General features: G+C 33.3%; 6 protein-coding genes and 1 long non-coding RNA gene across 8 annotated transcripts in view; 1 reads left to right on the top strand and 6 right to left on the bottom strand.

Moving 5' to 3' along the window:
- Nucleotides 1–3,945: 3,945 nt before the first annotated feature.
- LOC122610472 lies at nucleotides 3,946–5,902 on the bottom strand. The gene is made up of 3 exons (XM_043783460.1): nucleotides 5,473–5,902; nucleotides 4,897–5,085; nucleotides 3,946–4,340 (listed from the first exon to the last, which is right to left on the bottom strand). The coding sequence occupies exons 1-3, from the start codon at nucleotides 5,900–5,902 to the stop codon at nucleotides 3,946–3,948; spliced, it is 1,014 nt and encodes a 337-aa protein (XP_043639395.1).
- A 2,700-nt stretch (nucleotides 5,903–8,602) lies between these two features.
- On the bottom strand, nucleotides 8,603–12,479 carry LOC122579826 (protein AGENET DOMAIN (AGD)-CONTAINING P1-like). The gene is made up of 4 exons (XM_043752061.1): nucleotides 11,768–12,479; nucleotides 10,344–10,838; nucleotides 8,977–9,453; nucleotides 8,603–8,787 (listed from the first exon to the last, which is right to left on the bottom strand). Exons 1-4 carry the CDS (start codon nucleotides 12,236–12,238, stop codon nucleotides 8,770–8,772), a joined length of 1,461 nt encoding a protein of 486 aa, XP_043607996.1. The 5' UTR covers nucleotides 12,239–12,479; the 3' UTR covers nucleotides 8,603–8,769.
- An 11,979-nt stretch (nucleotides 12,480–24,458) lies between these two features.
- Nucleotides 24,459–35,473, bottom strand: LOC122578733 (beta-glucosidase-like SFR2, chloroplastic). Of its 2 annotated transcripts, none has more exons than XM_043750758.1 (10): nucleotides 35,235–35,473; nucleotides 33,450–33,777; nucleotides 28,283–28,421; nucleotides 27,630–27,796; nucleotides 27,326–27,547; nucleotides 26,984–27,152; nucleotides 26,295–26,528; nucleotides 25,750–25,899; nucleotides 25,541–25,670; nucleotides 24,459–24,969 (listed from the first exon to the last, which is right to left on the bottom strand). In XM_043750758.1, the coding sequence occupies exons 1-10, from the start codon at nucleotides 35,422–35,424 to the stop codon at nucleotides 24,785–24,787; spliced, it is 1,914 nt and encodes a 637-aa protein (XP_043606693.1). In that variant the 5' UTR covers nucleotides 35,425–35,473; the 3' UTR covers nucleotides 24,459–24,784. The 2 variants fall into 2 exon arrangements, with proteins under 2 accessions (XP_043606693.1, XP_043606694.1); XM_043750759.1 differs by having other exon boundaries at nucleotides 33,450–33,798; nucleotides 35,235–35,313.
- Nucleotides 35,474–40,222: 4,749 nt separating this feature from the next.
- On the bottom strand, nucleotides 40,223–46,979 carry LOC122611100 (beta-glucosidase-like SFR2, chloroplastic). The gene is made up of 10 exons (XM_043784067.1): nucleotides 46,667–46,979; nucleotides 45,067–45,397; nucleotides 44,208–44,346; nucleotides 43,543–43,709; nucleotides 43,238–43,459; nucleotides 42,889–43,057; nucleotides 42,164–42,397; nucleotides 41,632–41,781; nucleotides 41,417–41,546; nucleotides 40,223–40,816 (listed from the first exon to the last, which is right to left on the bottom strand). The coding sequence occupies exons 1-10, from the start codon at nucleotides 46,854–46,856 to the stop codon at nucleotides 40,632–40,634; spliced, it is 1,917 nt and encodes a 638-aa protein (XP_043640002.1). The 5' UTR covers nucleotides 46,857–46,979; the 3' UTR covers nucleotides 40,223–40,631.
- Nucleotides 46,980–49,486: 2,507 nt separating this feature from the next.
- LOC122580281 lies at nucleotides 49,487–52,393 on the top strand. The gene is made up of 5 exons (XM_043752558.1): nucleotides 49,487–49,501; nucleotides 50,527–50,636; nucleotides 50,805–50,846; nucleotides 51,250–51,547; nucleotides 51,843–52,393. Exons 2-5 carry the CDS (start codon nucleotides 50,529–50,531, stop codon nucleotides 52,139–52,141), a joined length of 747 nt encoding a protein of 248 aa, XP_043608493.1. The 5' UTR covers nucleotides 49,487–49,501; nucleotides 50,527–50,528; the 3' UTR covers nucleotides 52,142–52,393.
- Nucleotides 52,394–62,343: 9,950 nt separating this feature from the next.
- Nucleotides 62,344–63,377, bottom strand: LOC122579887. The gene is made up of 2 exons (XR_006320708.1): nucleotides 63,277–63,377; nucleotides 62,344–63,169 (listed from the first exon to the last, which is right to left on the bottom strand). It is a non-coding gene; the product is annotated as an uncharacterized LOC122579887 (long non-coding RNA).
- Nucleotides 63,378–66,251: 2,874 nt separating this feature from the next.
- The window catches only part of LOC122578680 (transcription factor MYB108-like), a 10,551-nt gene continuing 4,713 nt past the window's right edge, over nucleotides 66,252–72,089 (bottom strand). The window contains exons 2-3 of the mRNA XM_043750699.1: nucleotides 68,786–68,915; nucleotides 66,252–66,870 (exon numbers count right to left, since the gene is read on the bottom strand). Coding sequence (XP_043606634.1) covers nucleotides 66,285–66,870; nucleotides 68,786–68,915 — 716 coding nt within the window. The 3' untranslated portion in view covers nucleotides 66,252–66,284. The remainder of the gene's footprint in view (nucleotides 66,871–68,785; nucleotides 68,916–72,089) is intronic.

Genomic DNA, 72,089 nt, shown 5'->3' on the forward strand with positions numbered 1-72,089 from the left:
CAATGGAATACAGTCAAAATGGTCTTCACTGGTCGACAATGCGGGGCTCGGATTTGAAACTTAAAGATATATGTATCTTATATATGACTAACTAGTGAAGCTTGTCTAATAGATGGGTAGTCTTAAAATATATTAATCAAAGCTAAAAAATTAGAATTCAAAATATTAAATAGATATACCGAAATCAACTTGAAAACTTGCTAGCTGAATAGCCACTCCATCGGTCAAAATACTCCTAAAATTTTCCGTCCATTCACCATTGACCGAGCCATGTAGATAGTGCCCTGCAAATAGCAAAAAAAAAAAAAAAAAAAAAAACCTAGTAAGTTCTGTAAGTGTGTTTCTATGTATTTAATCCAATTTTAAAAAATAAACCTCAAACAAATTAACCATAAGAATCTAATAAACATCTTTGCATACAGATCCAGGAAAATTATTCATGATAAAAAATGAACCCAATCAAGGACATTCCAAACGTCGATCAAATGATTTTATCGGCTAATGCAAGAAAGATAAGGATATAATTTTTGATTAAAAAAAATGTTTATCTAAACATAACGTGGATCAAAGGGTTTTATCTAATGCTATTTTTTAAAATTGATATCATTCTTTTAATAAGATTCGAAGTATATATGTCATACACAAACTAAAATGATGAATTGTTCCACCATGCTAAATAATCATACTAAAACATTCAACACCATCTCAATATGTATCATTTTCCCCTGATAGAATAACATCGGCTAAAAAATTACACCATTAATGAGCTAGTTTCAAAACGGATTCAAAATAATCATAGTCGATATATTATAGCAAAATTCGACTTTTTATCTAAAAGCTTATAGAAAGATATAATCGTAAATCTTAAGTATACATCATTAATGAGCTACTTTCAAAACGATATCAAAATAATCAAAGTTAATATATTAAAGTAATCAGAAACCTACTCATAGCAAATTTAGACTTTATATCTAAAAGGTTATAGAAAGATATAATCGTAAATCCTATGAGTTAATATAGGTTACAAATACAAAATTTAACATATAATATTTAAATTAGTTAAGTCATATATCACAAGTTAATCAATACGAAAACTAAAGAAGAAACATACGAAAATTAACTCCATAAACATACGAAAAAGTTTACGGTTTCTTATATTCTAAAAGTGTAAACTATATAATTTGAAAAATACATACCAATTCATCAACAAAGACCATTTCGAACGTTTTGATTTTCTTCGGGTTGTTCCACTCCGAAACAGTCCATACATGTACAACACGGAGTCGTAAATGATGGTTAACATGATTTTCTTCGGGTTGTTCCACTCCGAAACAGTCCATACATGCACAACACGGAGTCGTAAATGATGGTTAACATGTGTTGGCTTAAGATCTTCAAGATGAACTAATGTGGTCATATTTTTTTTTTGTTGAAGAAAAAGCCATAACAAATCTCTAACTAAATTAAAAGAAATAATAATAACAATAACATATGAATTCAATGTTTAAAAATAATAATAATGATTAATTATGTGCAAAATATATAAAAAGAAAAAACTTTTGTAGTTGATCGTAGCTTCTTTTTTTTGTTGTCGTACGTGAGTTATATTATAAATACCAATACAACCGAAAAGTGTAAATTAATTATTTTTAAATTGAGTGAAATTGTAAATTGGTAATGGTTTTTCAAAAAGTGTAAATTAATTATTTTTAAGTGTAAATTGATGATGGAAACCCAAAAAGTATAATTAATTATTTTTAAATTGTGTTAAAGTGTAAATTGATGATGGAAAATTAAAAAAGTGTAAGTTAATTATTTTTAAATTGGGTTAAAGTGTAAATTAGTTTTGGGAAACCAAAAAGTGTAAATTAGTTGTTTTATATTGGGGTTAAAGTATAAATTGGTGATTGAAAAACAAAAAGTGTAAATTAAATCAGATTATTATTAAAAAATTAGAGGATTAATATGGATAGAGGATTAGGCTAAAGGAAGGGGATTAGGGGTGTCAAGTGTACCCCAACCCCCTATTTTAGGTATATTACTAGTTTTAATACCCGTACGATGTACGGATATATATATAAACATCATATGGAATGAGTTTATACAACACCTATGTTAGTGATTTTATCGTTTTTGAAACAACATATATTGACAACAATATAAAGATGTATATTATATAAAATCAAATAAAATGAAAGAATGTAAATTAAAACAATCAACATAATATATATATATATATATATATATATGAATAATAATAAAGTAAAAACACATATGGGATGGAAAATACCTTTTTTGTTGATCACAAAAACTAAGGGAAAAAAAAACTAACAATTAATCAATGTGTGGATGTCTTTTTTGGTACTTTACACTATACTTAAAAAAACAATACTAATTATTTGATGTATCAAAACTTAATAAAATCGAAGAAACATAAACTACCTAGATTTTTTTGGGTGGAAGGTCAAAAGCAAAAATAAATAGGAGACATACAATAATAAGTTAATATATGATTTAATTTATTACATATCTATATATATAAGTTGTACGAGTATTTGATATCTAGTAGGAAACTTGATAGATATAGATAGGGGTTAAATACGGGCTGTGTTTAAGTTGCATAAATTGTTTGTATATTTACCATGAAAATCAGGGGGCAAACTTTTAATAGGGAAGGTACAAGTTTTTTTATGCACGTTAAATACAGTCCTTAGGGCTGTATTTAACATTTCCCATATAGATTAATTTTAAATTTATTTAACTAAAATATTTAATAGTTAAAAAAAACACGTGTCGATCAAATAGTGTGCCACATGTTGTTTAAAGAATACTTCAATCCTATTTTAGTATATTGGTAAATATTTCAATTCTGTTTTAGTATATTGATAGATAGATAATGTAAAATGTCTCATTGTCAAGATAATAATAATAATAAATCTCTTATATAAATAAAATAAAATTATAATGACATCATGATTTTTTAAATAATGCTTAATTGTCATTATTAGATTTATTTCTATCAATTATATCTTTTTTATTTTCTTGATTTATGACGTCATTCTATAAAAAGTTTAAATTATTTTTTAATAGATTTATGGTATCTTTCATTTTTAGCTTAAGTCCAATGTAAAATAAAATGTAATTATCTAAACTTTTTTTAAACAACTATATGTCAATTTTTAAATATAATATCACCATCTATTTTCGTCTTAATGTTATCAATCAGCCCATCTATATTAAATAATAAAACAATTGTTATAAAATTATGATTTAAAAAAATTAAAATAGCTTAATTGTCATCTCTAAATTCTTTTTAAAGTTAAACTTTTTTTGTTTAATTTTCTTATGATATTATAAGCACTTTCCTTCTTTAAATTTTATATAATTTTTATTTTTGTGATTTATGATGCTCTTTTCTATATAAAAAAAAATAAGTTTTTATTTTCCTTTGAAAACTCTAATATTTTATACATGGTCTTTTAATTTTTTATCGTATAAATTGTTTTATCATAATAGATTTTTAAATTACCTGCATATTATGCAGGTTAATAAGCTAAATATACATTCGAAATATAAGATATACTATTTTGAGATTATTAATATGGTTGAACTGTCTCATAGTTCTTAAATATCGACATAACTTAATATTACAAAAATTTTATTTATAAGCCCGGGTTTATCCCGGGTTAATTGGCTAGTTAAAATATAAAAACAATATTTTAATAGCAATTTTATATTGATGTAAAATACGGATTAAAAGAATTCAACTAGTTACATGACTAAAGGTGGAATTTTTAGTCATTCGATCCAAAATATACGAGCATTCTTACCTTTAGACACTCGTCCAGAAATTGACAACAGAATTAACAAGTAATTTATTTCTTCATTGCCATTTATGCACATCCAAACGGACCCCAAACCCATAAGGGTGGGGGGAGAGCTTGCTCACTCTTCCCCCCTTCTCCGATTTTTCTTCTCCTCCCCTCCCCTCCCCACCCTTTTCTCACCGGTTGGATGAGAAATTGTTTTCACAAACATCGCATATCTTGGGTAGATCCCATCCACGAGATAATACGGGTACCGATATTCGGTTCCATTTACAGTGAAAGGAACCAACGGTGCTGTGCCATCTTCAAAATGATTGAACAAAGGAGATTGGTTCAACACATTAATGTCGTTGTTTGAACCGGCAACACCAAAGTATGCGTGCCAAATCCAACAATCCTGTGATGCAACTGCTTCAAGCAATATCGACGGCCCGTGATGGTCACCTCGCGTGTACTGGCCACGCCAAGCTACTGGACAATTATCCCAAGCCCAGTGTGTACAATCAAGACTCCCTATAAACATATTTATTAAACCGAAAAATATTAACTAAACTACGTAATATATATATACATATATACATTATTAACTAAAATATATATATATATATATATATATTAAGTAAAGATATACCTAACATGTCGGGGAAACCATGATAAGACGCATGATGATCAAGAATGTGTTGCGTATCAGTATGCGTTGGCCTACGCAAGTATTCATGCCGATATAACTTAATGACTCCATTTAATTTTTATTCAAATAAAACTTTTTATTTCATAAATTAAAACTACTACAATATTAAAAATAAAACAAACAACCAAATAAAACATCAAACTGATGAATGTGCGATGAATATGGTCAATGAGATCCATCTTAAGATCTTCGTGAACGTTTGAGTCATATATCTCAAACAGTCGTTCATCAGATGGCTGTGGCGCAACCGGGGGATCTGGAATACAACACGCATACATGTTGTGAAGAATACAACACGCATACATGATCTTACGGATGGAGGTTTCTTTCATTTGTCGTGCCGGTTCTCTAAGTATTTTCCATTTTTTTTAATAATACCAAAAGCTCGCTCCACATCCTTCCTTGCAGCTTCCTGTGCCTTAGCATATCGAATCCTTTTCTCACCGGTTGGATGGGAAATTGTTTTCACAAACATCGCATATCTTGGGTAGATCCCATCCACGAGATAATACGGGTACCGATATTCGGTTCCATTTACAGTGAAAGGAACCAACGGTGCTGTGCCGTCTTCAAAAGGATTGAACAAAGGAGATTGGTTCAACACATTAATGTCGTTGTTTGAACCGGCAACACCAAAGTATGCGTGCCAAATCCAACAATCCTATGATGCAACTGCTTCAAGCGATATCGTCGGCCCGTGATGGTCACCTCGCGTGTACTGACCACGCCAAGCTACTGGACAATTATCCCAAGCCCAGTGTGTACAATCAAGACTCCCTATAAACACATTTATTAAACCGAAAAATATTAACTAAACTACGTAATATATATATACATATATACATTATTAACTAAAATATATATATATATATATATTAAGTAAAGATATACCTAACATGCCGGGGAAACCATGATAAGACGCATGATGATCAAGAATGCGTTGCATATCAGTACGCGTTGGCCTACGCAAGTATTCATGCCGATATAACTTAATGACTCCATCACAAAAATCATTAAGGGTGTCACGTGACGATCTTTCCGACATATTTAGGTAATCATCTAAACTGTCGGGATTACTACCGTATCCTAACTGGCGAACTGCAGATGTGCATCTCTGTAAAGCCGAAAACCCCCATTTACCACGCGCGTCGATCTTCCTCTGAAAAAAACTAAAATTGTTTTCCAAATCTGAAGCTATCTTCACAAACAACCGTCTACTCATACGAAACCGTTGTCTAAAAAAAGTCTCATTAAATTTCGGTTCCTCGGCAAAGTAATCTCGAAAAAGACGGTCGTGAGACTCACCACGATCGTCCCGTCTTGTATACGTTCTTGAAGAGGAGGCAGTATAACGGACATCTTGTTGAATCGCATAATGCGCCATTGTGAATAGATTAATATACCGTTCCGTCTCGTCGGATGAACTCGAATCCGATTGGAAATTTGGGGGTGTTGGGCCGTGATTGTCAAGAAATAAAGGATTGTTGAAGAAAGGGTTCATGATTGTTTAGATGATTATGTGGATATATGATATATGTGTGTGTGCGCTTTGTGTGTTTGAAAGAAAAAAAAAACAGTGAGTTACAAAGAAGAAAAGAAGAAAAAGAAGAAAGAAAAAGAGAAGAGGAAGAGAGCCGTTACCTAGTGGGTCCCTTTGCTTTTTTTTTTATTATTATTATTGACTGTAACGTTCGAATCCATCGGCATCCAAACCGGCACCGTGGTGCCCAAAGTGCTCCCCTCCCCACCGGTACCGGTAGGTCGGGGCGGTGTGCACATCGGTACCGGACCGGTAACGGTCCCCTGCCTACTCGACTCCGTCCACCCTAAAAGATAATCATCTCAATCAGCTTCCTTTTATTTGAATTCACGTGGAAGTTATCACATCAAATTCCTCATTTTCATGTAGCCCATCTTTAACTATTTGGAAATCGCGAACCAAACTTTCTCAAAAACAGAACAATAAGTGAAAAGATGACTAAGCGACTCCTCTTAATTAGAATAGGATCGGGCATATGTTAGAGACTTAGAGGGATGTCGATATCTCTTTTTGAAAAGTTCACCCGAGTAGGTAAACCGATTAAGTAATCGTACAATGTGTGGATGTTTACCTTCCTAGGAGCCTAAAACGGGGGAAAAAAAAAAGTTTTATAAAGCATTTTCCTTTTTATATGTAGGTGCGTGGTCATATATTTTTTTTATTGCTCGGTTAAAATCTTTCTTTTTACTTAAATTGTTAACGTGGATAACAAGTGTACATCAAATCGATGATATGAATATTATGTATACAATGAATTGATGACAAGGCAACGGGTGGTTGTACTCTCTTTTTTATTAGGCATTCATCATCACGTCAGCGTCATAACAACACTTCTTTCCCACAAACACCTTCTCCCTAGAAGTCTTCTTCACACCGAATGCTTGTTCAAAGTTCTTACAACTTCTTGGCATCGCTTGAGCTTCGTGATTTTTGATTTTAAAATGTATAAATGGTTTGATATGAACTGGTTATGTTTTGGTTATTTAAATAGACATAGAAGTTTAAAATAAAAAAACATTTGTCATATAGCCGTAGTTTAAAAAAAATTAAAAAAGGGAAAAGATTAAAAAAATATATATATTTTTAATCAGTTTGAAACACTCCTCGTGGGCCCCCTTCTTTCGTCGACCACGTCAAAAGAACGACGTCTCCTCATGACGTCAGCCATGACCCAGGTCATGCCTATAACATCGTGGGACAACGCCGGCTTGAACACCCTCATGACGTGACTGTGTGAGCAGCCTTATAACTTAACAAGACAAGTCATGGGCTTGTGTTGTTACAATACTCATTACTCTGTTGTAACAGTAACACAAGGTATAACTCGCGTTCTATATTTATCCATATAAACGTGGAAATCACGTGATAAATGAATCAGAAAACGAGTAAACAATTAAACATGACTGGCAATGGCAGGGGCCGAAGCAGTGGCAGTTGAGCTATTTGTACATTCTGGTATTTTGTAGTCTGTTTTATTTAAGTCACTACTTCTGATTTTATAGCTCGTACCAACTAATAACTTTAAATACCAAATAAATATATAGGGAGTTATGATATGCACCTATGTACCCAACGATAGAAAAGGAAAAATTAATATGATGCCATCCAATATTGAGAAGGTTGTGATATTGATACTATAATAATTTTTGATATATCCACCTTCAATGTGTTATAATTTATAAAAATTTGTATAACATTTATGAATTATAATACCTTACGGTATTGGTAGTATGGTACCAATATCAGTATATTTTTTTTTTTTTTGACAAGTAATATCAGTATATCATTACCCATATTGAATACTGGTTAGTTCTATTCTTCAGTATTCTAACAATGTGTGCTTCCTACATATTATTTGTCATTATTTCCTATGCGGGTCAAAGGTCCGTAACATGTTGAAAACCATGCGATCTTACTTCTTTTTTGGGGTGTTGATATGAAATAATGAATGATACAAAAATACATTGGGTCAAATGGAATTTGGTATTGGCAAGTAAGGGTAATGGTGGTCTTACGTTCAGTAGCCTCCAAGCTCTTAATTTAGCTTTTTCATACAAGTGGAGATGGAGTTATAGTTATCAAACAAATACATGGTTAGATTAATAAGTCAAGCTAAATACTAGAACAGGGCCTTGGAACCTTATTAATAAGATGGTCCAAAAACTTGATGCTACCGCGGTAATACCTACAACTATGATTTAAACAAAAGTTGGGGACCGGAAGTCCATGACATTTTGGACTGATATTTGGTTTGACGAAGCCCCTCTAGTGACCAATGAGCTTGACAAACATGCTACGGTAGGAGATAAAATGGTTTGAATTTTTCATGGAACTGGCGTAGAAACATCTGAACTGCAGCAAATCACGGATTGTATAAAAACCGTGATGATTGTTTATTCACCGTGATAAGCGGGTGTGGGACTCATCACCTTCATGTCTCAAAAAACAAAACTAAACGTATAGTCGTTTTCACCTTCATGTCTCATGTGCTTAGTCTAATATGAACTTTAGGTACATTAATGTATCATAAAAGATATGCCATGGTTAAACATTAAAGCTGACTTTGAATTTCGATGGTGATTGATTTGAATGGTTTGAGATTAAAAGACAACTCATAATATCTTACCTATGCTATGGCAGCTATGCGAGCAATATATGTACATAATATCCAAAGTGGGAGAGCATCCATCTTCCGTATATTGCGAATATAACTATGTCTTCAAGGCATCCTGAAAAACAACAAAATGAAACGATGTCAACAAGAAGACTACATGAATTAATTACTATTGTTTTCTTTTTAGTTACATAAGCTTAAGTCATACATTAACATTTGCTTTAAACTAAGTTAGTCTGGGTTTGTTTAGTTCATCGTTTTTCTACACGAAATAGGGCATTAAAGAGATAGGCATACCGCATACCTTGGAGGCAAGGAGCCATTCACCATTGATAAAAGTTTGATGTGGCCTTAAATCTGAATGCCGGAATTCAGCAACAGTATTTGTTACCTCGAAAGAAACCTCATACTTAAAGTCCTTCATTGTTCTAGAGATATGCCCGATTTGCCAACTCTTGAGATCCCAAGCTTCAACTTTATCATGCACTTGAAACTGCTGGGGTCGTTGAACTATAGGCGGACAAGGTCTTATACAGAACACATCCACCTCTTCTTTATCACACTCGCGTCCATTTTTTGTTGTTAGTGTTCGATATTCCACAATGTAGTTTCCATTACGAACAGGCTTAACAATTACAGCAGGATACCAAGTAGTCAAAAACCCTTTTTCACCATGGGCTATCTCTACCTTTACTCCACCTTGAAGACCCACCATCAATGTTCTCTGACCCATCTGTAACTTCACTTTTTCAGGTCTAGGATTTAAAGCTACTTTTGGCCTCTGCATAGTACGCAAATTAAGGTTGTCTCATTAACTATAAAAATGGTCATAATGTCATATCACATATCAATACTATATACATATACAATACAGTTATGAAGCCAAACGACCGTCATTTGGCTCATAATTGTATATATAAATACATTTAGCCCTCCCATATATATATATATATATATATATATAAACATAATAGGGTTTCAATAATCAGCATTTCACTTTAAACTTCAATTTATTTTTGTATGATCTATTTTTAATCCTTATACTTTATGTAATTCTATATTTGACTTTCGATTCATTTGGCTTCTTGAACGATCCAAAAATCAAATCCCACAGCTGTGGTTACAGTTTATCTCTAATAGACCATTGAGTAAAAGTAAAAGAAAACGGCATTAGCTAAAAATAAGCCATGCAAATGGATTGAATGGGTCAAACGGTTTAAAGTAAAAGAATGTAAGCTCAAATGTATACAAACTTGCTAATATTATTTAGACAGGGCAATTGCAACCCATTTGTATGTAAAACTGCAAATATAGGTTGCATTTTTTGGGAACGAGTCAAACATGTTAACTGTAAATAAATAAAAATGCCCGATATATGGTGTAAGAAAGGTAAATGGATCAATCATGTCAAAAATTGGTAAAAGCCACCAATATGTCTTCAATCATTTTATCTAAATCCCAACCCGTTCTTATCTGACGATTGAAATGACCCGTTAAGGCCAATTACTCAACCTACCCAGTCTGTTGAATCTGGGGAAAAAGTTGATGGTGACCCCAATCCAATCTTGTTTCACCAGCACTATGAGTTACCTGCTTTGACCCGTTACCCAACCCACCCGTTTTGCTGCCCCTAATGAGAAATTAATACTTTGATTTTGAATGTTAAATTACCAAGAATGAAGCGACCCACTTTCCATCTAGCAATTCTTGATGAGGTCTTATGTTAGAATGCTCAAATACCAATTCCTCAGTCGTTGTCCAGAAGTAGACTAAATAACTCAAACCGGGTATAACTTTGCAAATGAGACCTGACCACCATCCATCATTATACCATACATCTACTTCTTCATGCAGCTTAAAACGATCAATTCGGTTGATTATAGGTGGAAGGGGCCTAATGTTTAAAATAAATGCCATTTCCACAAGTGGTTTCGTCTGGTCATCTGTTGTTAGTGTATCGTACTGCACCATAAGTTTGTCTTCCTCATCTACTGGGCCAACCACTTTTGCGGTATACCACGAACCATGGTAACCTTCTTCATGGCTTCGGACCTCCACACATGTACCTTTTTCGAAGGGGGTTGTTTTTGGGGTTCTTGAACTACATATAATCCTCAACTTTGTTCCATTTCTGGATTGCAAAACTAGACGAGGTGACTTTTCCTCCTGTTAAACAATATCATACAACAATGCAAGTATTAGTATCGATTTTATTGATCATAAAACATAAACACCCATTATAGTAATGTGCTAATTAAAAGAACTACCAAGTTATTAAACCATTCACCATGTCATAAATTCAATAAAGAATCTACCTAAAGCCTTATAGGTAAATATATGAAACTACCCATAGATAGTTGACTAATGCATCAAAGAAGTGCTAATTCACACTTTATAACCGGAGTCACATCTTGGACTATCAAGTCATAAGAAGCTGTTGTTAGCTTCGATAAGTATAAAGTTTCGGGTTTCTTCTTTCCTTAACAACAGATTACAAAGTCACATATCATTCTGGAGTGTTTGGTAAATGAAACTGGTAAATACAAACACCTTATTAAGACTTGATTTTTTACGGTCAAAATAACATTAGTTGGGCAATCAGTAAAATAAATGTGCCTCCAAGCACCTGCTATGAAAAATGCAACTTTGTTTCAGACTTTTAAAGCCCTCTGATCCCCTTTATTCAACTAGTTAGACTGATGGCCCGAATGGATGTAACGGACTAACGGCTAGCCGTCCCGTGACACGAACGTTCAAAAAAAAAATATGAAGTACTTTATTTATAGCTCAAGAAAACGAATAAAAAAGCAACCATATTAAAAGCAGATTCTTAGAACTATCTCATAATCATACCATTTTCACTTATATTAGGCTCAGAATCACATCTTGGACACAATACACAACTTAATTAGTATCTTAATAAATAACCAAAAAAAAAACACAACAATAACATATACCAAAATCGGTCTTAAATTAAAGGGCATTGAGCCTAAACCATCTACTCTTTATTAACAAAAAACAAAAAAAACATACAATCAATCAATCATACATGATAAATAAAAATATAATAATAATAATAAGGAAAAAGAGTCAACCTTTTGTTGTTGGTCATGACAAGAATCTAGTTTCCAATCCTCAAAAACCCTAACCTTAAAATCCTCAACAACAATTTCCAAACCACCGACCAACACTTTATACCTCAAACCATCATCACTAAAATCAAGAAACGCATCTAAAACTTTTCCTTTTCGCCACCCTTTTTCATAATACACTTCCACCGTCTCACCACCAACAAACCGCCGCCGGGTTTCCCGCGACGGCGCCGGCCTCATGTCAGAAACATCAACATATTCTTTAAGTTTCTTTCTTTTTCGTTTACCATTGATACTTTCTTTTTCTTTAGACAATGTGGTGTATTTAACGTGTAATGTGGCTGTTGATGGAGATGGGGTGTTGATGATAGTCGCCGGAAACCATGCCGGAGAGTCGCCGGAAGTTGGGGTTTTGTGAACCTCGATGTTGTCACCTTTTTTGAAGATGTGGGTTTGATGATGATTAGTAGACATTAGAGATATAGATACAGAGATAGAGATAGATTTTTGAAAAGGGTGAAAGAAATTTGTGAAATTTTTGGAAGAAAAACAAAAAATGGAAGGAATAAAGAGGTGCAGGTGTGGTGGAAGTGGGTGTTTAATATGTGGATTTTCAGTAATGGTTACATTGAGTGATGTGTCCTGTTTCTGAATGAAAAAAAGAGGTAGGTGGATATGTGAAATTAATTTTTGATTTTTGTTTGAAAACTATAGACTATAGAGTAACTGAAAAAGGAAAGTGCGTCGTCATTCATGTGGAAGATGTGATGTTGTACTTCTGTATTTTTATATAGGAACTAGACGAATGACAATGGTGGTAGTATTAATGTGATGGTGGTAGCATCGCTTAATAGTTGTGGTGACGATCCAATAAGTGTATATATTATTGATGTAAAATGAGATAGAATTAGTTTAGGAATTAAGAGATACATATTAAGAGATTGATGATTTTATTAACACTACATTCGGTATTAAATAAACTCATACATACTATTAGATATATTGGTAAGAATATTTTTGGTATTTTAAAGGTAAAAAGTTAAAAGGATAAAGTGGGTTTACTTTATTAAAGGGTTGACAACGGATGCGGAGAAAGGGGAAGATTTCTTCTCATCACGCGGGAACACCATCATCAGCTGTGAGGGGTCAAGTGAGAGGATGAAAATGGAGGGAAGTTTCTCCTGAGGAGAGGGAGTATGAGGAAGCCTTTTCTTTTTTCTTATATCTTAGATTATTTGTTTTTTTATAGATTTTTTTATATATGAGGTTTAATGTGGTGTGATAAAAAAGCGAAAGATGAGATTGGGATGCCAATAAGGTGAGTCGGGGGAAACTGGGTGGCATAAGAAGATTGTTTGATTGAGAGTGAGGGGTGAGAAAATAACGTAAGCTCCAACGGCAACGCCTATATATGTTTTCTAGTAGCAATGGAGATTTTTCTTAAAGATAAATAAGTGGTAGATAAAGAATTAAGTGTGTGTTTAAAATAGCTAGAGAACTGTAAACGTGAAAAGAAATGCTAGAATGTTAAACAAGTTACAAACAAATATTTAGTCTATCTCCAAGAGGGTAGTCTTACACATCATTCCATATCCTTACTTGTCCTTCTTTGTCCATAGGTGTCCATCTGATATTGATATATATATATATATATATCCTTAACTAATTGAGGACTTGTTTTTAGAAGTTTGTAGAATCTTTTAAGTGTAATTGGTGTTGATGTGGAAAATGTAAGGATGTTTGTATGGTTGAAGGTAAAATTAAAGGATTTAAAGAACTTATAAGAGTTTTAAGAATTGTAAAGATATGATGTTCCATCTAAAGGATGTCTAAAAGCATTTTTCGGGTTTATAATACCATATTTTATATTTTCGTTTATGTGCTTTAATAAAGTATAAAGAAAATTCTTTTAGAATGACTAGATAAAAATCCTCTTTTGTCATTGATGGGTCGAGTTACACAGTTACACTTGATGTTTGACGACGGATTATAAACTCTCGTTTATAGTCAAGAGTTACACAATGACTAGAATTTTGTTTTACTCTTGGTCACGTTTGCATAGAGCATTAGGCAAGTTGAACTTCTTTTGAAATGTGGTTCTAGTGAGTTTTTCTGTTGTAATTTTTTCTCAGACATTTTTAGGACTACATCGAAAGTACAACGAAGTACCGATATTAAGCTTCTATAGGTGAGGTTTTTTCCATGTTTTGATTTTATGTAATTGACATAAGTTCTTTCACTATTTTTGTAGTCTTTACTATTAAAATTCATAGCTTGTTTATTTCTAGATATGTATAGTTATGTAAAGGTTGACTTTGGCTGTTAACAACTTGTTAGTAGTTTTTTAATATAACTATGTCATTATGATAAAAACAAATGATATATACAGTAAATGATAGATGTACTCATGTACTTACTAAAAAAAAGGTTTTGCTAAACAAAGCCCTAATGACTTTCGTTAAAATGCATTAATTAGTTGTACATTTACCATAAAAATCAGGGAGCCAGCATTTAATATGAAAATGTACAACCTTTTTATGCACGTTAAGTGATGCCGTAAGGGCTTTAGCATTTTCCATAAATTTATTATTTATGTTGTCAAAAAAAAATATTTTTAATCTGGATCATCAATCTCATTCCTAGATAGAAACTTGTTGAACTTGTTTAATTTATCTTGTTGCTCATCACATCAATTTGAACCATGCAACTTTATATATAAGACGATTAAGCCGGCCTATGACTATTTTGACACATTAAGAGAATGACTAATTTAAATTAAGTTGTTTGCATTACAACCTCTATATATACATATAATTTATGTATACGCAATGAAAGCTAGATGACGAGCAACTCAAATCTGTTTCACTACTACGTCTTCCTTTCGTTTTGTTACTTATCTTTTGCTTCATTACTGTCTTCGTCTTCTTTCAATACTACCATAACTCATAAATGCTCTCGTTGACAAAGTATTGCGTTGCTTCAATTTAAACAGAGCCTATCCTCCATGAATGACACATCACATCAATGGACGTGTAGAAATTGGCTTGATTCTGAAGGTTACTATCCAATTATGATGATATGAACAACACAAGTAGTACTCCATATTGTTGTGATTGGGATGGAGTCACTTGCGACCGCTCCACTGGTGATGTTATCAGTTTGAACCTTAGTTGTGGGGTGCTAAAAGGTACTATTCATCCTAACACAACCCTTTTAGACCTTCCTCGCCTCTAGAGACTTAACCTCGCTATAAATGATTTTATTGGCTCCTAATTTCCAAGTGGTATTGGAAGGTTAATTTTCAAATAGTCTCACACATCTCTAACATCTCTGGTTGTGGGTTTGCTGGCCAAGTTTCAAGTAATATCACACTCCTTCATAAATTGGTGTCTCTTGATCTCTCTATGAATCTATATGAGTTTCGCCTTGAATCTTATGTTTTATCAATCTGATTCAAAATGCCACAATTTTTTCGCTTATAAATGTTAATATTTCTTCAAATTTACCTGTTTATTTTAATCTCTTGTTAAATCTCCGCTCCACTAGATTATAAGGGGAACTACCTCGAAATATTTTCAATCTTCGGTCTTTGCAATTACTTGACTTGTCACACAATAGTTTTACATGCAATATCCCTTCGGGAATCTCACTTTTTCAAAAGTTGGTTTCACTTGATCTCTCTTGGAATGGTTATAGTAACTTGCGAATTCAACCTCGCTCATGTTTTCGAGAGTCTCCTTCAAAATTCTACTCTTTTGAGAGACCTCTCACTTTCTTTTGTTAATATATCTTCAGATTTACCAGCTTATCTCAATACGCCTTTTTTGAAATCACTGGATCTTATGGGTACTCAATTGCAAGGGAAATTACCGGGTAACATCTTTAATCTTCCGTACTTAGAAGAACTATTATTGACAGGAAACTCTTAACATTACTGGTCCATTGCCTGAAGTTAACCTGAGCACCAACATACCTCTCAAGCGCTTATATCTCGCAAGCACCAACTTATTGGGAGGGATACCAGACTCAATTGGGTATCTTAAGTTTTTAAGTAACTTGGATCTTTCTTATTGTGGTTTAATTGGGTCCCTTCCCAAATCTCTTACTAACCTAAGGCACCTTAATGTTCTAACTTTATCATCAAACAAACTTAACGGGACATTGCAATCTTGGTTATTTTCGCTCCCATCATTAACGATAACACGCTCAGTGAACTCTACCGTTCAATTTGTTTTCTCTTTGATCGCTAAGAGAGTTAACCTTGGCCACAATGAATTAGTTGGTCAATTTTATGTATGAAAACATTCCAAAAACTCACCAAAGTTACTACCCTAGACCTCTCATTTAATAAGTTTAGCAATGTCTGGGAGTTTAATACGTTGTTATCAAGTGTTGAAAACCTTATAATACTTGATCTCTCATACAGTGGTGTATCTATCGTGACTAATAATGCTAACGGCTATGTCAACCCAAGGTTTCAACTTTTAAATTTGGCCTCTTGCAACCTGAAAGTGTTTCCAGGGTCCTTATCGTTATTAATTTAGTGTAATTGAGGGATATGGTTATGATACTTGAAAATGGGTTTGGAGGTACGAAGTGTACACTCATTAAGTGAATGACATCCCGACCCAAAAACATTGTAATAATGACTAATATTGATTTTGTAATATCGGATTGACAATATTTGATCACATAATAAAAACGTTTTTCAAAGAAATCTACGTTTGAAATTTACAAGCATGACAAGTTTGAAAATGAATTGCGTAAAACATGGAAGAGCAATATGTGCAGTAATTTTGAAAATGAATAGCAATTGTAGGCTAGCAACTGTGGACAATTGTTTTCTCTTATTCACAATCACACTCATGATGGAAAAGTCAAAATCATTTTCTCATGCTGTCATGGAAAAGTCATATTTCATGATATTATATTATGTGATCTAGTTTTAACATGTGAGCTTTTCAACTTATAAATATATTCATGCAGAGTTGCATGAAGATATAGAAAACACAGAGAATATACGTGCATTGTTGTGTTCTCTCTATTATTACAATCTTTTGGGTGTCTTAGAAAGAATTGATACATGAGAAAATATATACAAAACACGAAATACTCTTTAGCGAACGGGTTCTTGATTTCTGTCAAAATCTTGAACATTACTCTTTGTATTATCCCAAAACAAAATTCGTGTAACCAGGCACATAGGGTCGAATTGTTGTTTTCGGAAAGTGATATCACTAAAGAGATATCCGGTTATTGATTTCTTACCCTTGTAACTTGAAATTCCCCAACAATCGAAAACAACAATCTTGGTGAAATCAATGGCGGCTACGATGAAGCATATGACTACTAATTTCTCCAAGCTCGATAAGTTTGAAGGAATGGATTTTCGTAGATGGCAAAGGAAGATGCACTTTCTTCTCACCACCATGAAGGTGGTTTATGTGCTGAGCACTCTTTGTCCAGAAGATGGTGATGATGCTACTGTTGATCAAATTCGGAAAAGGGGCAAATGGGAGAATGATGACTACATTGCTCGAGGATTAATCCTCAATGGTATGTCTGATGCTCTTTTTGATATTTACCAAAACCATGCTTACTATGGGACTCTTTAGAGACCAAGTATATGACTGAGGATGCCTCTAGTAAAACGTTCCTTGTGAGTAATTTTAATAATTACAAGATGGTCGATTCTAGACCGGTCATGGAACAATACAATGAGCTCATTCGCATACTTGGTCAATTCACACAACATAAAATGAATATGGATGAGACTATTCAAGTCTCTAGTATCATTGATAAACTCCCTCCGTCGTGGAAAGAATTTAAGCATTCTTTGAAACATAAGAAGGAGGAGTTAACTCTTGTTGAGTTGGGTAGTCATTTGCGTATTGAGGAATCTCTCTGGGCGCATGATATTGACAAATCAAAAGGCAACAATGTTGCTGGTACGTCTTCAGTCAATATGGTGGAACATAAAAAATCCACCGGATATAATGACAAGAAGGGGAAACGTAAACATCAAGAAGCTAACAAAGCTGGTATGAACAAGAAGTCTAGCTTGGCTTGTTGGAAGTGTGGCAAATCCGGACACTTGAAATGGGATTGCAGAGTTAATATTGGTAATAAAAATACCAATGGATCTGGCACAAGCGGTTCGGGAAATGGTTTTAACAACCAAAACTCGAAAGGTCAGTATATATATAATGATTCATTTGAGAATTATTATGTTTCATATATAACTGAGGCTTATTTTGTGCAGGATGATGATGTTGCGTGGTGGGTTGACTCGGGTGCTAATACCCATGTGTGCAAGGATAGATGTTGGTTCAAGACTTACGAGTCAGTGACTGACGGATAAGTTCTTCATATGGGAAATGAGTCAACAGCCCCAATACTTGGACGTGGAAGTGTGGATTTGGGTTTTAGTTCTGAAAAAGTTGTTTCTTTATTTAATGTTTTGCATGTACCACAAATTCGTAAGAACTTGGTTTCAAGTAGTGTTTTAAATAATTGTGGTTATAAACAAGTTATTGAATCTGATAAATTTGTTTTGTCAAAACATGGCATGTTTGTTGGTTTTGGTTATTTGTGCAATGGAATGTTTAGACTTAACATTAATCACATGAATGTCAACTTTGCTTTTATGTCAACTTATAGCATAAATGATTCTACTCTTTGACATGCTAGACTAGGACATGTACACTTTAAAAGAATGCAAGAACTGTCTAAAGATGGATTAATACCGGCCTTTGACATAAACGATGAAAAGTGTAAAACATGTATGTTGACAAAGATCACTAAGAAACCATTTCAAAATGTGAAACGTGATTCTGAAATTTTGGAATTAATACATAGTGATTTATGTGATTTGCATGCAACTCCTACTTTAGGGAATAATAAATATTTTGTGACATTTATTGATGATGCTTCTAGATATTGTTATGTTTATTTATTACACACTAAGGATGAAGCATTAGATAAATTTAAAATATTTAAAGCTGAAGTAGAATTGCAACAAAAGACTTTGATAAAAAGGCTTAGAACGGATAGGGGAGGTGAATATATTGATCAAACATATTTCCAATCCGTTGGGATAATCCATGAGACTACGGCTCCGTATACACCACAACAAAATGGTATATCAGAAAGAAAGAATAGGGTTCTTAAAGAAATGGTTAATTCCATGTTATCCTATTCAGGTTTAAGTAATGGATTTTGGGAGGAAGCTGTGCTTACAGCTTGTTATTTGCTTAATAGAGTTCCTAACAAAAGGAACAAGATTACACCTTATGAACTTTGGAATAAAAAGAAACCAAACTTGAATTATCTTCGGGTGTGAGGTTGTAGGGCTATTGTAAAGTTGCCTGATCCTAAGAAGAAAAGTTTAGGTGAAAGAGGTATAGATTGCATATTTATTGGATATGTTGAACATTCCAAGGCTTATAGGTTCTATGTTATTGAACCTAATGATTCATATGCGGTTCATTCCGTAAATGATTCAAGGGATGCAATCTTTGATGAGAATCGTTTCTCATCTATACCTAGACCAAAGGATATGGTTTCTAGCTCCAATGGAACCGATAAGGATTGTAATGTTGAAGTCTCTGAAAAGGCTGTTGATCAGTCACTTGAGCTTCGGAAAAGCAAAAGAGAAAGGAAACCTAAATCATTTGGACCAGATTTTCAGTTATACTTAATTGAAGGTTCCAGAGATGATGCTTTTACCCAATATTGATATTGCTTCAATGTTGAGGATGATCCAAAAACATTTGATGAAGCAATGAAGTCTCAGGATGTTGCCTTCTGGAAAGAAGCAATTGATGATGAGATGGAATCCATCATGGGCAACAACACCTGGGTGTTGGCTGATCTACCTCCTGGTTGCAAACCATTGGGTTGCAAATGGATTTTTAAAAAGAAGATGAAGGTATATGGAACTATTGAAAAGTTCAAGGCAAGGTTGGTCATTCAAGGCTTTAGACAAAAGTCTGGAATTGACTATTTTGATACTTACGCTCCAGTGGCTCGTATCACTACCATTAGACTGCTGATTGCTTTGTCAGCAATTCACAATCTGGTCATTCACCAGATGGATGTGAAGACAACATTCTTGAATGATGACCTGGATGAGGAGGTTTATATGAACCAACCTCAAGGCTTCGTCATGCCAGGAAATGAAAACAAGGTTTGCAGACTTGTTAAATCCTTATATGGATTAAAACAAGCACCTAAACAATGGCATCAAAAGTTTGACGAAATGGTTTTGTCAAATGGTTATCATTTAAACCAAGCTGACAAATGTGTATATAGCAAATTTGATGATTCTGGTAAAGGAGTCATCATTTGTCTATATGTTGATGACATGTTGATATTTGGAACTGATCATAATCAGGTTGACTTAACAAAAGAATTTTTGTCATCAAAGTTCTCCATGAAAGATATGGGGGAGGCTGACGTTATCCTTGGTATAAGGATCAAACGTGAAAACAAAGGAATTTCAATTTCTCAATCTCACTACATTGAAAAGGTGCTAAAGAAATTCAATTGTTTTGACTGTACTCCGGTGAGTACACCTATGGATCCAAGTATGAAGCTGATGCCTAACAAAGGTGAAGCTGTATCACAACTTGAGTATTCTAAGGTGATTAGCTGCTTGATGTATGTCATGACTTGTACAAGGCCTGACATTGCATTTGCTGTGGGAAAATTGAGTAGGTATACTAGTAATCCTGGTACTCATCATTGGCAAGCAATTAGGCGGGTACTAAAGTATTTGAAGAGAACTATGGATTATAGTTTATCTTATACTGGGGTTCCTTCGGTTTTAGAAGGGTATACTGATACGAGTTGGGTAACCAATGTTGAAGATCATTCTTCTACATCTGGTTGGGTATTTTTGCTTGGGGGAGGTGCTATCTCATGGGCTTCCAAGAAGCAAACTTGTATTACCAACTCAACAATGGAATTCGAGTTTGTTGCATTAGCTGCTGCTGGTAAAGAAGCAGAATGGCTAAGAAACTTGATTTATGAGATTCCATTGTGGCCTAAACCTATAGCACCCATTTCTATCCATTGTGATAGTGCCGCTACATTGGCAAAGGCTTATAGCCAGATGTATAATGGAAAGTCTAGACACTTAGGTGTTAGACATAGCATGATTCGTGAACTTATCACGAATGGGGTGATTTCTATAGAGTTTGTAAGATCTCAACAAAATTTAGCTGATCACTTAACGAAGGGATTAGCTAGAGACTTGGTTAATAAGTCTGCTGAAGGGATGGGTTTAAAGTCCACCTAAATTTCTAATTGTGAGATACCCAACTCCCTTTTGATATTAATCAGAAGTTGAATTCAATGTGGAAAGCTTACACTTAGAAATTGGAGCACATGTTTTACATATCATCCCAAGGTATGTGCTCAGATCTGCAGATGGTTAGGCTGAAGTATAGCTTCTTAATAGTTCCTTTGAAAAAGTGCAATAGCAGGTGCATGAATAAAGTAGAACTACCTATATGAATGTGAAGTTTTGTCGCTTCAAGAAAGTTTTGGACGTTTAACTTTGGATACATTCATGATGGATATGGACACATGGCTTGTATAGCGTCATGATAGCTTTATAGTGTTTGAAAGCTTATGTGTATATTATCTTCAGGTATTCAAATGGGTTGAAGGGTTCAATTCTTAGAACACCCCGATTCTCGAATATTTGGAATGTGTAATATACTAAGATGAAAATTCAATCTTCAAGACATTTTCATTTACGCATTAGTTTTGTTTTGAATATTTTCTCATGTATCGGAATTGCACTAAATTGGGGAGGATTGTTATTAATTTAGTGTAATTGAGGGATATGGTTATGATACTTGAAAATGGGTTTGGAGGTACGGAGTGTACACCCATTAAGTGAATGACATCTCGACCCAAAAACATTGTAATAATGACTAATATTGATTTTGTAATATCGGATTGACAATATTTGATCACATAATAAAAACATTTTTCAATGAAATCTACGTGTGAAATTTACAAGCATGACAAGTTTGAAAATGAATTGCGTAAAACATGGAAGAGCAATATGTGCAGTAATTATGAAAATGAATAGCAATTATAGGCTAGCAACTGTGGACAATTGTTTTCTCTTATTCACAATCACACTCATGGTGGAAAAGCCAAAATCATTTTCTCATGCTGTCATGGAAAAGTCATATTTCATGATATTATATTATGTGATCTAGTTTTAACATGTGAGCTTTTCAACTTATAAATATATCCATGCAGAGTTGCATGAAGATATAGAAAACACAGAGAATATACGTGCATTGTTGTGTTCTCTCTATTATTACAATCTTTTGGGTGTCTTGGAAAGAATTGATACATGAGAAAATATATACAAAACACGAAATACTCTTTAGCGAACGGGTTCTTGATTTCTGTCAAAATCTTGAACATTACTCTTTGTATTATTCCAAAACAAAATTCGTGTAACCCAGGCACATAGGGTCGAATTGTTGTTTTCGGAAAGTGATATCACGATATAAAAAAATATCCGGTTATTGATTTCTTACCCTTGTAACTTGAAATTCCCCAACACTTATGAGCCATGAGAAGTCTTCATCAGTTAAATTTATCCAGCAATGGTATACATGGAAAGTTGGAAACATTCATGATTGGGCAGGGGAGATGGGAGAAAATTGGTTGCCCTATATTTGGATCTTTCAAAGAATTCCATAACAGGCTTGCCACAACTTCATTGGGATGGATTATACCGGTTGAATTTGCAGTTCAATGTATTTGAAGGACCATTGCATCCATCACTTTGCAACATGAGTTATTTGAGATTTTTTTTATCTGTCCAATAATAGCTTCAGTGGGTGATTCCACATTGTGTGGGGAAATATCATTTCCTCTCTTATAACGTTAGATCTAGGAAACAATCATTTTCAAGGAATCATTCCAAATATATACGAGAAGTGTGGAGGACTAGAGGGGCTTATTTTGAACGGGAATCAATTAGAAGGAGAGGTGTCGGGTTCCTTGTCCAAATGTCAATCTTTGAAAGTACTCGATTTGGGAAACAACTATTTAAATGGCACATTCCCTACATGGTTAGGAGATCTTTCGCAACTTCAAGTAGGTGTCCTCAAATCAAGCAACTTTCATGGATCGATCGACACTTCTTCTACCATTGAATTCCCATTTTCGAGTCTGCAAGTTCTTGACTTATCTCATAATGGGTTCTTTGGCCGTCTCCTAGAAAAATAGTTTTGAAGTTTCAATGCTATGAAGAATGTGATAGAGAGGGGTACAAAATTGGAGTATATATTTCTAGGTGGCAAGTATTACTCTATGGTTTTAGTGACAAAAGTTTGAAAGAGAGATTCCAGACATCATAGGAGATCTTATCTCACTGATAGTGCTTGACTTATCCCATAATAGCATTACGGGTCAAATCCCACATGCTTTGGGGAATCTATCAGAAATTGAATCACTAGATCTATCTTGTAATTGACTCACAGGCGTCATCCCTCAGAGCCTTGTTGACTTAACGTTTCATGGCTTCTTAAATCTCTCTTAAAACAATTTCATCGGGTGCATGCCAACAGGAAAACAATCTAACACGTTTGAAAGGAATTCGTTTGAAGAGAATCCAAAACTATGTGGGCTTCCGTTGCCTATAAAGTGTGAGCATTCACATAGACCACAACTTGAAGCAGATGAAGATATGATGATGTGGGTGGATTTACATGGCAAGTGGTGATGTGGGGTTATGGCTGCAGGACCTATTTGGACTGATTATGCGATATCTGAAATCTGATGTTGTCAACGGGAAGACCAAAATGGTTCAATGCAATTGCTGATGCAGCGGAGCATATGATCGTCACCGGGTAAAAAAAGAGATGCTAAATACACAAAGAAAAAAGAAATTAGATTTTGAATAAACTTCTATTTCTCAAATTGTATATGGTGCATTTGAACCAATTTTGTTTTCTCACCTTTTTTTCTTTCCTTTCAAAATTTTGTATGTAGGTGGAATGTTATGCGTGGAGTAGGAATTATACTAGGAAGTTTCAAGATATATAACCGCCCTGCAAAAGTGAATTATGCTCGTTGTATCAGTCAGTTAGAGTTCGTTTATGCCTCTTTGTTGGTCATACATCTATTGTGGTAATAGAATTCTAAACATTGCCCATGTTCTATTTAGAATCTTGAAGGCCAACCATATGAGAACAATAGAACATCATCCTGAGTTCTCGCAGATTTATATTTTGATAGATTCCACCTTTCCGTATGGTCTTTCCAACATAACTTTTATTTGGTTTTGTATATCTGTAGTTGGATAACCCATCTTATGTGAAGCTTGTTAATGCTCAGATTAATAGCCGAAAATTTCATAACTTTGTGTTTTCAGATTAGAATTGGACAATAGGTTTTATCAATACTATAATGTAGCCTAAACTTCGTTTAAATCATTTACCATGGCTCGCCAGAAACAGTTTATGATAACACTTCTAGACTTCCGGTACAAAGCTTTGCTGACGATGCTATTAAAAGAAGGAAATTTTATATGCTTGACGATTAAAGTTTTAACAAGAGTGCATGTAAAAACTTATATATTGGTGCAAGTTATTGTTTGAAAGGTTTTAAAACTGGGTATCAGATGAATTAAAGCATATACAAAACTACATACATATCAGATGAATTAAAGCATATACAAAAATAAATTCAAACCATTTTCATCTTTTCACCATTGTTATCTCGTCTCTAGTAATCGAAAAAAAAGAGAGGTGATTTACATCCATTGGTTCAAAAATATGGTTATACTGAGGATAAAAGCCTCCACATACACAGACATGCTTGAATAAGTCAGCAGCAGCAACAACAACAACAAATTTACCCCCAATCCAAACATAAGCGGGGAATGGGGAAGGTGTGATGTAAACAGTCTATCCAAAGGTAGAGAGACTACTTCCAAATGAACCTCCGGCCAAAAATTGACATGCTTGATTAAATGAAAAACTAAATTGGTTGACCCACAAGTTCACAGTCCACTTGATCTTCAGGTTTCTTTTTCCTGAAAGGTAGCCGTCGAGTGATGAATCTTGAAAATCGGCTAAAAGGGTCTTGTAGTCCTTCCATTTCATAGTGTCCAAAACGCCAATCCCGTTCAATATATGGTCGCCATATTGGTTCGTCAAGACTTCCTGCAGATACAATCGGACTTGAAACCAGTTAGAACATATAATGCAAGCAATATAACAAGGAATTTGGTGTGAAATATTCATTCTTGAAGACAGCATCCTACAGTAAAATTTTGAAATAACAAGGAATTTGTTTCTTGCGCTCCCAGATCGATCAATATTATGTTATCAAATGGTTTATATCTGAATAACTTTTTCCATGAATATGATTGTAAATACAAACATCAAATACCAGTTTATAAGTAAGTAATCTGACAAAAATAAAATTTTACATTTTAGTGAGCGTGTAGAAAAAACATGTGGAATCTCATATTTGTTATAGAGCTTTTTATGTATGAGAAAGTAAGGCAATGAGCTAATGACTACCCATGTGGCCAAAATAGGTATGAAGATAAAAAGTAGACCAGATCACATAAACTTCTAGCGCGGGTCAAAACGGGTGCAGTTGGCTTGATAATTGACTTGTTTAAAATTCAACGTGATTGACTAACAGGAAAATCCTTATGGTCAGAAATATGACATCCTATAGATGAAATAGTATGGTCATAACACTTAAAAGGTACCACAAAACTACCTGCATACATTAACCCATTTTTGTTTACTGTACGGTAAAATGGTCTTGTTTTCTTATCTTGAGCAGCTTTCTGAAGTTCACGCCATGCTTTGTCTCGGTCTTGGCGTGTAATTTTACCAGAAGTTACCACCTGATATATAATAGCTGAGTCATCACTAATGTATTTGTAATTACATACAAAAAAATCAAAAATAAAAGACTGTATTTGCCTTAGAGAACAGATGGTATGAGGGACGTGGGACACGTGCAAGATCATTGAAACGATCGACTGCAACAAGCCCAAACTTGGGACCATAACCATCGGCCCATTCCCAGTTGTCGGAAGTGGTCCAAAACAAGTAGCCAAGCACTCGAACACCCTGCAAGGTTAGCATTCAACATCTACATTACCTAAAAAGTCAAGTTTAAATTTGTTTTTCGGTTTATTAAATATTTAAATGTAGAGGTGGCAAAATGGGCATCTCAGGTGGATCACTTGCAAATTGTGATTATTTGTTTTCTTCTATATATTAATAGTGTGTCATGTATAACTGCAAAATTCTTCTTATTTCACTAATAATTTACAATTCTAATAAAATCTTGAGGTTTTATGCAGAAGTAAACTTTGGGTGTCTTTTGACCCATTTGACCTATATCCCAATTAAGATAAATTTTGATTTGGCCCATTGGAGTAATAATATAACCATCAACCTATATATAAGTATGTCGAAGCTGTCATCTTTAATAAAATGAATCATAGTTCTAATATGCATACCATCATCATGGCTCCATAAAGGGCAAGTAAATGCTCTAAAATGTATGGTCTCCTTATCAAATCTGTCTCGTCAGCAATGCCGTTTTCAGTAATGATAAAAGGAACTTTAAGATGTTTGTATCTTTCATGGTAATGTAACAGAACTCGAAACAAGCCGTCTGGATATACCCCACGCCCTGATTCACTATATTCGTCGGTTTCAACTAACTTTAGTCCAGATCCAGAGACCACTTCCTAAACACTAAGAAGAAAGACATCAGAAGGATGAATAGAAGTTGCATCAATTTATATTCCAATACTGTTTAGGATAAGCAATTACAGCAATCATTAGAAACATAAAAACTACCACATTGTTATGGATTTTGAAAATCTTTACTTAAGTAACTAAAACTTCTAATATCTAATATTAACTGTGAAAACTTAAATGCTGACAATCTTAAATGGTTCCAAAAAAAGGCGTTTTTAAAAGTTGAATGGTTTTAGTAGCAATTTTGAAGTCCAGGGTTGTTACTTAAAGAAATTTGCCACCATTAAAATTGGTAAGTGATTGCAACCTTCATTGTGTAATAAGGTATTAGTATATGACCTATTTTACTGAATAAGTAAGGAAAGCAGAAATGGACCTGTAAAAGGTAAAAATTAACAGGGCTTTAACGATGCCAAATATGGAAAATTAAAACCAGGTGTACCTGGCCATAGTAATTTATTCCTATAAAGTCCATTTTATCAGATATATTATCCAAAAATGGGAAGAGACTCATAGAGTTAGTTAGTGAAACAGCAGCAGTGTCAAAGAGGCCATATGGACGCATGAAAGAGACATGGTGTGCAACTCCCACTACTGGCCTTAATAATACACTGCAAGAAGAGTGGAGATAGTTAAATCATTTAATAACAAGTTTCATTCTATCAAGTGTACAAAATGCAGACACATGCCTTCAATATTGACCAACACTTCTTGCGGTTGTGTATTAATAAATATTTATGGGATGAACTAAATAAATTTGATAACAAAAAGTTTGAAGGGAAACCTTTGTTCATGGATGTAGTCATATGCATGGTTGTGAGCAACAGCAATCCAACGCATACACTGATTAAAGACACCAGTAGGTAGAGCAGAAGTAGCAGCCTCCAGCATGTTAGGATGACCACCAGGCCAAGTACCATAACAGTAAGTCAGCATGCAGAAAACATGGGGCTCGTTAAATGTGACCCAGTAGTCAACCAGCTCAAAAACATTGTCAACAACAACCCTACAATTTGGTTTTCACAAAAAAGTAACCCAACATTGAAAATCTGTATACAGTGGTAAAAGGGTGTACTGTGTGTACTAACCTAGTAAAGTCCATAAAATAGTTTACAGTTTTCTCTGACTTCCATCCTCCATAATCCCCAGCCCATGGTGGCAGTGAGTGGTGGAACAAAGTCAGCATAACCTTCATTCCATAAGATTGAACTCTACCGATGATCCATCTGTATCGCTCTAGTGCTGCATAATTAATCTTACAAAGACCAATTCAGTTCCAGAAAGACAACAAAGAAAAGATTGAGAAACACAAAAGGTTACTATAAGCGATGTCCACGCTTCACATTCATGTCTTTGTAATAGAAGTGGCAAGATGCAGAGTCAGATGGAAAAAACCGGTTCTGATTGAAACCGGTCACCTCTGTTGCAGATCAAAACAGATAGGGTTGAACCATGCTAACTTTTAGGCCCATATTAATATTAATCATAAATAGTTTGTCAATCATTATTATAGTATACACTTTGAGAATTTGGCCATTAAACATACACTTTGGGCAGCTTTCAACCAGCGTGACATTCTCAACCCTGTTGATTAAATCCCTTTTAAATAGAGAAAACACTCCATATCAAAATGTTCATACATAAGTTGGTCAAGATAGCTTCTCTAGTTCGAGGCAACCAGCATCTTGCGACAAAATATAACCAGAAAAGTTGTGAATTGTACACATATTATACTGCGTACCGATTCTTTAAGGCTGTTGACCGGCTCCTTTGGCATGACTCTTGTCCAATCAATTCCTAGTCGAAAGACCTTAATACCGGTATCTCGAGCAAGCTTCAGTTCTGTATCAGGATCTGACCAGAACCTTAACCTATCCTCCCTGAAAAGATCAAATCACATGCCATTATTATAGATAGCAATTTTGACCCATTTACTTATGAACAAATTGATTTGGGTTGCGTTGTATCTAAAGTAAGTCAAATGGGTTAAAAGGGTCAAACAGTTTGTGATACAATTCCACTTAAAATTTACACACAAAAAAAGAAACAAGCTCTTACAAGTCTGGGGCAGCTGAATTGGAGCCATTTAATAATTTGGTAATTGGGTAGATTAGATCCACTTGGTCAACCAATCAACATGGCAGTAGGAATGTGGGGAGTACCTCACCATCCAAATTGCAGTAATTATGCATAATTTATAGTAGGTTGTATTTTAGTTTTCTATCAATCCAAAAAAACATTCTGATTATCTTTGTGATTGGAGAGATTGCCCCTCTCGAAGTGGCCCTATCAATTCCAGTAATGAATTCCAGAAATTTTGATTAATCTCTAGACTCTATCATTTGGTTCCATTGCATGGAAACGAAGAAACAGCTATGGAGGTCACCCGGACTGGTTCTGACAACAGTGATTCTCAACCAGATGCTATCACAGCACAATTGAGTGCAATTGCTGCTAAACTTGAAGCCATGGAATCTTTAAGGGAGGACATGACTGAGTTAAAGCGACAAGCGGCAGCCAGAGAGATATCAAGTAGGAGTGGAGTTAAGTATGACGAAGGGAAGCATATGCTAGTTTCAATTGTAGTCCCTATCACAAAATTGAATTTCCTGATTTCAGGGGATTGGATATTGAAAAGAGAAATATACTTTCGATTTTACCACACCTTGGATGAAGAGAAGTTGGATGCCTCAGCTATGCGATTTGAGGGCGATGTGCTGGACCTTTACTCGTGGTTATTTGCATATTGGGAAGAATTAACCACTGCTTTGAAAAACATTTTGAACCACCAGAGTTCCAGAAGCCGAATGAGTATCTGTGTAGTATCAAGCGAACCAGGACGGTCCAGGAGTACCGACACAAATTTGCACGTGGATCATCTCGGTTTTCTAATTGGCCAGATCACTGCTTGTTAGAAGGCTTTCTAAATGGACTCAAGGAGGAGTTGACGCATCCATAAACCCTGTTTGGTTTAGAAAGCCGTGAGCCTAACGATTGAACTTAAATCCAAACTCAGACATTCACGCCCCGAAAAGAAAAACACCGGTAACTCTAGATTGAAACCTGTAAAAAAACCCGACACTCCAGTGACCTGTGCTTCATCATCCACCAGCCAATCTAAACCCAAACCCAACTCTCGAGTCACTGATGCAGAAAAAAAAGCTCGCTTCATTAAGCGTGAGTGCTTTGAATGTGGGGACAAATATGGTATGGGGCATAGGTGTAAACCTGGAACGCTCCAAGCTTTAGCTGAAAAGGGTAATGATGAGTAGTCCCCCCCAGAAAACCATAGAATTAGATGATGTGCAGGAAGATACAGCCCAAATCAGCTACATGCACTATTGGGAAAGTAACATCCACGGTACACTCAACTCTACTAAGGTATTAATTCTGATTGATGGAGGTTCTACCCACAATTTTATATCTGATATTTTGGTAAATGAGTTGAAGCTTGTCACTCAATTGGTAGCTCCGTTTGGCGTTGAATCGGTCACGGGAATGTGATTCGTTGTGGTAGAGTTTGCAAAAGTCTTTCTTTATAGATATATGACTTCCAAATTACCCAAGATTTTCATCCTATTTCTCTTAGTGGGGCTGATTTTGTGCTAGGTGTACAATGGCTTGCTACCCTGGATACATACGGTACATGCAAACAGAAAGAGATGTTTGTTGTTTTACGGTGAATGGGAAGAGGTATAAATTGCAAGGTGTTCCTTCTGGGCCTCAATAATCGTCTAACTTTGAGCATTTAGCCGAACACGAGGCTAACCCCCAAATGCCAGCCCTGTTACAGCCTATTATTACTAAATACCACACATTTTTTGGCGAACCGAATATTTACCACTTACCCGTACCCAAACCCACTCAATTCCCTTAATCCCAACTTCCACTCTACCATACATTGGCCTCTACCAAATCCACACTCCCAAATCGCTGAAACAGAAAAGCAAGTGGAGCAACTTTTAACAGCCGGGTTAATCCAATATAGTACCAGCCCTTTCTTAAGCCCCGTCCTATTGGTGAAAAAGGAAATTCTTGGCAAATGTGTGTGGATTATCGGAGACTTAACAAGATCGTTTGGGCTGACAATACCCCATCGACCTTCCAGACAGTTCTATATGATCTGTTGCAAGCATGGAACAACATGTGGGCCATGATGAACAAACTCTGAAGTTGTTCCATGATAACCAATTCTTTTGCCAATCTAACTAAATTTTGTTTTGGCCAATCCAAAGTGGTTTCCTTGGGCACGTGGTAACACCTGAAGGGGTTCAGGTGGAACAGGTTAAGGTTTCGGGAGTTCAATCATGACTGATTCCAACTAATGTTAAACATGTTCGAGGAATTTTAGGCTTAACAAGGTAATATCGATGGTTTGTGCGAAACTACGGTTTATTTGCGAGCTCTCTCACAGATCTTACAAAGAAAGACGGGTTTGCTTGGTCGGATGAAGTTTTGAAGGCGATTAAGGCCCTAAAACAAGCCCTAGTATCTGCTCCTGTTCTGCGTTTACCAGACTTAACCACAACTTTTGTGGTTGAATATGACGCTTCATCTGATGGAGTGGGAGCTATCCTGTCACAAGATGAACACCACGTGCATAATAACTGCTTTCTGACCCAACATCAGTTCCTGATTTTAATTTGGTGGATCAGCTCCTCTTGTATAAGAAGCGTTTGGCGATACCTGACGTGCCCAATATCAAGCTCACACTGCTGCAGGAAGCACACAGCACCCCAATGGGTGGCTGCGGGGGTTTTTGAAAACAATAAAACGTCTATCAGCCCACTATTTCTGCCCAAGATGAAACATGAAGTTCGTATCTATGTGTAGCACAATTTGTCAACAGCAAACATACCAAACGTTGTCCCTCGCAGGTTTACTTCAGCCTTTGCCAATTCCAGAACAGATTTGGGAAGATATATCAATAGATTTCATAGTGGGTTTACCTCCTTCCAGTCGGTATGACACTATCATGGTGGCTGTGGATCGCCTACGCTCATTTCCTATGTTTGTCTCACCCATGACCCATCTACTGCTAAAGGTGTTGCTGCTGTGTTTTGTAAGAAGATTGTATGGTTACATGGTTTCCCACATTCCATTGTCTCTTATCGTGATTTGATATTCATCAGCGATTTCTGGCAAGAATTATTCCGTTTGAGTCGAAACTAGCTGCAGTTGAGGACTAGTTATCACCCACAGAGGGATGGGAAAACAGAGATTGTCAATCGATGTCACGAGGCTTACCTCTGATGTTTTACCCATGAACAGCCAACCAAACGGAGCTTCTATTTATCTTGGGCTGAATTCTCTTACAATACCGGCTATCACACCTCTAGAGGCACTACTTTCTGTGGTTTATGGAAGAGCACCTCCGCCATTCTTTCCTTATGCTAAGGGGGAGACAAAAAAATAAGGAACTGAAACAACAACTGACTGATAGGGACGAGATGCTTAAGTTGCTTCATTTCAACCTTAGTAAAGCTCAAACTTGTATCTGCACCTAAGCTAACTCTAAACGCAGGGAACTAGCATTTCAGGTAGGTGACCACGTGTTATTGAAGATCCAACCATACCGTCAGCGTAGCTTTGCAAAACGACGAAATGAAAAGTTATCTCCCAGGTTCTTGGGCCCATGCGGTGTTAAACGAGTGGTGGGTGCGGTTGCTTACGAGCTTAAGTTACCTGCGGATGCCAAAATTTATCTGATATTCCATGTTTCAATGTTCAAACCAACTAATGGAGCGTTTTTTGCAAGTCCTACCCACCAGTTCCTATTACCAAAGATTGGGGAATTGATTTACAACCTAATACTGTGGCGTCACAACGCTGGGTGGCGGAGGCGGGTAAACCTATGTTGAAACTGTTAATTTTTTGGTGTCATCGTCCTACCAAAGAAGCTACTTGGGAATCTTATGACCTCTTAGCTAAACAATCCCCTAAATTTCGCCTTGTGGACAAGGCATTTTACAGGAGGGATGTAATACTACAATTTCACTTATAATTTATACACGAAAAAAGAACCGAGTCATCACAGGTCCGGGGCAGCTGAATTGGAACAACATTAATACCATTTTTGGTCATTGGGTAGATCTACTTGGTCAACCAAGCAATATGGCAGTAGGAATGTGGGAAGTCCCTCAACATCCAAATTCCAAGAGTGGTTAATAAACTTATGCATGGTCTGTAGCAGGTTGTGTTTTAGTTTTCTATCATCCAGAAAAAAAAATTCTAATTATCTTTGTTTGTAATTGGAGAAATTGCCACTCTGGAATTGGGCCTATTAATTCCAGTAATTTGATTATTCGCTAGATTCTATCAGTTTGAGAAGAATTTACATGCCAACCAATGTACAATCAACAAACAGAGACACTACATATTTTCTATAATGATTATTATTAACAGAATACTTTAAACAATACGTAAACCAAACCGACCCTGTGAATTTTGATTAACTAATAGATTTAATTTTGATCCATTACCCAACCTGCATGACCCGGCCATTTTGCCCCATGTAACTTTGATAAATTAGCTACCTACAAAACTACCACGATTATATTTTAGACTTACAGGGTACGAACATTGTGGCAAAGATTTCTACTTTTATTTATAAATGAAAAGTACGATATCTATGATTATAAAGCTTCTTTTTACCAATACTAATCTAATCTTTTGAATAAAATGATTGTGGGGACTTACACTATGGGTTAGACACAAACTTGGGGAGACTATAAAACCCAATTTGACCTGTTTCCTTTTTAGTCAAAATAACTTACGCGTTTGAGATAAAACATTAGGTCATAAGCCGAACAGAGCTATTTATATATAAATGGGTTGAAATTTCAACCTCTAGTTTTGGCTAGTAATAAAACTGGAAGCGCAATGACACAACTTATTTATAAGCTTACGGGTTTGGAACATTGTGCCATGCAGCTACATTATGCTGCACTTCTTTACTGGATGTTGATTCATCCTCTTTAATATACTTCACGATCCCTCTAACTTTTGCTTCCATTGCTACCTTAAGAGACTTCTTCTTCTTTAAAGGTCTAGGAGCTTGCTGAGATCCACCATCTCCAGTTGCAGAACCCATTATCGCATCTGCTGTTTCCATCTCCTGCACCTTATCTTGTTTGTTAATATTCGAATCTTGTGCAAACTGAAGCCAAGCATCATTGAGCCCGTCTTCAACATGAGCCGGCGCAGTCGCCAACCCGAAAAAGAAATCTTCCTCTTCTACAGAAAGTTAAATCAAGGCTAAGCAATTACCAACATACAAATACAAGAAAAATTAGGTCTTGAAAATTGAAATTCTGAATGCAGGAAGTAAACACATTCAAACTAGGTTTTAAATACAAGATTAATCCTGGCCACAGCATATCTGAAACGAAAAAGTTGACATATGAAGCTCCAAATTTTAGTATGTTAGGGTACGCCATTTACCAGTAAGATGACCTCACATAAATGGGACCCGTACAACATCAAACTATATATATGAGCAAATTCATAAGTCATGTTACGACGTTATACTAAAGCGGTGTTCAGATCTCGTGTTTTGAAAGTGACTAGTTGCATACCAATATATCACAATAACCTAGTATTTGAAATTTGAACAATAAACTTCTCTTATTATTTAGGGGTCATATAATCAGCTTTTGAGTAATAAGTTTGACACTAGTTTCTTTTTTTTGGAACGGCGCGTTTAGAATCACCTCCAACTCACCATACAAGGGTGAGTGCCACTCAGGATAAACTACATGATCTTAACCGAGCCTGCGCTACCAATGAGTGGCTATCCAAGGACAAATCTCACGGGCATGTCACTAAGTTTGACACTAGTTGCAACAATTTTCTTGATATAGCCTTTACTTATTTGTTAGTAGCTATAGTTATACTCCCTTCATTTATGCCACATTACTTGTTCAACAAACCCGGACGCATCCAATCATTGAGTACAAAATATAAATCACATTAAAAAACTTAACTCCCAAACAACTCTTTCCCTCTCTCCATCCTAAAAGTGTGTCCGCTAGACAAAAAACACACATTTTTATAAATGTAGAACTATTTTCACGTTTAAATAGTCAAATATCCAAATACCCTTATTATGGATTACAGACTCATCACCGGCCCCTCACCAACCGGTTCAACAGCTAGCATAAGGCTACCATAATCAAAGGGTCATGGGGGCCGGTTACACCGGCCCCACCACCACTCTTAGAAATGTACTTTCCTAAAAGGTATATTACTAACAGTATAACGAAAAACGCTTGGTAAAATATCTTGGAAGTGTGACATTATGTAGCAGCGGTCTTTGGGTGTTCGCTTTTCAAGTGCACATAGATTATTACATTTTTCAAAAGCTAAAATGAAACATGAAATATTTGGCGTTGAGCAACGTTTTAAGTTTATTTTGAGGCCTAAACACACTAATTTTTAAACTGCTTTATAAATTTTAATTCATAACACATACGCAAATTACAGGCTAATTAATTAAGTAGGCTTAAATTCTGACTTTGTGAAGTCAAAGTAATTTAAATCACATTTATTGCAGATCCAAGTCAACATGAGAGTAGACATCAGTCAAAGTTAAGTCAAACTAATAATGTCAAATATCTACAATCATATCATATTCAGCAGTTGACAAATTCTAACTATAACTTATATAATTATTATTGATATAAAACATATACCATCGTCGGAACCGGAGCGATTGACGTTAAAAATGGCGAGAATATCGGAAGTTTCATCAATGGGAGACTCAAAGGGAACGAGATTTCTTTTCCGGTAACGACTGAAAGACACGACGTTGGCAGCGAAGGTTATGGTGGCCAAAACTCCGGCGACTTTGGTGGCAGTTACAATTAAAGGTATGGGCGCCATTTGGCCGGACTGAATTTAGTAACGTCTACTATGTTTGACAAGTGGAGTGGACTAGCCTGCACGACTTTAGTTATACCCAAAGTTATAAATATCGGTTATCGGTTTATAAATATCGGTTATCGGTTTATTATCGGCCGATTTTTGATAAGCGATAAATAGGATATATCGAAGATATATCAGATATCCTAAAATGTAAAGGAATTTATCTAAATTTAAATATATACTAACAATATACACAATTTGTAATGCAATACATCAATCAATAATTAGAATATAAAATTGTAAAAAAGAAAATAGTTACAATTAAAGTTTCGAAATTTAAGTATTTATAGACTATATTCAAACGGGAAAAACAATAGTCAAAAAAGTAATTACAATTTATAACTAAAAATTAAAAGATCATTAAAGATTAACTCAAAAATTAAAGAATTAATTAAAAGTTAGCTAGAGAAAATTGAATTAAAGAAAGTAATAAACCCTAATATTTGATAAAAAACCCTTGTTTTTTATTAATAAAAAAAAGTGGTCAAAACTTTTTTTTGACCGATATTGACCGATAAGTGCCGAGTTTGACTGAAATTTGACCAAAACGATAAATTGCCCGATAAGTCATCTTTCTTATCAGTGAAGGACCGATAACCAATATATCGTCGATATATCGGTCGATAAATCCGATATTTACAACACTAGTTATAACTATGGTCAAACATCTAATTGTATCGACTATTGAGCCCCGTTTGATAGATGAATGATCTCATAAAAAAAATATGTTCTATAGAAATTTGAATATGACTCATACACGATTTGTGAGTATGAAATAAATTATTGTTAAAATAATTGATGATCGAAGCTAAATTATAATAAACAATAATAATAAATATAATACAGTATATGTTTAGTTAGAGTATTGGATTTACCATAAATTTTTAGAATTACATCAAATTTGGAACTCGTACACATAGTGGATAACAGCAAATAGTCTTGTAATTTCGGATCGTAAAATCAAATTTTTGAATTCTTTATGTTAATAACTTATTATAAATAATAGGAGTTGAAAAATTGAGAGAAAAAAAAAAGGAAACAGTTTATTAATGAGAAAACGATCAATATTATAATATTTTTTGTAGTAATAAGTCAAAAGTTAGAAATTAATTTTAAGTCTAATAAGAAAAGTAAATCCATATACAATTAAAAAAATTAATTTAATAAGATAAATAAATTAAAAGAACACATATCGATTAAGAACATTTCAATCCTGATTTAGTTTATTGATAGATAATAGGTTTTGATTTTTTATGATAATTTAAGGATTATACATAAATTGAAAACTTCCATGAACGGAACAAATAAAAAGTATACGGTCCATATGTAATACCTTAAACACCATATGTGCACATATGTAACATTTAGTATAAAATAACCTCCTAAAATCATATTTGAAAAAGTTACAACCTAAAATCATATTTAAAAAAACTACAACCTTTAGATAGAAAAACGACTTTCAATTATAACCTTAGGATTGAATTGATATAGATTTATCAAAAACCAAATGATCACTTTAAATCCTTTTACATTAAATTTATACAAATGACATCTTTTTATAATTTACGAATCTTCGTCTAATTTACTTAATGATCTCAGTCCATCACTTAAAAAATGGTCATTCCAGATTTTTTTTTTCCCTCACTATATTTTTAAGCAATTTACTTTTTCTTGATTTTCATTATGCATCTAAGCAATATATTATGACATAATTTCTTCATCCTTTCATATACATAGTTATTTATTATTATTATACTATTTTTTTTTACCTTCTTTTAGTAACATGTTATTTATTTTAAGTAATAATTTATATATTATCTATTATTATACTATTTTTTTGTTACCATCTTTTAATATGTTAGAATTGCCTATTCTTTATTTCTATATATAAAATTTAACCATGTCTTTTATCGAAAAATAAACTTACTTACGTTTAGATTCTTTATGTGAAATGGAGTCGGCAAATGATTTTGAGGAATTTCTATCCGCTCCTGGTGTTTTGAATGGTTTAAATAATAGTCTTCGGTATCTTATTTATTTTATATAGGTTAGCATTAGTCTTGTATCATGATGATGGTAACTTACAAAATTTAAGTGTTTGATCCGTGTTAAGGGCTCTTGAAATACACCAGAAAAACCACCACAATCAAGATAACTTACTGGGATATTTTATATTTAAAATGTCATCTGACATAGATCATAAGAGGTGATATGTCATAGAGTGTGATAGTTAAATGCCTTAATCATACGGGTTCCGCCCTCAGATTTAAAAATTCGTCTAAAATATATCGAATGACCTCTCTAACGAAAGAGCATGAAGTTTTAAGAACATCCATATAATTTTTAAAATTTATCGATGTACAGTTTTTGAGATAAAAGATTCTGAATGAATTAGAGAGAAAAAAAATATTTTATGGAAGAAAAAGAAAATGAGTGGTTAAAATTTATTCTAAAGATACGAGCATGGTACCCGCGCAATGCGGCGGCAGTAGTGGGGAAGACGATCTGTTAGAGATTTTGGGTAGTTACATAAAGAAAAAAAACAAAAAGTTCAAGGGCAAATCTGGTAATTCAAAGGCAGAATTACCTAATATAGAATATGTCATTTCTTTTATAAGGTATTATAGTTTTTGAGGTATATAGATGTATTGTACATTATGCATTATTAGTTGTACATTCTTGAAAATTGAAACTTAAAACCATATTTGCTTTATAATACGAGGGAAAGTTTCCGCACATTACGGAGGTGAAATGGTTGGGGTGATAGGTCATAAAGTTTGATAGTCAAATGCCTTAGTGGTACGGGCCCTGCCTTTAGATTTAAAAAAATCGTCGAAAGTATATCGAATGACATCTATAATTAAAGAGCATGAAGTTCTAAGATCACCCATATAACTTTTATAATTTATCAATGTACGGTTTTTGAGATAAAATTTTTTGAATGAATTAGAGGAATAAAATGATTTATGGATGAGAGAGAAATTAGTAGTTGAGATTTGAGAAGAGATTGAAATATGAGTGGTTGAAATTTATTGCTAAGAGTATTTCGGAGTATATAATTGTATCGTATATTATGCATTATTAGGTGTACATTGTTGAAAGTTGAAACTTAAAACCATATTTGCTTTATAATACGAGAAAAAGTACCCGCACGTTGCGACGGTGAAATGGTTGGGGTGATAGGTCATAAAGTGTAATAGGTCATAGGAGGTGATAGGGCATCGAGTGTGATAGCCAAATGCCCTAGTCGTACGGGCTCCGCCTTCAGATTAAAAAAAAAACGTCGAAAGTATATTGAATGACACCTTTAATGAAAGAGCATGAAATTTTAAAAATACCCATATAATTATTATAATATATCGATATATGATTTTTGAAATAAAAGTTTTTGTAATTAATTAGATGAATAAAATAATTTATGGAGGTGAGAGAAAAATGAGTGGATGAGATTTTTGAAAAGAGAGAAAAATGAATTATAGAGATTTCTTTTAATGATATTATGAAAGTGACATGGATATTTTGGGGTTTTCAACTACTTACAATTGAAAAAATGAAAAGAGTAAATGTTTTATAATAGGAAAATGATTAATCAACCTAATTGGTGTGCCTAAAGATATGCCTAAAACCTTAAGAATTTGACATGTAGATTCCACTAATTTTCTTTCCTAATCTTGCCCCCTGATTTTTCAATATGTCATCATCTTACATTTAGGCACATCTTTAGGCACACCAAAAAGGTTGATTTATCATTATCCTTTATAATATAACAGAGAAGATATAGTAGAGTTATCGATAGAAATAATATAGATATAGATTATAGTTAAGAAACTCAAAGAATTGCTTGAATAAGCTCAAGGGTGAGATGAATATATCTCATCTTCTATAATCTTCATAAGTTTGCCAACAATCTTAGGTTTATTAAAAATAAATTTAGACTCGAAAAAACTAAACCAACTCTAGGTTTATCTTGATATTGACAATGGTCAATTAAATAAGTGCACACAACAAAGCAATTTTATATACTCATAGCAAAATCAATCGTAAACTATAGTATATGACATAAGTTTTAATATAATTTTTTAATTTGTTTTTCGCGTATTATGCGGGTTCATAATCTAGTATAAGATATAGTTCTGATTAAATATAAATATTAAATCAAAATCATATGACATAAATAACTAAAAGGTCAGTTTCGTATATAATACGTCAAACAAATCAGATTAACAAAAAATTCTTATGTTAAGAAAAACCTTGTATGATTACATAAAAACAAAGGTCACTTTTATATGTAATAAAAATAAAATACAATCAAAATATAATAAAAATAAACCTTATTTGAATTAAAACCATATTCTTTTAAAAAATTTTTAGAAGTTCATCGTTTTTTTTATTACAAATAATGAAATAAAAGGGTTTGAATATTTGTATATTAAATAGTTACAAATATTTGGAAAAAAATTCATATCTTAAAAGAATATAAGAAGTCAAACTTATTTTAGTATATATATGCAAAAATAGTATTCATAATGTTTTTAGAGATGAAAAAGGAGAAATGTTAAACGATATAAATTAATTTTATAGTTATAGATTGTTATAAATTTGGTTTTAAGTTTAATATGAATATGTTAATGTTAATGTTTATATTTAAAAAGATAAAGATAGATATTAAAGAAAAAAAAAAAGAAGAAAACAAAAGAATAGGATAGAAAAATGGAAATTTATATACAGTATCTCACTATTTCCAAGAATGTTGTGGTGATGTCAAATGCTTTTTAGGCTCAAGTTCCAATGTATGTAACTATCATCTTTTCTCGACTGTTATTACATCTCTAGCAATTGGGGGAAAAAAAAAAGAAGAAAAAAAAGGGTGATATACAACCATTTTCGTCTTTTCTCAGCTGTATTACATCTCTATCTCCACCCATATATGCCCATTTTGACATAAACGGGTTAATATTGTAACCACTAAAAGTGTCCCGAACAACTTTGGCTTGCACAAAGCTACATACATATCGGTTGAGATAGAGCATACAAAGAATTTCGAACCATTTACATCTTTTCTCAGATTTTATTACATCTCTAGCAATTGGAGAAAGAGAGGTGATATACAACCATTGGTTCAAAAATATGGCTGTATCAGACAACCTGCTTGGTTAAATGTGAAACTAGATTGGTTGAACCACAAGCTCATAGTCCTCTTGATCTTCAGGTTTCTTTCTTCTAAAGGGTAGCAGTCGAGTGATGAATCTAAAAAATCGGCTAAATGGGTCTTGTAGTCCTTCCATTTCATAGTGTCCAAAACGCCAATCCCGTTCAATATATGGTCGCCATATTGGTTCGTCGAGACCTCCTGCATATACAATTGGACTCGAAAATAATTAGAACATGCAATGCAAGCAAGACAACAAGGGATTTGGTGTGAAATATTCATTCTTGAAGACTACATCGTACAATAAATTTCAACTTGTGATTTTAAAGTTTCAAGTGTATAATCTGTTTCTTGGGCTCTCAAATTGATCAATATGATGTTACCAAATGGTTTACGTGTGAATAAGTTCTGCTATAATTATAAACGATTGTAAGTGCAAACATCAAACACCAGTTTATAAGCAATTAATTTGACAAAAATATATAGACTTCAAAAGCCATGTAGAAAAAACGTGTGGAATCTGATATTTGTTATAGAGCTTTTATGTATGAAAAAGTATGGTAATGAGTAATGACTACAGGTGGCAAAATAGATGGGAAGGACAGGTTGGATAAAAAAGTAGACCACATAAATTTTAGAAACGGCCCAAAACAGGTCGGGTTGACTCGATAATTGTCTTATTTAAAATTCTGATTGGTTTGGGTGATTGAATAACAAGAGAACCCTCGTGGTCACAGATATTAGGACACCCTAAAGATAAAATAGTATGGTCATAACACTTAAAAGGTACCACAAAACTACCTGCATACATTAACCCATATTTGTTTACTGTACGGTAAAATGGTCTTGTTTTCTTCTCTCGAGCAGCTTTCTGAAGTTCGTACCATGCTTTGTCTCGGTCTTGGCGAGTAATTTTACCAGAAGTTACCACCTGATATGTAACAGCAGAGTCATCACTAATATACTTGTAATTATATACAGAAGAAGTCAAAACAAAAAAAACAGTGAGTTTTTGCCTTGGAGAACAGATGGTATGAGGGACGTGGGACTCGTGCAAGATCATTTAAACGATCGACTGCGACAAGCCCAAACTTTGGACCATAACCATCGGCCCACTCCCAGTTGTCGGAAGTGGTCCAAAACAGGTACCCAAGCACTCGAACACCCTGCATGGTTAGCATTCAACATCTAAATTACTTAAATAGTCAAGTTATAACTTGGTTTTTAGTTTACTAAATGTAGAGGTGGCAATATGGGCATCTCTGGTGGATCACTCAAGATTATTTATTTTCTTCTAAAAATTATTAGTGTGCCAAGTATAACTGCAAAAATTTTCTAACTATAATAAGAATTTACAATTTTTAACAAAACCGCTGAGGTTTAATGTAGAAGTAAACTTTGAGCGTCTCTCGACCCATTTGACCCATATCTCTACTAAGATAAACTTTAATTTAACCCACTAGAGTTACAATATAACCATCGACCTATATATAAGTATTTCGAAGCTGCCACCTTTAATCAAATGAATCAAAGTTCTAATATGCGTACCATCATCATGGCTCCATAAATAGCAAGTAAATGCTCTAAAATGTATGGTCTCCTTATCAAATCTGTCTCGTCAGAAATACCGTTTTCAGTGATGATAAAAGGAACTTTAAGATGTTTGTATCTTTCATGGTAATGTAACAGAGATCGAAACAAGCCGTCTGGATATACCCCACGCCCTGATTCACTATATTCGTCGGTCTCAACTAACTTTAGTCCAGCACCACAGACCACTTCCTGAGAAACTAAGAAGACAAACATCAGAAGGACATATAGAAGTTGCAGCATTTCATATTCCAATCACGTTATTGACTTTTCAAGATAAGCAATTGCTGCAATCATAAATCATTAGAAACTTCAAATCTACTTCATTCTTATATTCATCACCAGACTTCAAAAATTTTTACTTAGACAGCTATAACTTAAAACAATTTTCTAATATGTAATACTGACTATGAAAACTTAAATGTTGGAATGCTAAATGGTTCAAAAAAGCATTTCCAAAACTTGAATGGTTTTGGTTCCAATTTTTTAAGTCCACTGTTACTACTTATAGCAATAGCCTTTATTAAAGTAGGTAAGCAATTGGGACATTCGTTGTGTAATAAGGTATCACTATACGCCTATTTACTGAAAGAGTATGGAAAGAAGAAATGGACATGTAAAAGGTATAAATTAACAGGCTATAGTTAACAATCCCAAATATGCCAAATTTGAACCAGCTGTACCTGGCCATAGTAATTTATTCCTATAAAGTCCATTTTATCAGATATATCGTCCAAAAAAGGGAAGAGACTCAAAGAGTTGGCTATTGAAACACCAGCAATGTCAAAGAGGCCATATGGACGCATGAAAGAGACATGGTGTGCAACTCCCACTACTGGGCTTAATAATACACTGCAAGAAGAGTGGAAATAGTTAGATAAATAAATAATTGAAAATTACATAATTATTCTATTAATTATCCAATATGAATACACAGGCCTTCAATATTGACCAACGCTGCTTGTGGTAGTATTTTATCAATTATTTATGGAATAGCTTAAAATAAATTTGATAACAAGTTTGGAGGGAAACCTTTGTTCATGGATGTAGTCATAAGCCTTGTTGTGAGCAACAGCAATCCAATGCATAGTCTGATTAAAGACACCAGTAGGTAGAGTAGAAGTAGCAGCCTCTAACATGTTAGGATGACCACCAGGCCAAGTACCAGAACAGTAAGTGAGCATACAGAAGACATGAGGCTCGTTAAATGTGACCCAGTAGTCAACAAGCTCAAATACATTGTCAACCACAACCCTACAATTTGATTTTCGAAAAGATGTAACCCAACATTATAAATCTGCATAAAGTGTTGCAAAGGGTATATTGTGTGTACTAACCTAGTAAAGTCCATAAAATAGTCTACAGTTTTCTCTGACTTCCATCCTCCATAATCCCCAGCCCATGGTGGCAGTGAGTGGTGGAACAAAGTCAGCATAACCTTCATCCCATAAGATTGAACTCTACCGATAATCCACCTGTATCGCTCTAGTGCTGCATAATTAATCTTACAAAGACTAATTCAGTTCCAGAAAAACGATAAGAAAAGATTAAGAAACACAAAAAGTTAAGACAACTATAAGTGATGTCCATGCTTCACATTCATGACTTTGTAATAGAGGTGGCATGCCCGATCAGATGGCAAAAAACTGGTTCTGACTGAAACGAGTCATCTCAGTTGCAGATCAAAACAGACAGCTCAAGCATGCCAGCTTTTTTGCCCATATTTATATTAATAATAAATAAAATTCTATCAACCATTATTTCAGTATACAATTATCTATTTTGGGCATGTGGCCATTAAACATATATTTTGGGCAGCATTTAATCAGTGTGACATGCTCAGCCTGGTTGATTAGATACCTTTTAGGTAGAGAAAACACTCGCCAAATCAACATGTTCATACATATGTTGGTCAAGATGGTACCTCTACTCTGTGGCAATCAGCATCTTGGGACAAAATAAACAGAAAAGTTTTGCATTGCACACATATTATACTACTTACTGATTCTTTAAGGCCATTGACCGGCTCCTTAGGCATGATCCTTGTCCAATCAATCCCCATTCGAAAGACCTTAATACCAGTATCTCGAGCCAACTTCAGTTCTGTATCAGGATCCGACCAAAACCTTAACCTCTCCTCCCTGAAAAGATCAAATAGTATGCCATGATTATAGATATCAGTTTTGACCCATTTACTTATAAACAGGTTGACTTGGGTTGTGTTGTATCTCAAACAAGTCAAATGAATTAAAAGGGTCAAACAGTTTCAGAAGTGTTTACATGCCAATTGATGTATAATTGACGAACACATTATTACTACACTATCTAGTTTCTTTTATGATAATAATTAACAGAATACTTATCTATACTTTTCTTTAACCAATACGTAAACCATACCGACCATGTGAATTTTAATTCATTAAAAGATATAACTTTAACCCATTAGGCAATCTGCATGACCCATCCATCTTGCCACCTGTAGTTTTGATTAATTAGCTACTAACAACACTGACACAGTCACAATTTTGATTTAACATTGTAGCAAAGATTTTAACTTTAATCTATAAATGACAAGTACGATACATATGTTGATAAAGCTTCAGTATTCTGTATTCCAATATAAATCTAATCCTTTGAATAAAATGATGTGGGAGAATTACATTATGCATTACACATAAACTTGGAGAGACAATAAAACCCAAATTGACCTGTGTCCTTTGTAGTCAAATATTTTACCCATTTGAGATCAAACATAAGCCGAATGAAGCCATTTATATGTAAATGGGTTGAAATTTCAGCTTCTAGCTTTGGCTAGTAATAAGCTGGAAGCTCATTGACACACAAGTTATTTATAAGCTTACGGGTTTGGAACATTGTGCCATGCAGCTACATTATGCTGCACATCTTCACTCAACGTGGATTCATCCTCTTCAATATACTTCACGATCCCTCTAATTTTTGCTTCCATTGATACGTTAAGGGACTTCTTCCTCTTTAAAGGTCTAGCAGCTTGTTGAGATCCACCATCACCAGTTGCAGAACCCATAATCGCATCTGCTGTTTCCTTCTGCTGCGCTGGATCTTGTTTGTTAATATTCTCATCTTGTGCAAACTTAAGCCAAGCATCATTGAGCCCGTCTTCAACATGAGCTGGTGCTGTCGCCAACCCGAAAAAGAAATCTTCTTCCTCTTCTAGAAAAAGTTAAATTAAGGCTAAGCAGTTACCGAAGTGTTGCTACAAATTACAAATATGCGAAAAACTAACTTGTTCTTAAAATTCTGAATGTAGGAAGTAAACCACCGAACCAGTACAAACTAAGTTAATACAATATTAAGCCTGGCCACAGAATAACTGAAACAAAAAAATTGATGTATGAAGCTCCTAATTTTAGTATGCCAGGGTACATCATTTTCTAATGAGATGGTATCTCATATATGGACCTGTACAACATCAAACTTTAAATGAGAAAATTAATCACGTTACGACGTTATACTAAAGCGGTGTTCAGATTTTGTGTTTTGAAAGTGACTAGTTGCATACTAGTATATCACAATAACCGGTTTCTAGCGTTTGAAATTTGAACAACGCGCTTCTCTTATCATTCAGGAATCATATAATCAGCTTTTAATTAATAAGTTTGAAACTAGTTGCAACAACTTTCCTAATATAGACTTTACTTATTTCAGTTATTTGTTAGTACTTAGAAACTACTATTATACCCCCATCATTAATGCCACACTACTTCTTCAACAAACCAGGAAGCATCCAATCATCGAGTACCAAATAATCACTTTCAAAAAACCAAACTCCTAAACAACTCTTTCCCTCCCTCCGTCCTAAAATTAAGTGTCCGCTAGATGAAAAACACACTGTTTCAGATATGTGCAACTGTTTCACCTTTTTACACTCAAATATCTAAATACCCTTATAGTGGATTACAAACCCATCATCGGCCCCTCACCAACCGGTTCTACAGCCCGCACGATGCTATTATAAGTCAAACGAACAATGGGGCCGGGAATTGAACCTATAACCTCTAAAAGGCTTATTACTAAGAGTATAACGAAAAACGCTTGGTAAAATATCGTGGAAGTGTGACATTTATCTAGCAGCGGTATTTGGGTGTGCGATTTTCAAGTGCGTATTACATTTTTCAAAAGCTAAAATGAAGCTTGAAATATTTGGTTCTGAGCTACATTTTAAGCTTCTTTTAAGGCCAAAACATATTTGCAACTGCTTATTTTAAGCATAAATTTTAATGCACAATTATTTTAAACAATAATTTAGTAAGCTTAAATTCTGACTTTTTGAAGCCAATGTAATCACATTTACTGCCAAACATTCAAGTCAACATGAGTCAAAGCTAAAGTCAAACTAATAAAGTCATATATCTGCAATCATATTATGCAGTAGCAACTTATATAACTATAACTTATAATTATGAATATAAAATTATATACCATCATCGGAATCGGAGCAATTGACGTTAAAAACGGCGAGAGTATCGGAAGTTTCGTCGATGGGAGACTCAAAGGGAGCGAGGTTTGTTTTCCGGTAACGATTGAAAGACACGGCGTTGGCAGCGACGGTTATTGTCGCCAAAACTCCGGCGACTTTCGTGGCTGTTATAATCAGATGTATAGGCGCCATTTTGGCCGGAATTTATTAACATCCAAATATAGATTGACAACTGGACTGGACTGATTTTTTATTTTTTATATTTTTATTTATTTATCTGTAGTGGGTAAAATAGTCATGGCGATTTTCCACTTGATTGGTTTTTAGCTCACACAACACAACAAAAGGATAACATTTAACGACGTCGTTGTATTCTTCTTTGCGTGTGTCATTTTGGACTTTTATCTTGGTGACAATTGTAGTTGTGTTGATGTCGATAAATTACATTAGATTAAGGGAGTGTAACTTGACAATTTTAAGATAAGATGGAGTATCAAATTTATATAAACAAAATAAACTTGCAGACTCAAATATAAAAAAGTATGAAAATGTATAACGATAAATTCAAATGTAAAGTAAATTTCTAAGGAAAAGGTTTTTGAATACTATATTGTCATTGAATAAGATAGTGTTTTATATATGTCAAACATGTAATATATCGTTAACATTACTAGTAGATTACCTATACAATGCGACGAGGTGATGATGACAGTTACGAGATATAAAGATATAGCTGGCAACTGGTGGTGAATGCCTACTGGTGATGGTGACGATGGTGATGACGATGAGAGGGAATAAGTGTTTGTAAGTTTGTTATCCTAATGGAAATGTTATTGGAATGATTTTGAATGTATTTTAGGAGACGAGAGATAAATGGTGTAATATGTGACACTATGAGAGGTATATTTTATACATTCGAATTTTTAAAAATTAAGGGGATGTTTGATAAGATGAAATGGAAAGGGAGAAAATGAAATGAGAATATGATTCCTCCCAAAATGATAAAAAATTGTGAGAATATAATCAACTTACCTTCTTTTCTTCTTTTTTTTCATGTATTTAACTATTAATTTTAATTATTTATATCATGATATTATATAATTAGTTTTTGTTAAAAAAAAATTATATTAATTTGTTTATTTTTTATATTTTTGTTATGTTCATTCTCTATTGTTACCAAACAGTTTAATATATTTTCTTTTCAAATACTCATCTGTTGCATTAATAGTAATCTATTTTAAATATCAAAAGTCTTTACTTTTTAAATGTTAACTTTAAATATATTTTTGTGTTATATAACTTTGATGAATTTTATATAAACGAAAACACTTTTAAAACACAATTAATTTATATAACATTCATATGATATTATGTAACATATACAAAGTTATTTAAGGAGAAAATACTTGAAGTGTTATAGTGCTAGGTGTGTAAATTACGTCATTTAAATGAGGGGAAAATATTTTTATAATAGTAGATGAGTAGTGTTGGTCATTGATGTAAAAAAAAGGTAGAATAGTTATTGTAGAAGTTAAAATAGTAAATGTAATAATATAATTCAATTAAGGATATTATAAGGAATCTAATATGCAGTTATTGTAGTTAAGCAAAGATAGATAGGCAAATTTGATAGGTTAAGTCTTTTTTATGACAAATTCGGGGCATTTGTTTCATATAATAATACGAGTGTAGATTTAGAGCTATAGATTTAGATTAAGGAAAATGTTTGACATGTCTAATAAATAAGCCCAAAAATGTGTCTAAAAAATGATTGAGACATGATAAAATCAATTGTAAAAATTAAAAAAGAGGAAATATGAATTCTTGTGTCAACAATTAAATGGATTAGACATATTTTTAAGGTATTTTAAGTAGTTAAGTTTTTTCCTATAATCTTAATTTTTTTAATTTTTTTTTACTTTAATGGTAAAAGTTTAAAAATAACTCAAAGTTTTTTAAATTGCAATTAAGTATTTAACAACTTGAAGTTATAGTTTTATAACCTATTTGAAAAAAAAACTTTTATACACAATGACTAGAGCGATATCTTGTACTAATACACGAGTTGCTTATACAATTGTTGTTCAGATATTCTTGAAAGTCGGTATTCTGTAGTTTAATATTTGTTTATATATTAGTAAGAAGTTATATCTGTAATTTAATATGTTGTTCGGAGTATGTTCTTTTATTTGGGTCAACAACCATTATACTTCGAAAAACTTCAAGACTTTAGTGGATATTATTTGAAGGCTATAACACATTTGAAATATATATACGGATTGAGATTTTCTAGAGTTAAAATGAACTTTATAGGTGAAGTTGATGGGTGTGGACTAATGGATTAAAATCAATGGACAATATTAAAAGGTTATTTTTGAATCTTAACCTTTGATTTTAATCCAAAGGTCAAGGTCATCCTAACTTTACCTATAAAGTTGCTCTAACTTTAAAGAATCATAATCTGATAGAAAAATACATTATTGACCTTTGACCAGCTTTTTAATATCGTAAGGACTTCTTGTTTGCTGAGTATATTAGGAGATAAAAATGAGATAAAAAGTTTCGTAAAGTTGATGTAAAAATAGTACTCGTAATACGAGATTACGAATATAAAGTCATTAAAAAGGCTTTAGGAGATCCTCTCAAAGTCTCAATCCCATTAAAAATGAGATAAACACACTGTAAACTAAAAGACGCCAAAATTTCAAATTCAAAATACGAGTAACATTTCTGAAGAATTCCGACCCAATTTCTTCTTCTGATTCACTTCTTCTTACTATCATCATCATCATCATCATCATCATCATCATCATCATCATCATCATCATCATCATCAGGTATGAAAAATATATGATCGATGGACTGATTGATACTCGTCCAAATTTCAATGAATTACAACTGTTTATTGATTTCTGATTTCAATTACCTTTCGGTTATAAGTATCTTCATTTCCTTCCTCAGCTGATATTTATTATAAATATATTATAAGTATGTTCAGATTATATATATATATATTGCTCAAACAACTGTTGTTAACTAAATTCATGTGTGATTCTTATAACGCCTCTTTATCTGTTTCATATTCTCCTGTTTTAGGACCTCAGATTCAGTTCTTCATTAATATATATATATATATATATATATATAGAGAGAGAGAGAGAGAGGAAAGGATTTAGTTGTACAATTAAGAAGGAATCAATTCAATTAATCAATTCATAGTTTCAGGCGATTTTTTATGCTTATGTTACCTCATCAGTTTTCGCTTATAATTACACGTATTTTTCAGTTGATAGTTATTAGGATATATATATATATATATATATTGGGAAAAGGGAATATAAGGCTTCCGGCACCTAAGTTTAGATGTGGAACCCCTCACGTACTAATATTTTATTATTTAGTGTTGACTTGTATATCCAAACGCAGCCTGATATGCTGATTAAGTGATTTGGATTATGGATTTTTGATTTTGATTTATAATCTCTGTATTTAAAATGAATATCATATACCAGCTTATATATATATGTTTATATATGCGACAGCGGGATAATGAGCGAATAACATCCTACATCTGTTTTGATATACTGCAAAGTCTGTAACGGTTTACTTTAGGAGAACAATGCACAACTTATTTGTGAATGAGATGTTTGTTAACGGATTTTGCTTTCTTAAAATCAAATATTGCGACGGGTAAAGTGAATTTATAAGTCATTTATTACCTTTCTGGAAATAAGCAAAATTCATAGAAACTTTTTTCAACAGAAATAAGTTAAACACATAAAGTTTGTTTCAGTATAAGCTTTGCAACTCTGCTTATATTGGATTTTTATTAACTGTTGACGTAAACTTGTCCAATCCACAGCAATGGCGTTACAGCAAGCTGTCCGGACACCTTGGATCCCCAAGTTGACATTGGAGAATTATATCAATTTGGAGCATATGGATGTCATATCTTCTGCTATGCTTCGAAAAGTGAGGCCCTGATCAGTGTCTTTGTATAATCAGCTGCTTATTACATACATTTAGGTGATTTTAAGATATATATATATATATTGATTGATTGATTCGAATATAACTTCAGTGCTTGCTTAGTTTCTTCAACTTTTATTGAATTTCTAACACCTTTGATCTTGTTTACAGATAATTATGATGCATGGATATAATAGCAACAAAGTTCTAAAGGTTATCCCATCTTAAACATTATTCATGTTGAATAATTGCTGGTTTTTTATTATAGAGGTTGCAATTTTGACCCGTTTACTTTTAAATGGCCGGTTTGGGTTTCTTTTTTCATAAAACAGGTAGATTAGTCAACTCGTTAAATTCATCAAAAAAGGAATGGGTCAAATATCTATTCTATGGCCTGCAGTTCTACCAGTTTACCTACGAATGAGTCAATTTAGGCTATGTTATTAAACGTCACATGAGTCAACTTATTGAGTTCAGCAAATAAAGAAATGGGTCAGGTAGAATGTCTATTATCTGGGTTGCAATTAAACCCATTTAGTTGATAGTTATGAGTGGGTCGAACTGGGATGTGCTATATCTCAAACGTTTGAGGTTTAAAGATGTATATGTTTTGCAGCATGACTTGCTGGATGCTGTGAGATCAATCAACCTGATGGATGTTCACCACTCAACACTGCAGAGTGATGTTTCTTCAAATGCATTCCTGAATCTTAGTGATGTGATCAAAGACCTCTCGTCTCTCCGTTGGCATGAATGCTGCATCACTTCTATTCAAACTGTCAACTCTGAGAACCATTTTAGCTCTGTGGTCAATGATTTATCACCTATAAGTTTTAAGCGGAACTCTAACACTGCCTGCAGCTTGAAGGATGATTCTGAAGCCCACAAAACACAGTCTCCCACATTCAAGAAAAGTAAGTTTTCTTCTCTTTCTGACTAATTATTTTCTAGGAATGTTTAAACACTAAAAGTTACTCCATAAAACACCTTATATAAATGACTTTCAAGTAAAACCGCAGACATAATGAGACTATTATAGTGATGCTACTAAATTAACTAAATCTGATAGTTAACTGATTCAAAACTACAAGTCCCCACTATCTCTTGCACTTTTGAATTTAAGTAATAAACGATGACTCATTGTAAGTCCGGTGCAATTTGATTTTGAGCAGAGCTTATAATTTTGTTATGTTGATATAAATGAAACAGTTAAAGGAAACCCTTTATCAGCTTTTTATGGAGAACAAGTGGATCAGGATAACAGTCCCAAATCATGCTATGAAGAACCTGTGGATCAGATCAAAATAACTAAGATCCACTCTGGAAAACAAATGGGTCAGCTTCTAATGCTCAAAGTCCCCCGTACAAAACACAGGCGCAAATCCCGGTATGAAAAACAAGTGGGTCAAGCTAACACACCCAAGGCACGTACTGGAAAACAGGCTCGTGAGGCTAAAACACCCGGGGCTCACTATGAAGAACAAGACGGTCAAGCTAACATCCCATGAGCCCACAATGGAGAACAAGTGGATCAGACTAACAAGGTCAAACGTGAAATTAAGAAGCCAATCTGGATGAAGGAGTTTGCACATTAAGAGTAACCTTTTTTTTTTCAGCAGATTTATGCAATTATACCAACTTCCATTCAGTAGTTTGTTATAAAGAATAAAGGTAGCTAATGATGTAATTACACATGTCATCAGAGTTTGGGTTGGGAATATATGATTTATGTTTAAAGGCACATTTATATTCAAAGTGGTTATGAAAGATATTCTTAGTTTATTTTCGAATTTCTGTTACTCGTATAGTCGTATGATTATAATTTCCTGAGAAATTTACTTTCTATTTTCAAAGCTAGTTAACTCAACAATTTTAATCAAGATGCAGAAGAAAATGATGACTGTAGCAATGAGTTTTTATCTTCATGAAAGATTGGTGTTAGACTGTTAGTTAATTAAGATGGTCTTAGCCACTGTGGCTAATTAAGTTATGGTGGATATATATCATATATTCATATATGTCTCGAGGATAACTTCTTTGGCTCGAAGGGTTCTTAAAGGTTCTTAATAAAGCTTGAAATATTTGGCTCTGAGCTACATTTTAGTATATATTTGAAGGCCAAAACGCAATTATTTTCAACTGCTATATACTGTAATTTTTAACTAATCCATAAGTACATGCAATATACAGCGTTAATCAAGTAAGCTTAAATTATTATGACTTTGTGAAGTCAATGTAACGACATTCATTGCAAATTCAATTCAACATGAGTCAAACTAATAAAGTCAAACTAGCAAAGTCAAATATCTGAAATCGACAACGGCGAGGGTATCGGAATTTTCGTCGAAAGGAGCAAGGCTTCTTTTCTGGTAACGACTGAAAGACACGGTGTTGTTGGCAATGGTTATTGTGGCCAAAACTCCGGCTGACTTTCGTGGCTGTTACAATCAGAGGTATGGACGCCATTATGTCTGACAATCATTAACATGATCCAAATATGTTTGACAAGTGGACTAGACTAGACTGATTTTTATATTATTTTCTCTACTATTTTAACTTAAATCACTAAATGGTCATGGCCTTTTTGACTAGATTGATTTTAGCTCACACAGCTGACAGCACAACACAAGGATTAAATTTTTTGTCTCTTAAATGACGTCGTGCACACTTTAGACTTCATATTCGATTGATCCTTTTGTTTTCTTCTTTCCTTAAGTAATTTTGGACTTTTATCTTGGTGACATTTGTATTGTGTTGGTGTCTATAAATACAAATTGACGGATTATTGATGGGTATATCTATAAATTTTTATAAAAAAATTAGCTCGTTTAAAATCATGCACTTTTAAGATATTGAAAATGTATATTTTAACTCTACTCATGTTGAAAATATGTAATTATAGAATATAGCGAAACATTTAATTATTAGCATTACTAATTAAACAGGCCAAAATGACAAGTGTCATACACACATCTTAAAAATGGACCGTCTATTCTATTAACAAAAAGGTAAACCTCCACGCTTAATCATCAATGAATTGTTTGAGAATATTATTGCACATAAAATTATATTGAAAACGTTTTGACATCGTTATCCTACAATTTATAAGTGTATGAATTAGATGTGTACGTCTCCAATGCACGATAACCCAATGTGTTTTAAATTGTTAAGCAAACACACAAACGTATGTGAAATTTATGCATGTAAAAAAGTGAATTATATATGTTACAAAGTTGATTTTTCATTTTGATTTGGTGTTGACTACTTTTTTAGGCGACCATTGACATGTTTATTTTGTTTTTACACTTATTGTTTTATGCGTTCGTGATAATTCTGTTGATTTTTAATATATAATAATAAAATATTAAATTAATATTTATGAAAACTAGTCAATATATATACTAGACATGGGTACTGATTTTAGGTTTAGTACGAAGTATTAAGAAAGATGTCAATTTATGAAAACTAGTCAATATATATATGTCTTATATATTTGGACCTGGGAACATTTTGACTTTTCTACATATATAGAACAACTGGAAGGATCGTATATGACATGTATCGATTTGTCAATATACATTGGACCACAAATCATAATTAATGAAAACCATCATAGAATTGAAACAGTTTTTTTGAAGGTATATGCATGTCTAGATCAACGCTCTCCAGTGTACATATATGTCTTGTCTTACATGTTAACATTTACTGTAGTGAAGTTGATATAGACACGTACTATGGCAAATGAAATTTGAAGGGGCTTAATTAATTTCTACAAATGTTCATCAAAACAAAAAAGAGAATACTATATATTAATGAAATACTAGCAGGTAATAGAAATTCGAAGTGTATACCGTCAACTAAAGGCAGCGTATGAAATTAAGACGCGATCTAATAATACCCATAGTTGTCGACTCGTAACTTTTGACTCGACTCGAAAACATGATTTTTCGACTCGTGACTCGGAATGTGAGTCGACTCGTAAGAGTCATGACATTTTTAAGTACTACATAATATAGTATAATTATATATATGTGACGTCTGTAAAAGCATATTAAGTTCGTTATCTTAATAAATTTACCAAAATATTACTTATTCAATAGTTTTTTAGGTATAAACTTACAATTTATCTCCAAATTCAAAATAAAATGATCAAAACTACATAGATAACACCCAAAATTATGTAGCAAATCAAGTATAATATATAATATATAACCATAGTATCAAGTTAAAATAATTATAAGTTTGCGACTCGTAACTCGGTCCAAGTTTACATAGCGACTCGTAAGAGTTTGGACAAAAACGAGTCACTTAACGGGTTGACTCGTTTCCGATGTAAATTGACTCGACTCGTAAGAGTTTAACAACTATGATAATACCCATCAGCGGGTCGGTCATGAGCAGGTCTTCGGGTTTACTGGTCATAAGCTCTCTAATACTATACGTACCTACCGGCCACATCACCATGACGATTGGATTTAAGTTTTCAATGGCAGACTTTGATTGACAAACCAATTCTCCCTACTGTCATATATATAAGGATAATAAGAAGACCCGTAAACCTGAATCCGAACCAGAACTGACTCGTCTGAAACCCTAACGGCTGGGTCACGGGTCAAGTTTTTGTTGCATTTTCGGGTCACAGGTTGGTCGAGCCAGACTGGGTCGGGTGATGCCAAAAACCAAAAAAATGTTAGGAAACCTGTACGCACCTGAAGCTGACCCGAAACGAACCTTCACGGGCCATGTCATGGTTTCGATTTACATGCTCTCGCCGGTCACAGGTCAACCCGATCGGTCTGGGTTTTGACCCGTTCACATCCCTTAATAATATTTGTCGTTTTAAAACAAAATATGTGTGGGATAGAAATAAAATGTACGTACCTTAAGGTACCTTAAGGAGAGAAGTAAAAGAAAGTTCGATTTTGATTTATTTTTTTAATTCGGTTTTTTGATTTTTTTTCACTTTTTACGTTCTCTTTTAGTTAACTAATTCTCAATAAATAAATAAACAAAAATAATTTTATTCAAAAAGAGCGTAGCCCATAAACTATAGGCGAAACCTGTCAAATTAAGGGCGGAACCCGTTAGCTAGATCATTTCATCACTGATCACCCCTAATGATATATCACCCCTTACGACCAATCACCCCGTATGATGTATTACTCTTTATGACCAATCACTCTCATCACCCACCTCCTATTAAAATCATTAAGGGCAAATGTCGTACCGTAACCTAGTATATAGCTCACTAACTCGGATTAGAACTTGTTTTTAATTATATATATATAGGGTGATCATCAAATGAGAACTAAATTAAAAAAAGAACAAATAAGAACACTTAAAAACTACATTTTGATGCATTAAAAGTTTATAAAACTAACATAGTGTATAACTAATTATCATTATTTAAGTGTTTAACAATACATTGACATGTCAAAATCAAGAAAATCATGTTTTTTTGTGTGCATCCATCTTGGATGCATATTCTTCAAAAAGATGCATCCAACATAAAACTTAATTTTTTCGATTTTGACGGCTCAATGTGTTGTTAAACACTTAAATAATGATAATTAATTCTGGCCTATATTAGTTTTATGGACTTTTAATGTATTAAAATGATGTTTTTAAGTGTTCTCACCGTTCTTATTTTAAAAGTGTTCTCACCGGAGTGTATTATATATATATATTGAATAAGTTAATTGTAAGAAAAATGAAAAAGGTAATAAAAAAACAAAAACAAAAGGCGAACATTCTTTTTTTTTTTCTCTCTTAAGAACCTTCTTCCAAAATTTCTACCCATATATGTGTACTAATATCAAAAAACGGAAAGTTAGTATTAAAAGAGATAAAAATCAAAGAACGACATTCAAACACCAATAAACCTGACATTGATCACCCGACTACACGTCTACACCAAACGCTACCACATGCTCTTAGCCCGTCATCGATGGCACTGTAACTAGCTATATAGAATAGCTAGTTGCTTCCTTTTTGTTACTTTCTCTTTTACAACCCTTTGGTTTCTTAGTTTAAACAATTTATAGCAAATTACTTTTTCAACAATTTTCCTTTACTCACTACAACAAGTAGTGTTTGTTAGTATGGCGGAAAAATATGGTCACTAATTTTGTAAAATAGAAACCAAAATTTGGTCATTATTAATGTATTAGGGACAAAGATATAGTGCCAAACATTGAGAATTTGACAAGTTTTTAGCAAGTTTTAAACTAATGATAGGGTGACATGTGTCTTTGCCAAAACTAAGCCAAAATGAAGCTAATTTTTGCCAAAAAGTCATGGTATAGTGCCAAAACTTACCAATTCGTTGGCAAAAATAACTTACCAAATAAACTCTAAATTTTCATTAATTTTAAAACCAAAATACAAATAAATAAAACAATTCATCTAAATCTTATACAACCAAACAACTAACGGCTATATGCCTTTTTTAGTTATTTTTTTCCTTTTACACTTAATTTATAACCAACAAACACAACCATTTCAAACCACAACAATGTTATCTCAAATCATTTCTATTTTTATCAAATCATTTCATTCAAACATCACAACTAAATTGCGCATCATCTGTGGACTGAAGCATAGGATATTTTGTTGATGAGGTGTTGGATGTTGAGGCGACCTGACCCTTTCACCGATAGATGTGAAATGGCTAACCCAGTTGAAAGCTTGTGGAACGACATCACTGAAATATTCAACAGGGAAACGAGTGGAGGTCCACGGAACGAACATCAACTAGCAAGTCACTTCAGAAGAATTCGACACACATATAAGCACTTTGAGGCTATATGTATGAGGTTGAATGCACAGGGAAGGACCGTCCTTGATGAGTTGTTTTATGCAACGGCACATCAGGGGTACCATGAGAAGTTTGAGAGACGTTTCAGTTACGAGCACTGCTTTAGGGAGCTTATCATGGTTGCTTTTAAATTGTTTTGAACTATGAAGTGTATTTTAATTAAGTGTGTTTTAGTGTTCTGAATTATGTAATGTATTTAAGTTTTTAATAAAAGATGTTTACTTGGTAATTTAATTAACAACGAAAATTTATTTATAATTTAAAAACATTACAAACTTATTAAAGAGAAACATACAACATAATAGTGCTCCAAAACAATTTAAGAATAGAAATTATTCATTGCTTTTGCCCATATGATCAGATGGTCCAAGGTGATGACCGCATAAGCAAGTTGTTCAACAGCAATTTGATCTTGTCGATTTTTCCCTGCAAATAAATAAAGTATTGACACTCAAGATCAGTACAATACCCGGTTTGTATATAATCGATTTCTTCTCGACACCATTGCTTATTCGCATTTAGTTTTCGCATAACTGCAACAAGTTCCTCTTTGAACCTTTGGTGGTCGGTGATATCAGCCATGATGCTCTCATGCACTTGATCGACAGTCATTTTATTTGATGAAGAAGTCATTTTTCAGTTGTATAAAAGTTTGTGTTTTGAGATAATGTTTCAGATGAGGGACCCGGTATTTAAAGTTAAACTACAAGACGCTTCTTGAACGTTCAAAATTCAAAATATTTACACAATTAGTCTCTCTAATGGCAGAATTTAAAATATTTACCCTTTCAGTCCCTCAAACAGCCAAAAATTCAAATACATTTACACTTTCAGTCCCTGAATGGCTAGCTGGATTGTCACTCTATAAATACGAACCCAGACCTTAATTCAGTTGCATTACCATCAAAATACTTTCGTCATTCTAAATACTCACTCTTTCTAACCAAATGACATCCTCATCATCAAAAAAGAATGTTCACCGACCTCATCTGACCGAAGATGAGATAAAAACACGAATCATGGCTGATATCAAAGAGGACACCCTCCTTCAAACTGAACTCTCTAGAGTCATGGGTTACCTAAGGGAGAAAAGACGACGATGCAAGCAAAAGGTAGAGGCAATACAAGCGTCAGACCGCAATGTTTCGAAGCATGAAGAGCACTATTCTTCGTTTCCACGGGGTGAGATCAATAACGTCAAGAGTGTAGTCGATGATGTTTTTAAGGTCGGTAACACGTTGGGTGACCAATGCACTTGGGCCGAATCGTTCCACGACAATTACGGGGAAGACAAAACCACATGGAAAGTCAAATGCCCGCAACACGACAAGTGGTGGCTCGACGATTACGCTTACCGTGGCTTAGAAAGTATGTCAATCAAAGATGATGATGAATGATCGTTCACAATGTATTTTCATGTTTTGATCATGTACCATCTTTTTTTAATTTTGTGTTGTCTTTTTATTGTAAAATGTGTTTTTTAATAAAAATAAAATGTGTTTTGTTTTAAATATATTTGAAAAAATGTATGTGTATTTTGTATATGTAGAAGTTGAGAGGGGGGGGGGGAGTGTAAAAAAAAAAAAAACGCTCCCATATGCACTTTTTCTGTCAAAACTGGCAACGTGGACTTGCCCAACGTTCCTTAGCATCGGCCAAAACTAACCCGATGTACTTTGTCAAGACTTGCCGATTAACTTGATGATACAATCTGATGCATTTGTTATATTTCCTTTTCCCTATATATATATCTTTATATATAATAAAGAAGAATTGTTTTTTAAAAGTATTTTTAAAAAGATTATTATGTGTTAAGATCACGTATTGTTTAAAAGGTCTTTTTCTTATTTATGATGTCATATTTAAAAGAACTCCATTTAATGCTTATTTAAAATTTCTAATCTTTAAATTTACATACCTTCTATTGAAAACTTTTTATATCTTACACCTTATTTATAAATAACTTAGCATGAATATTAGTTTAATTTATATTTAGATTTATATACGTACATTCTAAGTAATAAGGTCCCATACACGTTCTTTAATTTATCTTTCTCTTCAAAAGTATATATATGTATATCAAGTTTATATTTGCCAATGAGGTTGGTGAACCATCGGTAAGGTCGTTGATCTTAGGGAAATTCACCTGGGTTCGAGTCCCACTAAACCACATATGTGGGGTGGATTAAAAGGGATTTTCCGAGAGTCATGAGTTTCATCTCAGGTATTCGTGTAATGAAGTAGGAATATATTAGAATGTCGTTTAAAAAAAATATATATATATCAAGTCTATATAAAATTTTTTGTGAATATATATAATCTTTCAAATATGATATATATCCTCGTTTACCAAATGAGAATTCCGGCTCCTTGATATGTACAAGGATGTAACTTTATTCCGCGATAAGGATGGGGAAGGAGACGATGATTGCGAATTGATTCGTGTATGGGGATGCCGCCCATTTGCCATCCCTAATTCATCCTTCTCTTTGAAGTTTCGGCCATCTTTTCACTAACTTTTATTTTTCTATTTTTCATTTCTATAGTTAGGTTGCTAGAAATTCCAGAGTGTAAGAAATATAACTATTCCAAAGTATATGAATAAAATGTCCACAATGTACAGCATATAGCTAATTAAATAATAAGAGTCATTTGGTGGAAGTTTGAACACAAATGTCACTGAATTTATCAAACGAAACATAATTTCAGGAATCCTAATATTAGTTTATGAAACCAAAGCCACTGTTTATGTTTGTGTGTGTTATGATGCTGACATGTTCCCAATGACTCTTTTAAAAAATTTCGAAGTTTTTTATTAACAATGACAACTTTTTTTAATTAGCTTCGAGAAAAATATCTACTTATTAATACGAAACAAAATGGGGCTAACATTTTAAAAGAATATGAAGAATGAAAAAGATGAAAAGCAGAAGAATACAAACCAAGAAGAAAACTCATGATGATTTGCTTCAATAATACACAATGATTTAAGCAGATTGGATTTTTTTTTTGTTTTTTCTTTCACAAGAAAAATAAGACACAAAGAATCATATAGACTGTAATTTTATAAAAGAATTCTTTACAGTAATTATAACATTTGACTGATTGACTGGTTACATGTGCTATTTTATTATCACGTACCTGCATTTTTCAAAGATACCTCTCAAAAGGGGTAAACTAGTGACTCAATTGCTTTGAGTCGCCCAATTGAAGGGTGATTTTTAAGAAAATCAAGGTTGCAACAACCGATTAAAAATGTATTTCTTCTAGGTGCATTAAAAAACATATGCACTTAACAGTAATAGTTCTTTTACTTACTTTAGATATTAAAAATGGATGTATATCATAATCATAATAATCATTAATAAATAAGATGATTTGTTGGAGTTATATAATGTATAATATTTATATGAAACATTAGAAGAAAATGTAACCACATTTGTACATATCTTTGGTTAGAAGGACACTATCTAAATTAGATAGGATACTATGTATGTATATATGTATAAGAAAGAGGCCGGCCGGCCATTTTCCATATCAAAAATGTACTGCGGTAATAAATTGCGTACATATTATATATATATGCCCATTTTTCTTTAATCATTAAGTACTGAGTGTATTAGGTGACTGAATGTATAAGTAATGTCTGTATATATTAAACAAAAGGATATGTAATTTACATTAATTTTTTGTTTATTAAATCAAGAAATAAACATAAAATTTGGATTAATTATTAAGTTTATTGATTATTACGTAGAAAAATGTAAAAGTTTGTACGAATTATTCAACTTCACGTTTAAATGATGATTTAATCTACCTACATACATTTATATTTAAGGTAAGATTATTTTAAAACTATTCATATATAAACATATAGGTAATTATAAATATAACTTGATAGATTATATGTAAATGAATATGTTTACATATAAATTAACATTAAGATTTTTTAGATTCAAATGGTTTCTATATGAACCTTTTCCTTTATATCATTTTGTTTCTATATGAACCTTTTCCTTTATATCATTTTGTTATGTAACTTCATGCCATTTCTCTTAATACATTATTATCGAAGAAATTACGACAAAATTAATGGGGTGTTACAAATTAATTATGAAAGTCTATACTAAAAGTGTGAACTTTTACAAAACCACAAATTTTAGTGTGGATAAATATTTACACACTTTTAATTCTACATATTTTTACATACACAAAAGTGTGACAAAACTTTTAATTTGTTCACACTAACTAAAAGTGTGAACAAATGTAACATTATTTTTTGTATTTGTCCACACTTTTGGTTAGCGTGAATAAATTAAAAATTTTATCACGCTTTTATGTGTGTAAAATATGTAGAATTAAAAGTGTGTAGAAATTTATCGACACTAAAAATTGTGGTTTCCTAAAAGTTCACACTTCGTAGTGTAAACTTTCTTAATTAATTTGTAACACCCCATTTGTCCACACTAAGTATAAAAGTCCGCACCAAAAAGTGTTACTTTTAGTTTTACACACTTTTTAGTGTTGATAAAATTCACAAACTCGTAGTTCAATATATTTATACACATAAAAGCGTGACAAAATTTTTAATTTGTTTATATTAACTAAAAATATAGATAAATGAACATTATTTGTAGTCAATAAATATATGTATTTTTCCAATATTTTCCTCACTTAATATCCAAACACATAAAACAACTAAAACTGAACACCTAGAGATTATTTCTGCCCTAATAATCCAATCTAACGTACATTGATGCCCTACATACTAGAATAATTACTGCCACAAACACACACATGTGGGTGTGGTTGTGCGTGTTTTAGATATTTGACCAAAGCCCTTGAAATGACAAAAAGCATATATAAAAAGTAAAAACAAAAACACTCCAGAAATCATTGGCATCGTGAATTTATTATTTCACATTTAATTAATACAATTTAATTCAGATCTTTAAGAAAAAAAAACAATTACATTATAACATTCCTTATATGATATATTGAAAAAAAATGATGCAAACAAATTTATAAGTTGGCTTTAAATTAGATCTTGAAAATATATGCCACCATCTTCTAGGGTTTTCATCTTCTTTAAACATGTAGCCGTCCTTAAAGCATCTTTGTTGATGATAGACTCGGGATTTGGTCTTATGCTTGAAATGGAGAGAAAAATTTAGGCCTAGATAGACAAGACTAGGGTTTACGGCTTTAGTAAATGAAGCCTAAATGGAACAAATTATAAATAATTAACTCTTTAGTGTCTTTTGATCATTAATCGATGACAAAAAGAGGGAAATAGCTCAGAAGGGATAGACAAGGAAGGAGAACATGAGTTGGGTGGGAACGAAGAAAAGCGGTAGAAAGACATTTCATGACCATATAGTGATATAAGATCCGAACAACAACATATTTTGAGGAGATAAAAGTTGTTGTTTGGTCTTACAAGGTCAAGAAAAGGTCTTACAAGGTCAAGAAAACCAGAATCACATAAAGAAAAAAAACCAACAAAAAAAAACGAATTAGAAGACTAATTCGAGAAAGAAAGATACATTAGAGTAAAAGCTCAGGTAAGGATAACACCGATTTCAAAACAAAAAAACAATCTTTGTCACTGCCGCCTCTAATTCATCCACCTCCTTAATAGCCAATAAGGTGAAACCGATGGCGGCGCCGCCACCATCATGGATGACATTCATTGTATTTGAGATATATTTTCTTCTCCCTACATATAAAGATATAAGATAAATTTATTAATATCAAAGAATATTATTGTAGTAATTGGATAATTTAAAAAATACTATAAATTGAAATGAAGTAAGATTTTCTTACCTAGGAACGATGTTTGTTTCCTCTTACGCATTGAAAATCCTAGGGTGAGAAAAAGGGGATTTTGTTTTAGAGAGAAATATACGGAGAGGAGTTGAGTAGAACTATATAGAGGGGGTATATATATAAAAAGGAAAAGATGAGGGAGGGAGGTTTGATGTGTATAAAGGCCATGACTATGTAAAATCTGACAATGACAGGTCCAAAAGGCCCAGGAAGAAAAGAATTTTCCAAAGGATCCTTTAACCCTTTTTCCCATGGGTGGCCTATGCCAACTACATTGCGGCCCTCAATGGTCAACGAACCCCTGAATAATTATATGTTTTATTTTTGGATTTGAACACTTAAAAGTTAACACTAAATCTTACGTATTTTTTATTTTATTTTTATTTTTTGTTATTTTAGTTTTTAGCTTAAAGTGATTTTTAGTTAAATTTTAAAATATTGGTTATACCTTGATATTGTCATATAATTTATTTATTTCTAACGACAAACTCAAAGCGACAATATATTAGCTACAACTGATAATTTTGAAAAGAACCTTGAGACAAAACATCTTAAAATCGAAAACTTTGTTGGTGGCCAAAAGTAAAAAGTTAGAAACTTTGGTGTTTAAAGTGAAATCCTTAAGTTTTGTGTTGAGGATACGGAAACGAAAACTTTAGTGTTAAAAGTAAAAAGGTTTAAAAATATGGTGGTAAAAGTGACACTGGTCAAAGTTAACTTTTCATCTCATTGAACACTAAATGAAGTAAAAGTAGAAACTTTATTTGGTGGTAAAATTGAAATGTTCAAAAATAGAACTGAAGTTCCTAGCAAAGCTACTGATGCAGTGATTCAAGCCTCTAACAAACTGTACTTTCTTCTTAAATTTCCTTACTCTTTTACTTCAGTTTTTGACCATTTGATCGAGGCATGTATCTCTGAGCAGCTCTAGGTTATCTAATTACTATATATATACTCCTGATACAATGAAAAATGACGACTTCCCGAAATGCAAACAAGTGATTAAGAGATTGTAACAAATATTTCAGAATATGAACTCTGTCATAGAACAGCAATTAAGCACATAAGTTTCATAGAATTCTACTATATCAATGTCTTTGTTTTTCTATAGTTTCAAAACTTTACGTTAATCGGTCTCACCTTAATTTCACAGGTTGAACAACTCGAGCTGTATCAGATCAAATGGTTTAGTTTACAAAGAAATAAGTCAAACGGGCCAATCAAAGTCCTTCGATCACTACTACTACTATAGCTCTTACTTTTAATTAGGGATTAGTTCCCTAAAATGTAAGAAACTTTGAACGAATGTCTATAGTAGGAAATAACTAAAGTTGTGTGTATTGTATGTAAACAACTTTGAAATAATGTTTATTGTATGTAAGAATTTCGTTTCAACCAATTACAATCTGACAAGTGGCACCTGTAGGAAATAACTAAAGTTATGTTTTCTTACATACAATAAACATTTTTTTAAGTTGCTTACATACAATACACATAACTTTAGTTTTTTCCTACTATAGACATTCAGGCAAAGATAGTTACATTCCAGGAAACTAATCCTTTTTAATTAAAGCTTTAGTTTATGTTAACTAATGTATAGTTGGCAAGTAATGTAAGCACCGGGTTGGGTAAACGTTCAAAGTTTCGGGATTAAAGCTGATGGAAACCGCCAACACCCTACATTAACTATAAACATCACAAATTTTGATGAATTTCCGCTTGGTACATTGAACATAACATGAAGCAAACTTGTTTGCATATGTTGGACTAAAGCTGTAAATTACAGAACGACTTAGAATTGCATACATTTAGAAAAGTATAGCAATCATTCTATGGAAATCAATAGATTATGCTCTAATCATTTATATGCTTTTTGTGAAGTTAAAATTCATTCAGGAAGAAAATGTTTCGGGAGAAATTGTTATTTCACTCAATAAAAATCCCTCGAAACTCTTTCATGTCGTTGGTTTGGTATCATGCTATAATAAAAAAGGATAATGTAAAAGTCGACTTTTCATATGTTATTCAAAGAGCCAAATCGCAAGGTTCACCATATATGCAAATATTGGTCAACACACATGGTTAAATTTGCAACTTATCAATGAATTTGCAACGTGATATTTGTGACTGGCCAAAGAAAGGATCTTGCAATTTGGTTGATAATTTGTTAAAAGTTCTAAATCATTGGCTAGATGGTGATATCGCGCTTTTGGTTTTTGACCCATCATATAATTTTCTCCTGTCAAGATTGTCACAAAACCTGTCTTCACCATTAAAAGGCAACTATCAAATAGAGTCTGCCCCCCACCATCCAAAGTAGGGGCGGAGCCAATAGGGGAACTGGCGGGTGCTTAGCCTCTGCCAATAGTTCATACTTTTCATTGTAACGCTAGCTCATAGTTTATTAGTACAAAAATTTTTTCGAACCGAGCCACTTCCAATCTATAAATGTTTGATTTTTAGTCATGTTAGTGCAACTAAAACTTCTACATTCTGCCCATAAAAGTAGACCATCGTAATAAAATTCTATTTTACTAACATACTATTAAATGGTTATGTCTTTCACATTATATTGTATACAATGATCGGGAAAAAAATACATTTGAACCCTTTTCAACGTTAAATCCTGGCTCCGCCTCTGATCAAAGGTTGGAGCTACCGAGCTACACCAGGCCAGGGTAGCCAGTACTCAGTTTTTTAACTGGATTTCACTACATACGACGCTGAGTAGGTATTTTATTATAAATAAAATATATATAAAAAAACACACTAAAAGCCCACTAGTATTTAAATCTAACGACTCGAACCACTAAGCTATTATTGTCATGTCACAAATACTTACCACACCCATAAATTAATAAAAGAAAGAAAAACATTATGATTGTTTCTTATTGTGGAATCAATTGTTACATGTTAATAGTTAAATTTTATTTGCTATGGAATCATTATTATATCAATTAGTTATGTATGCCTAAACTTAATTATTAAGTCTTTGGGTAATTTCATCAGAGTAAACATTTAAGTTGTTGTTCAAGATATAACATGTCCTCCACATTCCACAAACTAACTGAAAAATCATCACCACCAGACCACTGCTTGTTTTCCTCCAAATTAGTACCTTCATAATCCATCTCTGGGTTGAAGTAACCCGAGGGGCTAATTAGGGGACCGTCAAGTTCGTCCCCAAGTGGTTCAACTCGAAACATATCTTGCTTTTGATTCTCACTACTTGGATAATAACAATCTGCATTGAAGTCAGAAAGCGGTGAAATTGCAGTATTGGTTGAATAGTTGTTGGTCAAACCAAATTGGCTTGTACAAATATCATCCTTGTTATTTGAGTTGACTGAGCAGGTCTGAGTGGTCATGGTGCTTGTAGTTGTAGAGGAAGAATAGATTGGATGCGGTGTCGTATTGGCTTGAATCCGCTCAGTCAATCGCGGTATCCAAAGGTAACGCATGGCATCCTTAAACTGCTTGCTATTAACGTTACATCTTAATATTTTAGCGTGCTTATGCACTCTAGTCTTCCAATAATTCTTGATCTCATTATCTGTTCTTCCTGGTAAGTGTCGTGCAATTTTAGACCATCTGTAAAATTTCCAGTTAATAAATACATGATAATAGAGGTCGTCGCGAGAATTTAAGTGTTCAGAACGAACTGGAAAAGATTCATGGCTTCTAACTAATTCAAGAAACCTTTTTCTATAAATGATTCCTATAAAAAAAAAAAAATTTCTTTTTGATAACCCCACAATAAAATTAAGCCAAAGGTATGGTTCGCATTTGCCTCTCCAGGCCCGCCCCTGATAATCTTTTCTTTTAATACACTAAAAGCACATCCTCTAATAACTTATCGACCAATCCAAATTTTTGATTTTTTTCAAGTTGATTTTTGTTTTCAATTTTAACTTTAATTTACACTTTTTTGTTTTTTTATCACCAATTTACAAATTTTAGTTACACTTTGTAACAAATAATTTCAAATAATAGATAAAAGATTATAACTCACATGTATCTAATAAAATAATCTACTCCGACATATATCCTAATAGTTCGTTCTACCTTATAAATACAAAATTAATTAATTGAAAATAAATAAAATCTCTATTATTAATAAAGGAAGATTGTTTCTAAAAGAAAAAAGCTTATGTGTTATATTGTAATTCTTCCATACATTCTTTATTTAGTCATCATAGTTTAGAATTTCCACTTAAGTTTTGATAAAATATTTTTAAATTAAAATTAAGGATATCTTCTATATATCTATCTCTAAGTAACAATTTATTTTGAAATTAAAATATATAACTACATGTCTATTAGTCTACCTCGTTGGTGTATTGAGTTTATGGTTATAAATACGTAAATTATGTTTTGTTTTTATAGGTTGTAGGTTATATTATTATTACATAGTGATGATGCTAATATTATTATACTTTGAAGCTTGTATAGTCTAATTAATGTCCACCTATAACAATTTTTATTAATTACAAATTTATAGTTATGATATTTTGTTCATTATTGAATTCAATATTTGATAATGTTAAGATCAATGTCCGCCTCTTATAACAAATTTTATTTTTGTATTTATTATAACGAAATATATATGTAACTTCCCGGATTGCATCCTGGTTGATTAAGATCTTTTAAAAATTGTATTACTACACATCATTTTACTTTAATTATGACATAATCATACTTTTTTATTTAAAATTCAAAATATTATTTTCTTAATTATGTATTATTAATATAGATTTTTATTAAATGTCCACATTATTATGTAAGTTTTAATCACCCTTTTTTTGTTATAATAGACTAAAAACTATGGTGCTTTTTTTTTCTTTCTAGATAACGTTTTTGTTTTTGCTTTTGTCAACTGAATGTGTTTTAACGTTTGTCCACAACTACAATACTATTGTTTCCGTTTAGTTTCGTTTTTTACATAATAATTTATCACAACTTTCAACTTATTTAAAGTTGTTTTTTTTACATTTTTATATGATAATATATTTTAAAGTTATCCGGGTATCATTCGGTTTATTTGTAAAGCGTTTATCAGTTAACCCGGGTTGAACCCGGGTTAATTAGCTAGTTCAATGTAAATTAAGATTTTAAAAATAAGTATACAATTATCTTTTTTAAAAAGTTTTTTACTAATTGTCATGACACATATAAAAAAAACACAACAAGTATAACATTGTCATATTTTAATTGAAATAGTTATGATATGTTTTATCTATGAATGAGATACTACTTCCAATAATGAAAAAAAAAACAACTTTGATGAACATATTAATTTAAAAAAAATATATTTTAATATAAAAAAAGTTAAAGTTTTCAAATGTAGAACTACTTAATACAAATACCATACTAAACTTTAAACCGCAATAAATTGATATCTAATATTGATAATGACATAACGTGTAATAGACACGGGTATAATTGAAATCTAGTGATATAAACAAACATATATTAGTAATTAACAAGTGACATCAACATATAATACCTATTGCCCAAACGTGAATGAAGCTCAACAATCAAAAGTTGTTCTTCAAGAGTTATATTACCGCGACGAACATCTGGGCGAAGATAATTAAGCCACCGCAATCTGCAGCTCTTTCCGGTTCTCTTTAATCCTGAACTCGTGATTTTATCATCCAGCAGAATTAAGTTAATACAAGTAAATTTTAATTGGAAATAAAACTATATATGGAAGGAAGAAAAAGTTCAGTGCTGGTAAAGTTTATGGATGTCTATATATATCTAGAAAAGGACTTTTATCATCTTTTTTCCTACATATAGAAGTATAAAATTAAAGAATTCTTTTTGAGAAGGTAAGATAAAAGCATATTGTAGCTTGAATATTGTTTTAAAGAGAATGACATGCGAAAATAAGAAATAGAAAAGTGAGATACTGTTTTGCTAATTTTAGAAATACAAACGACCCTACTCATCAGGTATGTTCCTTCTAACTAGTTTATTTAAAGTCATAAAGAAACATTCCAAAAAATCCCCATAATCCAAAGCTAGTTAGCCTAACACTATCTCCGACACATTCAACGTATTGCGATTCATATTTATTATTAGAAAAATTATACTTGCTTCGTCACACTAAATTTGTTTACTTTTAAAATTTCAAAGTCAAACTTTATTAACTTTTACCATAAATATTTTTAATTATTTGTGTTATATAATGATTGATCAAAGTTATACGAATGAAATACACGTGCATCTTGTAATGAGAATGATTTTGGTTTTTCTATTGATATGAAAAACAATTACAAGAGACCTCTATATATACAAGTCATTAAAACTAATTATGGAAACATAGGTCAATATGACCGACTCTAATTTTGGACTATGGACCCTATTCTGGACCGATCCTATCTCTTGTATGCTTTGGGCTTTGTTCTTTTATTCTAGGGAAGTGATGAGCCCGTTTCTGATCCCACTTTATCTAACACTCCCCCTCAAGTTGAATATCGGGATTACCGAAATTTAACTTGCTTAAACATTTATGAAACATAGTTGTTCCCACAACTTTGGTTAGAATATCAGCAAGTTGTTCTTCAGACTTAACAAACGGTAACTTGATGACTCCATTCTCCAATTTTTCTTTTATAAAATGACGATCAACTTCCACATGCTTGGTTCTATCATGTTGAACTGGATTCTCTGAGATCTGGATAGCAGCTTCATTATCACTCATGATTCGAATACTTTCCTTGGGAGCAAAACCTATTTCAGACACAAGTTTTCTCAACCACAATGCTTCTGCTAATCCTCTAGCTATACCTCTAAACTCAGCTTCAGCACTTGATAAGGAGACAACTTTTTGTTTTTTACTTTTCCATGTAACCAAATTATCACCTATCATTGAAAAATATCCAGAAGTTGACCTTCGATTACCTTTGTCTCCTGCCCAATCTGCATCTGTATATATCTGAATCTTGAGATGTCCATTAGCATTAAACAACACCCCATGGCCTGAAGTCCCTTTAAGATACCTTATAATTCGCAGAACTGCATCCATATGATCTTCCTGAGGTTGGTGCATAAATTGACTAAACACTCCAACAGCATATGCTATGTCTGGACGAGTATGAGCCAAATAAATAAGTTTCCCTACCAACCTTTGATATCTATTTTTGTCAGTGGCTTTAGCATCTGTCTTTATAAACAACTTCTGATTGACGACCATGGGTGTGTCTGCTGGCTTGCAATCAATCATTCCTGTTTCAGCTAAAAGATCTAATATATACTTTTTCTGACAAATAAAAATTCCACGCTTAGACCTTGAAACTTCTATTCCAAGAAAATACTTCAGATCTCCCAAATCTTTCATTTCAAATTCTGCAAACAAAGCTGTTTTCAGTTGATCAATCTCCTTTTCATCATTTCCTGTGATAATCATGTCATCAACATAAATTATTAGACATGTTACTAGATTCCCTCTATGACGAAGGAACAATGTGTGATCAGAGTTGCTTTGTTGATATCCATAATTCTTCATCGCAAGAGTAAATCTTCCAAACCAAGCTCTAGGTGACTGTTTAAGTCCATACAAGGACTTTTTCAACCTACAAACTTCCTCGTGTTTAAAATTATGGGAAAAACCTGGAGGAGGATCCATATACACTTCCTCTTTTAATTCTCCGTGTAAAAAAACATTTTTCACGTCGAATTGATGAAGAGGCCACCCCTGATTTGCTGCTATTGAGAAAAGAACCCTTACTGTATCTAGCTTTGCAACTGGAGAAAAAGTTTCTGAATAGTCGATGCCATAGGTCTGAGTGTACCCTTTGGCAACAAGTCTCGCTTTATATCTTTCTACATCCCCATTTGGTTTATATTTGATGGTATATATCCACCTACACCCTACTGGATTCTTCCCTTTTGGAAGAATACACTTTTCCCATGTATCATTCTTTATAAGAGCCTCCATTTCACTATCCATAGCATCTTTCCAATTTTTTAACTTCAAGGCATGCTCTACATCTGACGGGAGCTCTTCTGAGTATAGTTTTGCGGCAAATGCTTTTGCTTCTTTGGAGGAAAAACCTTCTGCAATATTAGCAAAGTTGTCTACCGGATACTTAGTTGACCGAGAACTCTTCTCTGGAGAATATCGCTTTGCAGGAATTCCTCTGGTAGACCTTGGTGGGAGAATATATCTTTCTGGAGGAGTTACTTTTTCTATATTTTCTGACTCTCCATTAACATTTTCCTGCACTTCATTAGCCGGAATATCCATATTATTCGAAGTATGACTTGGATCAGAACTACTTACCTTGGATATCAGGTCAGGATTCGGGTTGTTACTTTGAGATGAGGACTGTACATCTTTATCTGGATCTTTATCTGGAGTCTGAACTTCTGATGAATATTGAAGCCAACTCAGTGTGTCACTTTGTTTCTCCCCCTGACCACTGAGTTCCTGAGAGTAGAAATACTTGGTTTCCAAAAAATCACAATTCATCGTAGTAAACATACGATGAGTTATAGGATTGTAACATCTATATCCCTTTTGAGTAACCCCATATCCCACAAAGACACATTTTTCAGCACACGGTTCGAGTTTATTACGATATGATTTTGGAATATGAACAAAAACTGTACATCCAAACACTTTAGGCTGCAAAGTAAGAACTGATGGAAGCTTATGAAACTCAGACAGAACTTTTAAAGGGGTTTTCATATCGAGAATTTTTGTAGGAAGACGATTGATCAGGTAGGTAGCAGTAGCTAATGCTTCGGGCCAAAAACTTTTTGGAACTAATGACTCAATAACAAGTGCCCTAGTCATTTCT

Source organism: Erigeron canadensis, chromosome 8, assembly GCF_010389155.1.
Source record: "Erigeron canadensis isolate Cc75 chromosome 8, C_canadensis_v1, whole genome shotgun sequence".
Classification (NCBI taxonomy): domain Eukaryota; kingdom Viridiplantae; phylum Streptophyta; class Magnoliopsida; order Asterales; family Asteraceae; genus Erigeron; species Erigeron canadensis.

Bases quoted from the DNA above. Each gene is read 5' to 3' on its own strand.
- LOC122610472 (XM_043783460.1), bottom strand. From the start codon at position 5,902: ATGGCGCATTATGCGATTCAACAAGATGTCCGTTATACTGCCTCCTCT. The intron at 5,086-5,472 runs GTACTGATATGC...ATCCTTTTGAAG, and splicing joins ATACTTGCGTAGGCCAACGC to ACGGCACAGCACCGTTGGTT. The intron at 4,341-4,896 runs GTATTATTAAAA...ATATGTTTATAG, and splicing joins GGATGTGGAGCGAGCTTTTG to GGAGTCTTGATTGTACACAC.
- LOC122579826 (XM_043752061.1), bottom strand. From the start codon at position 12,238: ATGTCTACTAATCATCATCAAACCCACATCTTCAAAAAAGGTGACAAC. The intron at 10,839-11,767 runs GTTGACTCTTTT...ATTGTTTAACAG, and splicing joins GTCATGACCAACAACAAAAG to GAGGAAAAGTCACCTCGTCT. The intron at 9,454-10,343 runs GTAATTTAACAT...CGTACTATGCAG, and splicing joins AGTGGGTCGCTTCATTCTTG to AGGCCAAAAGTAGCTTTAAA.
- LOC122578733 (XM_043750758.1), bottom strand. From the start codon at position 35,424: ATGGCGCCCATACCTTTAATTGTAACTGCCACCAAAGTCGCCGGAGTT. The intron at 33,778-35,234 runs GTATATGTTTTA...AACTTTCTGTAG, and splicing joins TCGCTCCGGTTCCGACGATG to AAGAGGAAGATTTCTTTTTC. The intron at 27,548-27,629 runs GTTAGTACACAC...ACCAAATTGTAG, and splicing joins TATTTTATGGACTTTACTAG to GGTTGTTGTTGACAATGTTT.
- LOC122611100 (XM_043784067.1), bottom strand. From the start codon at position 46,856: ATGGCGCCTATACATCTGATTATAACAGCCACGAAAGTCGCCGGAGTT. The intron at 45,398-46,666 runs GTATATAATTTT...AACTTTTTCTAG, and splicing joins TTGCTCCGATTCCGATGATG to AAGAGGAAGAAGATTTCTTT. The intron at 43,058-43,237 runs GTTTCCCTCCAA...CTCTTCTTGCAG, and splicing joins GACTACATCCATGAACAAAG to TGTATTATTAAGCCCAGTAG.
- LOC122580281 (XM_043752558.1), top strand. From the start codon at position 50,529: ATGGCGTTACAGCAAGCTGTCCGGACACCTTGGATCCCCAAGTTGACA. The intron at 50,637-50,804 runs GTGAGGCCCTGA...TCTTGTTTACAG, and splicing joins CTTCTGCTATGCTTCGAAAA to ATAATTATGATGCATGGATA. The intron at 50,847-51,249 runs GTTATCCCATCT...TATGTTTTGCAG, and splicing joins ATAGCAACAAAGTTCTAAAG to CATGACTTGCTGGATGCTGT.